The sequence below is a fragment of the Scomber scombrus genome, chromosome 11 (assembly GCF_963691925.1).
Source record: "Scomber scombrus chromosome 11, fScoSco1.1, whole genome shotgun sequence".
In the NCBI taxonomy this organism is placed as follows: domain Eukaryota; kingdom Metazoa; phylum Chordata; class Actinopteri; order Scombriformes; family Scombridae; genus Scomber; species Scomber scombrus.
The window spans coordinates 24849540-24921062 of record NC_084980.1 but is presented as its reverse complement, the minus strand read 5'-3'; the positions used below and the strand labels follow the sequence as shown (position 1 = coordinate 24921062).

Sequence of the window (71523 nt, the reverse complement as noted above, 5' to 3'; positions counted from 1 at the left end):
AAACTTGTCAAAGCAATGAGAAACTATCTCAAAATAATTACTTATGGTCTTATTAGTTTCTCATTATTTTGAGAAAGTTTCTCATTATTTTGAGAAAGTTTCTCATTATATTGACTTACAGTTGAGAGACAGTTTTTAACTTATAGACAAAGTTATTATTGCCTTACAGCTCTGCCTTTGTTTCAGGATGTCTAAAACAGATTTATTTTTAAAAGCTACGTGACTCATCTTATTAATAGACGATCTTTACCAGGAAGCAGCATCAGCAGAGAGGAAAGTTTCCCGCCCTCTTTGTTGTCTCTCTTTCTCTCTCTTGTTTATATATATTTCTTTTTTTTACTCTCACAAAGCACAATGAAGCGAACAAGGAGGAATAAAAGTCAAAGTGCAGCAGAAACTGAAGAAGCAGTTCTGTCTAAAACAGGTCAGTGTTTGTTTCACTGTTTTTAGATAATCAGCTGATTTAAACACATGTACGCCACTACAGGAGAGAAAAGAGGAGCTGCAACATTTCCTTATTCAACATTTAGTTATCTAATCTAATCTAAACTTATTGCAAAGTTAGATAGATCTGGTTGAGCATGTTAGTGTCTCTGCTCCACGTTAAGCTCAGTGAGTGTGAAGGTATTTATTGTTTATCTATTGCAGGGATGTCAAACATGTGGCCCGTGGGCCCAAACCGGTCCGCCGAGGGGTCCGATCCGGTCCACTTTACTTCCTGTCTTCTTTTTCTTCCTTCCTTCTGTCCTTCCTTCCTGTCTTCTTTTCCTTCCTTCCTTCACTTCTTCATCTTTCCTATCTTCCTTCCATCTTTTTAATGGTCCGGTCCACATGAGATCAAATTGGACTGTATGTGGCCCTTGAATGAAGATGAGTTTGACCCTCCTGATCTAAACAATAGAGCAACATCTTTATGTAACTGGTTTACTCCCCAACACTGATTGTAGATTGATTTTATTGATTTAATTTATGGATTATGAAACTAAAGTCAAAATGATAACATGTTAAAGTTAAAACACATATTCCAAACATGCTCCTAAAGTGTTAAAAGATGAGGAAACATGAACAAACACATTATATTATACATAACAAACTAAACAATACAATCCTGACAGATCAATGCAATTTAAGAAATATAAAATAACACATCAGCAAACAAGAGCAGTCATTACAGAGTTTATTATAGATCTGTGTCACTCTTCCATGAAAACGTCCTAACACGACTCTTATATTTAAAATGTTCTGCTGAATGTGATTAACCAGGTTTTACTACATTATTAGATGCTGAACTGAAGAAAAGTTGAGTCAAAATGTGTTAAAAAGCCAAAAAATGCTTTATAATCAAACTTTAAAGACCCTCAAGCATCAGATCCTTGGAAAAAGAAAACTCCCCTTCTCCTCCAAACAACTTAACAGGGGAAAAAAGAAGGAATTTAATATTTAATATACATCTTTAAACTTCCATAAAGCTTTATAAATGTAAATGCATACCTCTGTCTGTGTGTGTGTGATCAGTGTGGCAGTGGAAGGGAGATGAAGGTCAGTGGGAGCCGTACTCTCCGTCCGCCTGCGCCTTGTTGGACTCCGCCGTCTCCGCTGGGAAAACCTCAGCGACTCTGTCTCTGGGCTCGGGGACGGACTACGAGGTCGACCTGAAGAAGATGGTCCAGATTAATCCCGTCACCAAGTTCAAGAGGAAGATTCGCTCTCAGAAAGTAAAACCAGGTGCGTCATAAAATAAAATAACTTCTTCTACTTCAAGTGCTGCTGATTAGATTTTAGCAATAATCTTAATTTTTATTTTATATTTGATACCTTTGTCATAGTTTCCTTTATTCCACAAACCCAAACTTGTTAAAAATGTATAAATATGTAATTGTTTTTGACCCTTAAAACGATTGAAGGCATTTAAAGTGTTTTTTTTTCGTGTTCAGAGGATTTGAGTGAAGCCGGCGACTCGGCCGCCAGTAACGGGACGACAGTTCAAGTCAAAGAGGAAGAGGAGGAGACGGAGACGGAGACGAAACCTGCAGCTAAGAGGAAAAGAGGGCAGAGCAAGAGTCAGACCAAAACCAAAGAAGAAATGAAGAGTGAAGGTAACACAGATCTAATTTTATACATACATGTGAAGAAGCGGGTAACAGTTATTTAGAGGAGGGGAAGCTGCTAGTTTACAAAGTTCAGTAACATCTTGCTTTTTATAAATACATACTGTAGATATAAACAGGTTTAATGTTTAACTGACGCTGCAGCAAATAATCAGCAACTAGTTTTATCATCTGTTAATAGTTTAAAGTTATTCTTGATTATATAAATGTCCAAATTATCTGCTTGCAGCTTTTCAGATTATTATTATTTCAGATTTCTTTTGTCGTCCGTGACAGTAGAACTAAATGTTTGAGTTGTTGGTCTGACAAAAGAAAACATTTAACGATGTCATCTTGGACTTTTGGGAAACTGTACAATGTTTCTCACCATTTCTGAGATTTTATCAACCAAATGATCAAACCGATTAATCGATATTGAAAGTAATCATTCATCGCAGCTGTAGAGTTTACCTGTACTTTATTTTGGATGTAAGTTGAATGTTTTGTTTCTGGATGTTTGACAGAAGTCGTAAAGACGGTGATCATGAAGGGAAAAGCTCCAGTGGACACCGAATGCAAAGCCAAACTTGGAAAGGTACAATATCTATATTATTATATCTATAACAGTATTAATATCATTATATCTATATCAGTATTTATATCATTATATCTATATTATTATATCTATATCAGTATTTATATCATTATATCTATATCAGTATTTATATCATCATATCTATATTATTATATCTATATCAGTATTTATTTATTATATCTATATCAGTATTTATATCATTATATCTATATCAGTATTTATATCATTATATCTATATTATTATATCTATATCAGTATTTATATCATTATATCTATATCAGTATTTATATCATCATATCTATATTATTATATCTATATCAGTATTTATTTATTATATCTATATCAGTATTTATATCATTATATCTATATCAGTATCTATATCATTATATCTATATCAGTATTTATATTATTATATCTATATCAGTATTTATATCATCATATCTATATTATTATATCTATATCAGTATTTATTTATTATATCTATATCAGTATTTATATCATTATATCTATATAAGTATCTATATCATTATATCTATATCAGTATTTATATCATCATATCTATATAATTATATCTATATCAGTATTTATATCATTATATCTATATAAGTATTTATATCATTATATCTATATCAGTATTTATTTATTATATCTATATCAGTATTTATATCATCATATCTATATTATTATATCTATATCAGTATTTATATCATTATATCTATATCATTATTTATTTTATTATATATATATCAGTATTTATATTATTATATCTATATCAGTATTTATTTATTATATCTATATCAGTATTTATTTGATTATATCTATATCAGTATTTATTTATTATATCTATATCAGTATTTATTTTATTATATCTATATCAGTATTTATATTATTATATCTATATCAGTATCTATATCATTATTTATTTTATTATATCTATCAGTATTTATATCATTATATCTATATCAGTATTTATTTATTATATCTGTATCATTATTTATTTTTATTATATCTATATCAGTATTTATATCATTATATCTATATCAGTATTTATTTATTATATCTATATCAGTATTTATTTATTATATCTATATCATTATTTATTTTATTATATCTATATCAGTATTTATTTATTATATCTATATCATTATTTATTTTATTATATCTATATCAGTATTTATTTATTATATCTGTATCATTATTTATTTTATTATATCTATATCAGTATTTATTTATTATATCTGTATCATTATTTATTTTATTATATCTATATCAGTATTTATTTTATTATATCTATATCAGTATTTATATTATTATATCTATATCAGTATTTATATTATTATATCTGTATTAGTATCTATATCATTATTTATTTTATTATATCTATCAGTATTTATATCATTATATCTATATCAGTATTTATTTATTATATCTGTATCATTATTTATTTTATTATATCTATATCAGTATTTATATCATTATATCTATATCAGTATTTATTTATTATATCTATATCAGTATTTATTTATTATATCTATATCATTATTTATTTTATTATATCTATATCAGTATTTATTTATTATATCTATATCATTATTTATTTTATTATATCTATATCAGTATTTATTTATTATATCTGTATCATTATTTATTTTATTATATCTATATCAGTATTTATTTATTATATCTATATCAGTATTTATTTATTATATCTGTATCATTATTTATTTTATTATATCTATATCAGTATTTATATCTATATACATGTGAGTCATTCTTGTGGTTCGACACCTGTTTGCTTGCATGTGTTGCTTCAGTCACAGTTCCTCTTCTGAGCTTTGAGCGTGACTCTGTGCTGTATTATATGTATTAATACGTGTGTGTGTGTGTGTGTGTGTGTGTGTGTGTGTGTGTGTGTGTGTGTGTGTGTGTGTGTGTGTGTGTTGTTGTGGAGATTTCCTTAATTAAGGGACAGAGAGAAAATCATGAGTCCAGTAAACAAATTTAGATCACAAACTAGTATTTTAATATATGTATCTTGTACAAGATGAGCTCAGCACACAGCACACGTAAGGTACAGAGAACAGAACTGAACTGTAAAGAAACAGAACCAAAGTTATAATATCTTTCGGGCTCATCCCACACCTCTCTGAGAATCAGCCCATTCTCCTGATACATAACGAGGCCTTCTCGGTGGTGTCTTATCAGTGCCTTAGTGGGAGTCCGGTACACAGCACTTCCCCACACTATGAGAAAGATACACAAGTTAACAAAGCCTAACACAGTTTAACAGAATACTGAAATGCATATGGATATAATGAATATTATTTCTCCACTACAGTGCACATCAAGCAAACATTAATTATAAGATAGTAAATAAAAAAACATTTCACTGCACTCAGGATATGTTTCATTCTTGATGAACATTTAATTTGAAGTCATTATTATCAACAACCGAAAAGTCGTGTAACAGTAATTATTGATCAGTGCTTCTGTTACATGAGAACAATATTTACCTGCTTATGAATTAGTAATTCATCTTTGAGTATTGAGTCATTATGAAGCATCTTTTCTGTAGATCGACAGTCACACCTACACAAACAATCATCTGACTTCTCCACTTAGTTCTGTTACGTCCTCGTTTGTCTCTTTTTTTCTGTCTCGACAGCCTAAAATAAACCACAGCATGTCTGGTTTGATTGCAGCTGGGGACTTTTGTTGCCTCTCTCCTCCTATTTCTCCTCTCTCGTTCTCTCTCTCTCTCTCTCTCTCTCTCTCTCTCTCTCTCTCTCTCTCTCTCTCTCTCTCTCTCTCTCTCTCTCTCTCTCTCTCTCTCTCTCTCTCTCTCTCTCTATTTATTCTCTCTATTCTGTCAGCTGTCAAATGAAAGAGAAATATGGATTTGTTGCTTTTTTTAGTTTTTGTTTGTACGCTTCATAAAATCATTGTTGTTTATATAAGTATGTATAAAACAACATCCAGGGAACAGACAAGAACATAACATAATATGAACATAATACAAGTCACTAATACTTAACAATATGATTATTATGATACTGTCTATTATACATAAAAACATATGTACCCATAACATACTCTTACCCTTCTTTTATCATCGTACTCTATAACATCTAACGTCTACTAGGTCATCATGTCTCTATGTCAGTCCTTGTTTTTCATGTTATTTCAAAAGTGAAGTTAAAGAAAGAAGAAGTTGACAGTAGAGATGTTTTTTTTATTCCTCTTTTCTAGGATGTAAAATCACCTTCATTCATATTTACTTCTTTTTTACCTCTCTCTCCTTCACAGGCTCATGTTTACTGTGAAGGAAAAGATGTTTACGACGTGATGATGAACCAGGTAAAATATTTAATTAGGTAACATCTGGATCTGCCAAATAAGGAGTATTTATTCATTTAAGATTTATTTGGCAGAGACACATCAATTCGGTTCACACCATCTGTAGTCTCCGAGCGGGTCAACAACTGAGCCAAACACTATTTAAAAAGAAGAGAAAACAAAGAAAAGTTAATATTAACATAAAAATTACATTTAGAACTATGAAGCTGAATGATTTAATAGTAATGAGATGTTGAGATGTAACGTTCATACATATCTAACATAGTTTAGTTTTGGGTTTTAATGATTTGTGGAGCAAAATTACTTCAGTTAATAAAGCAGCTTTGACTTTTAGACCATTTCTTAAAAGCAAAAGTCAACCAACGGCTTTATAATTATCATAGGAAATATATTTTAATGTTGCATTTTGATTTGTTGGAAGGTAAATGGATTTTAACACATGCTTTTCTGATTTTACAGACAAATCTTCAGTTTAACAACAACAAATTTTACCTGATCCAGCTGCTGGAAGAAGACGGCTCCAAGTCGTACAGTGTTTGGATGAGATGGGGCAGAGGTGAGTTTACTGCATCCTGGGGATTCTTTGCATATTTGTTGTATATTTAAGTGTTTGTATTCACTTTAAAATGAACACAAGTCTGAAGTTTGGATGATATTTTTTGGAGAACTGACTCCCTTCTTCTTTGTTTCTTCAGTGGGTAAAGTGGGTCAAAACAGTCTGACGGCTTGCGGTGGAGATCTGCTGAAAGCGAAAGATATCTTCAAGAAAAAGTGAGATATAAAAAAGAGTTGTAGACGTCTCCACATGGAGGCGAGTTAAGTGAAAAGCTGAAACTCTTGTTTATTCTGCTGCAGATTCTTAGACAAGACAAAAAACGACTGGGAGCACCGAGCGACTTTTGAGAAAGTGGCTGGAAAATACGACATGGTGTTCATGGACTACAGCACCAATGAAAAGGTACGTTTAGAGATAAAGAACCAATAACTTAAATATCGTCTTTATGGATCATAAAGCTTTTTTTGTTGTTAAATGTTTGTCATCTTATTTTAGCTCTGTCTTTTTCTGTGTGTGTGTCTGTGTGTGTCTGTGTGTGTGTGTGTGTCTGTGTGTGTGTGTCTGTGTGTGTGAGTATCTGTACCTGAGGGTTAAGGGGTATAGTATAATATATATTTTTAAGTATAAAGTATGTAGATATAATTGTGTATGGTGAGGATATAATATAATACCTGTGATGACAACTGAATGTGATTGTCTAAATGTAAATCAATTTAATAATAAATAATAATTATTATTATATAATTATATCTGATTGACACTGTATAGACTTTTGGGTTATACATAATAGTATTGGAATAGTTGGAAGTGAGTTGTCTATGTGATAAATATTAAGTTAATTATTTGAGTTATGAAGAAGAAGAACAATATATAAATGTATAATGCTTCCTTCTCCTTTTTGAACATGTGATATTCATTTATGAGACTTTGCAGGATATGTTTACTGTTATTTTTATTTTCTATTTGTGTTTTATGTTTTTTTTAGTTGTTACATGTTAGAAATTAACCATATCCTGCTGAATTTCTTGAAACTGATGCTTTGTAATCAGGACTTGAATCTCCGATCTTCTATCAGTATTTATATTTCTGTGTTCCAGGAGGAGTCGAAGACCGCGGTGGAAACTGTACAAAAGAAGAAGAAGACCTCAACACTCGATGCAAAGATCCAGTCTCTCCTGGAGCTCATCTGCGACATCAAAGCCATGGAGGAGTGCGTGCTGGAGATGAAGTTTGATACCCGCAAAGCTCCTCTCGGTCAGTCTGACAGAATCAAACAGAAAAACGATGAAATTTGACCCGATATCCTCTTTTAAATTCTACTAAGAACATCAACACAATATTATATTACATATTTATACATGATTGGTGTAGCTGGTGACAAAAAAGTACAGTATATTTTCAAACCTTTGCTCACTATACTGAATATTTCTCTTTCTATCTGCAGGGAAACTGACCACAGAGCAGATCCGTGCAGGTTACGCAGCGCTGAAGAGGATCGAAGCGTGTTTGAAGAAGAAGGGAAGCAATAAGGAGCTGCTGGAAGCCTGCAACCAGTTTTACACTCGCATCCCACACGACTTTGGGTAGGGAAACACTTAAACTGAGATATGCACTAGTTTGCTGCAGGAAAACAAATGTCTAGATGATGACAGGCAAGTGCTTCACGTTGGTTTCTGTCCCTGTAACTATAATATCTAATTCTTTAGGTTAAAAACTCCCCCGATCATTCACACAGAAGATGAGCTGAAGGAAAAAATTGCACTTTTGGAGGTAAAGTGTTTCTAAATTTGCTGTGGTTGATAATTATTCTGTTTTCTTTCTTCATTTAATCTTGTGCTACATAATATAATGTGTGTCATTTCTGTCTTATTTCTTTTCTCAGGCGCTCAGTGACATCCAGATCGCAGTGAAGATGGTCCAGTCGAGTGCAGACGGTGACGAACATCCTCTGGACAGACAGTATCTCTCCCTCAAGTGCAAACTGCAGCCACTAGACGCCGGCGCCAATGAATACAAGGTGTGTCTGCTGCTTATAACTTTTATACTGATAAAGAAAAAACAGCCATGGTTTAATCAAGCAACCAAAACTTTATCATAACAGGTAAAATCAGAGAAAATGGAACTAATATCTTCAAGTCAGTCAGGATTTTTACATCACTCAGTTTGCTGAGTTTAGCCAAATCAAGTCAAATTGTACCAAACCAATCAGATTATCTACGGCAGCATAATATAATCCAAAAAAGACTTTATCAAACTTTATCATAACTAATAATTCATATCTTTAGGTCGGTCAGGATTTTTACATCGCTCAGTTTGCTGAGTTTAGTCCATTAATATTCCCAAACCAAGTCAATTCAAATGGTTCCAAATCCATCAAATAATCTACAGCAGCATAATATAATCTACCTGTACCTTAAAAACCAAATTAAAAAGTTTACTAAAATCGACTGTAGCTCTGTAACTGCTGATTTTCTGGGGTTTTTTTTCTCCTTCCTATGAAAACAATTATTCTGATTTTAATGGGACAAGTATGGATTAATCATTCTAGTTCACATTGTGGCTACATGTGATGTGCTATTGTGTGCTACCTTATACCCTATTTACTAAATGTATTCTGTATCATATCTATTGACTAGTACTGTGCATGTTACATGTTATAGTTGGCTATAAACTAACTCATATATAAAACCTAGTATTACAAAATCTAGTATTTAGTTGGAAATTGTACTTGTGTTTCTATGTGACTGACTTAATGTATCTCCTAAAGGAAATATTCATCTCTCTCTCTTCAAAAAAAAGCATTAAGTAATTAGTGAGGTGCCTTTTACACTTGGACATTTGTAAATGACGCCACGTATCATGATACTTTAAGAAACTACAATGAAGTTCAATATACAAATAGGTTTCCTTCCTGTACCAACTTCAAGCATCATACAGAGAAGAAACCACTGCAGAAGATGCAAAAAGGGGCTTTAATTATCCAGAACGGGATTTTAATGATATCAGATCAATAATATCACAATAAAATACAAAGAAGGAGAAAAAAAGAGGAAATAAACAATATCCAAAAATAAAGACATACCACAATGATCAGATAATTGGTTCACGGTTCAGGGTTGGCATCAAAATGAATCAAATAATCAGATAACTTGCACATACGTCTATATAAAATATGTCATATTACAGCAGAGCAGGTTTGTTACACCAACATTAACATTTTGCTTTGAGCAGCAGCCTCATACTGTCATTATGAGCCACTGTGAGTCTCTGCATGCTGTATTTTCTGTAGTAACGCCACAGGTGGGCAGTGTTTAGAGAGGTACAGAAAGCTTTAAAAAGAGAAGTCTTCACAGTCGCTTAACACATACTGAGTTTATGAGTCAACATGTTAGTTTAGTCTGTGTTTGTCTTTATCTGTCTTATGTAAATGGCTGAAATATTTAGCCTCATTACACACTTTAAAGGCCAGACGGGAAGAAAAGAGGAGATACTAATCCCTTCCCTACTTCTGACAATCATATTATTAGTCTTTCTTGCATTATATTTAATGTCCAAATCTGAACCATATTCTGAAGATACACTCAATAACTGTTGAAGAGCAGCTCTACACGGACTGAAAATCACCAAATCATCTGTGTACATGAGGTGGTTAATAAGAGAATTACCAACCGTGCATCCTGTTCTACATCCGTTTAACGGTATTGACAAATCATTCGTCCATTCATTCATTTTTTATACCACTTATACTCTGAAGGGTTTGGGGGGGTAAAGCCACAGATCGCCAGTCAATCACAGAGATATACAGAGATATATAAAGGCAGATAACCATCTACACTCACTTTCAGGCTATTTAGAGTCACAAATGAACCAAACCTGCTTGTTTTTGGTCTGTGGGAGGAAACCAGAACCCACACAGGCACGAGGAGAACATACAAAACTCCATATAGATGGTAAAAAGAAAAGGAGACACAAGACCGCCCTGTCTAACTTCATTATTCACATGAAACATCATCATCAACATCATCTGATGAGCAAACCACAAACCCAGGACTACAACTTAAACCTCCAGGAAACCCTCTGTGATATAATATGTCAAATAGAAAGTTTGAGATAAATATTAAAACACATAAACACATAGAAATTGTGGAATTTAGTCTTTTGTATTGATCTAAAATCTCCTTTAAAGCAACAAAGACACATATTAGTACCATGTTTAAAACCAAACTGGTTGTGAGAGGTCAGGATGAACTGGTCCAGCCTATTTAGAAGAGTCTTCTCCAGCACTTTGAATAGACTTTAACATATTAACCAGGAGCTAATTGACTATATTTATAATCCTGTTCACCCCTGAAGATAATGTTTATAGTCATATGTATGTATTTTTCTTTGTTAACGCTCGTCTCATCTGTGTGAAGGTGATAGAAAAGTATCTGCAGACCACTCACGCTCCGACACACTGTGACTACTCCATGTCTGTGCTGGACATGTTCTCAGTGGACAGAGAAGGAGAGAACGACAAATTCCTCTCAAACTTACACAGCAGGTAATAAAACATAATTACACTGTTGGTTCATATTGCCTCAAATGATTTATATATTGTTAGAAATCTGGTTTAATTTCCATATTTGCTTTTATAAAGTCTGATAAAGTCCTTTGTGTGTGTGTGTGTGTGTGTGTGTGTGTGTGTGTGTGTGTGTGTGTGTGTGTGTGTGTGTGTGTGTGTGTGTGTGTGTGTGTGTGTGTGTGTGTGTGTGTAACCAGGACTCTGCTGTGGCACGGTTCCCGCCTGTCTAACTGGGTCGGCATCCTCAGTCAGGGGCTCAGAGTGGCTCCGCCTGAAGCTCCCGTCACCGGTTACATGGTACGATGCATGACTGGACAGAACAGGGAAATACATTCACATCCTGTTTTTCCATTTTTATTCTATCTTTACATTCGTCTGTGTTATAAAACATTTCCTCTCAAGCTTCAACCAGGGTGCAAAATTCACTTCTTTGTTTTTTTTGTCCACTGAGCAATTTTACCAGCTACTCAGTCGATTACTATTGTAGTTTTTTTGGCTGGTGAGTGAAGCAAATCTATCAACCACTTAGGAGCATTTGGCAGGTGGCTGGTGCTACTTTTGTTCCCTGGCTGCACCTAACAGTTATTACCATTTAATTTAATTATTTTGGTCCATAAAACATAATAAATCACATTTCCTAGAGCCCAATGTGACGCCATCAAATTTCTTATTTTGTGAGACCAACAGTGCAAAACATAAAGATATTAAATTTACTATAAGACAAGGAAACATTGACCCAGTCTGGTTTCACTCTTTAAAAAGTATATAAATAGGTTTAAATTATCACCCAATTATGTGTTAGACCTTTCTAGCCAACTTCATTCCTACTTATAATTACAGGTTTTACACATATTTTTGGAAATTATGGTCAATAGGCCTCATTTAAATGAAATTATACCTTATTTTTGAGTTAACGCCTGTTGTTTGGCCTGTTGTTTGGGACCAAGGACAACAGGACGTTTAAAACAAATTACCTAAACAATGAATAGATTATCAGATTAGATGCAGATTAACTTTCTGTTGATTGACTAATCGTTGCAACTCTGAAGTCCTCTGCTTTAAAAAGAACATGTAGTCATAAGTCAAAGATAAATACATTACATAAAATGCATTTCAGAAAGTCATGTTTTCTCTTTTAACACCATAAACTGACACTTATGTTAAAAATAAAACCCAACAAGTTGAACTTTTTATGGTTGTAATCGATAACGGAGCGGCTAAGAAACACCCAGTGTGATTTTTGGAGTAGAAACATCTCAATTTTATTATGTTTTTGAATAAAATCATCAAGTATTTGTCATATCATCAGTTTTTCTTCATTGCAGAGATAATCATTTCCCTTCTTTCTCTTTCATCCAGTTTGGTAAAGGTATCTACTTTGCCGACATGTCGTCAAAGAGCGCCAACTACTGCTTTGCCAACCAGCAGAACCACGTCGGACTGCTGCTGCTGTGTGAGGTGAGTCAGTTAACAAGTTGTCGTCCCACACGCCAACTGTGAAGATAAATGACCATCTAAGGGCGTATTTTGTTAAAAAACTGTAACATATTTTCATTTCTAGAAGTTTTTTCTCACCTCTTTTTCTATTAATACTAAACTCTTTAATCATCCTGACAGTGAAGGAAGAGGTGTTAAAAGTTATGTTAATATTGTAATCTGGGGAAGTTACTGGAGGAGGCAACAAGAGAAACATAAAGGACAAATTCTTCAAGTATTTGATGCTTAAATGCTTTTAATTTCAAAGCCCATAACTCCTATTAACAGTAAAACCAATGTGATTTGAATATGACCTTATTATCATGTTGGACCTAGATGTGATTCAGCACTTTTTGAACGTGTGTCTCTGTGTGTGTGTGTGTGTGTGTGTGTGTGTGTGTGTGTGTGTGTGTGTGTGGTCGCAGGTCGCCCTGGGAGACAGTAACGAGCTGCTGGACGCCAACTACGAGGCCAACAATCTGCCGGCTGGAAAACACAGCACCAAAGGAATGGGACAGACCGGACCTGACCCCAAAAACTCTGTCACCATGTTAGTCTGCCTCATTATACCGATACTTTTTCATACAGGCCAGACATTGATCTGATAGTGTTCGCTGTTACACAACAAATATAATGACACTAACTGACAGGGGAACTTTATTAATTACACTATCAAAGGAAGGAAAAACACAGATTGCTGAATATATAGAAAGAAGAAGTAAAGGAAGAAGAAAACATTAAATATAGGTAAGATGCTAGTTACTTAAACAGCTGCTCTATATGATGCACCCTTTCTCTTCTTATTGTAGAATAATTTCTAAGTAATAATATTTTATCCTATTAACTTCACACAACAATACAATCACTCTGCTTTATATATTATTTTATAGCCCTGCTGCTATTCTGCATAACATTCAGATCTTTTTTAACCCTTAAAAACAGGCAGAAGTGGAAAATGATGATGTAAAAAATCATAATTTGATGTTACTAGTTTTCTCGTTTGCACCTAAAGTAAAACATTTCCACACATATTTTTAATATATTTAGGATTTAATGAGTTGTATCTCCACCAGGATACAAAGAAGTGATACATTCTTGCTTTCCCAGGTCATTAATATCACACATACATAGCTTCTAAACTGATTTTTATCATTTCTGTCAGAGTATAAACCTACAACAAGCTTTAATTCTACCAAATTCAAGGCACATACAACTGAACAACCACCTTAACCCTCCTAACAGAGTGTTAAAGAGTCTGTATCTCCTGGTGCACGTTGCCTGTTTAAGGGTTAAAGACCTTAATATCTTAATAGTGCTCGGCTAGATCCATTATGTTATGTGGTTTAATTATGTGGATCCATTTGTTGAGGTCTATTTATAGCACTCCAGTAGAAACATTAACTTATTCCAGAGAGAGTCAGATTGAAGTAAAACATTCAGATACTAAATGCTGAACTCAGTTTGCTCTCAGTGATTCAGATACTGAAGCACTGACCTCGCTCTCCCCTCATTAGTTCTGCTTCCCGCCTCTCCCCTGTTGATACAGACACAAAAATCCTGTTTTTCATTACAGAACAGTCATGTGGGCATAAAACATACTAGCTATTTAGTTTATAGTACCAATCATGAGATTAAAATGTGATCTACCTTATTAGGCCACGTACGTCGTTACGTATTTTTAAACCAGTTATCTACAAATCATGTTTATTTCACATTACTGGCAACTATTTTCCAAAGCACTGCATGTTTTTGACTGTTTTCCCACCGTGTAATTATTATCTGGTTTTACTTAATCTCAAGCAAGTTGCACTAAAAGTCTCTGCAAGTTGATTTTCAGACTGTGTTGGCGACTAAAACTAAGACCTATGATATGTTATCAACAATGGTCACAACATAGTCACATGAAAATACTTTTGGGTTCAGCAGAAGCTCGGCTAGTAAACTAAACACAAGTCAACCAAGCTCCTGACTGAGTGAGAGGCAAGAATCAGATTCTTAGGGATTAAGAGGTTAAAGGACCAGTGTGTGAGATTTAGTGGCATTTAGCAGTGAGGTTGCAGATTGTAGCCAACTCAATACCTTCTCCTCTCAACCTCCCATTTCAAGCACATAAGAGAAGCGATGGTGGCTGCGACAAAGTGCAATAGGTCCTCTCTAGAGTCAGTGTTTGGTTTGGCTGTTCTGGGCTACTTTAGAAACATAGTGGGCCTGCTCCCTGTGTAGATATAAAGAGCTCAGTTATTGTAGTTTGAGGTGATTATACACAAATTAAAACATATTTATAAATATTATATCCCATTTATGGCGATTCTTTTCCACTAGATGCCACTAAAGTCTACACACTGCACCTTTAATGGGGTAAAACCACCAGAATGATCCTTTTAATAAATGGGTCAGTGCCCAATAAGAGTCTGCAAGTTGAGTAATTCAAAAATATGTTGAAAAATAATTTTAAAAAGCAGCATCAGGCTTGTTAAAATTGATTTTTGTTGGTTTTATGTAATTACAAATGACATTTGCACCATTTTTTTTAACCAAAAGTACTTGCTCCTGAAATTCTCAAATGGTGTAACCACAAAATAATGATAAATATTAAATGTTTTATCCACCTAAAGTGTATTTAAGTAGACTTATACAAATCATTACTTACTTTAAAAACTAATGTAAATGGTTCCTGATTGACATGATTCCCCAGGTTAAATGTAATATTTAGAACAATTGTATTCCATTAACTTTATTTAATGTATAAAGTTATAATGTAAGATCATGCCAAACTAGTTGGTATGGTGTTTTATTGAGATTTTAGCATTTTTAAGCAAGTTGAATTATTTGGTACAGGCATTTTCTGCCATAATCCTCTAATATATTCTCTCAAAATGGATTAAAAGCAGAACATTTTATGGTATTTTAAGGTTTTCATACGTTTATTTTCACATTTTAACCCCTTTAAATTTGACTAAATATCTCGTTTCTCTCTTCTTTCTCTCTCTCTGTTTCTCAGGGATGATGGTGTGATGGTGCCGATGGGTCCAGGGGTGAAGACAGGCTTGGGCAAACACAACGGTTACTCCCTTCTCTACAACGAGTTTGTCGTCTACGACCCTGCACAGATCCGCATGAGGTACCTGCTGCGGGTCAAGTTCAACTACGCTTCGCTGTGGTGAGGCTCTGTGAAATAACGAGGGTGAGCGGATTTCCTCTCCACAGACCCGGGATCATTTATCACTCCGTCAGCCTTCGTGTGTAGTGAAGTGTGTCGCTTGTGGGTTTTCTGGTTAAGATGTTAGAAACCTGAACACAACAACTCTCTCTGGATCAAACTGAAACCTACTCTGTCGGTGATGTTCAAACAGCGGGAACTAACAGATCCAAAGGTTATAAACTTCACACAGTATGTAAATGTGTATGGAAACTTTTATCTCATGTAAGAAAAAAACCCTTTTCTAAAAATCTCCTTCATGTGTGAGTCATGAAATGATATTTGTATCTTTATTTATGGAATGAGGTGAAGGTAAAACTAGACTGCTGCTGAGGCTTTGATGAGGGTAAAAGATGAGAATGGATCTACGTGATATGAGGAAAATATGAGGAACATTTTGCACTATTTTTCGCCCCATGTTGATTTATATTTTGCAAACATCCTTCTATCAATGTAAGCTGTATTGTACCGCATGCTGCCTACAAGAACATTCATAGCATTTGGGTTTTCTGATTTGGTGCCTTATGGATCTATTTCATTACCAGTGTCTGACTTTAATGACACAAAATGATTTAAAACTTCTTCTAGACTGGATTGACGTTATTTCTCAAACATGTGTCTTATTGAAAAAAGAAAAACTAGAATGTTTTTGTTAATGTGAATAAGTGTCAGGTTTTTTTATGGGTTAACATGTATTGCAATAAAGAAGAATAATGTTTTTAATACATTTTTATTCATGTAAAATTGAGACAAAGACAATATTCTGTAACAGAAAAAAAACAAACCATTGATCGTCATTCATTCATTGTCACTTAAAACAGGATGAGGTTACAATATATACAAAATAAAAAGACAGTTTGGAGTCTCTGTATGTGTGTTGTTGTTTTGTTTTTCACCTCCTCCCCAGGAGGTAGAGGAAGATGAGGACTATGTCGAGGTAGATCATGAGAGCAGCGTTGATGTATTCCTCCGGGTCCAGACGGTAACTCATCATCCCCATCATCAGCTGACAGTCGATCATCAGGAACTGAGACGGAAAGAGAGAGAGAGAGACAGGAAGGGAGGGAGAGAGACAGGAAGGGAGGGAGAGACAGACAGGAAGGAGAGGAGAGCGTATACAATAGGGTGAGAGATTATCACCACAGAACTAGTAGTACATTATAACGTCTTTTATAGATTATCTTTATTTATACAGGTAATCTAGACAACATAATACAATACAACACAGAGTTACAGACAAATAAGTTAATTAGTACCGAACACAAGTGAATGTGCAAAGTGTCGGGTGATGAACAGATTAAAATACTTAAAGTACGTCCTGAAAACCACCACTAAACACTTTTAAAGGGATATAAATATCTTCGTAATTTTCTATAAATTGTTATAATGTGATACAAAGGTTTATAAAATACTGTGTATTGACAATATGACACTATATCCAGTGAATGTGGGTTTAATCCTCTTCAAAGACGGATATTGGCTAACATGATTTTCAGGCACTTCAGTATTTAAGTCGGATTTATGCGAACTTCAAGATAGATTAGTTTCCCAGCTGTAGTTAAGATTTGGAAATGAGTCATTTACAATCAATCAGTTTATATTTATAAAGTGCCAAATGAACTGCAATCAACTGGTGCTACCTTTATTATAATTTGAACTATTAATTATATCCCTTAGGTTATGCTGTAATGTCTCTCGGTCTGTGAGATTTTTATTGTTTGCTAGTAAACTGTGTTTTATCTTTTTACTTTATACTCCTTTTTATTGATTGACTTATTATGCTTATTGTGTAGGTGTTCTTTATTTTATTATATATAGAGAGAGATTTTTATTATGATCACCAGGAGCTGAGTACAGTATTTTGTTCTCTTTCATGTACCTACATGACTGGAGTAGCAATAAAAATCCTTGATCCAAATCACAACAGAAGTTACCTAAAGGCACTTTTCACACAGATCAGGTCTACTCTGTAATTTATTATGTGAGAGTCTCAGTTAAAAGAACCTGTGTGAGTGTTAGTTTGGCCTTTAATGTGTCTGATAAAGGAACTTATTTAGCTACTGAACACGAAACCTCCTTTAAATGAAAACGAGCTCTAACTGAAACCCCAACGAAAGCTGCACTGAGCTTCCTTTATTTTTCTGACAGCAGATTGTTTATAGCGGTAGTTGCAGTTAAGGTTCACTCGGGTCTTCAGGAAACCACTTGTATTTCTGTCTGTAGGCAGTTACAACGTACGCTGATGGGTAACCTCTTTATCTGCACGCAAACAATAAATCAACTGTTTAACCTGTCTGACCAGGAAGTACCTCCATTTTTTATGGTTTTGTTCCATCTACTTTATAGAAAGAGAAGTAAGTTTAGTACATGTGTAAATACCAGTGAATACAGCAGAGCTCCCAGACATCCGTAGGCGACATCAGCGATGTAGGAGTAGTAGAAGGTGCAGAAGAACCCAAACATGATAATGTCCACAGCCAGAACCAGAAGAACACCGTAACAAATAGTGAAATCATAACGAGTCTGAAACCAACACAGAAACACACGAACTGCATTAATACACTCGGTCATGTATCGCTTCATGTTTCTGCAATTTTCACTACCCAATATTTTTCATGTCTGTGGTTTCTGTGGCTCTTTGCAGTAAGAACTAATAATCACAAACAGCGTCTGACATACGTATATGAGTAATATACATTGAAACAGATTGATTATGATAATGTAGAACATGTTTTAGAGCCTAGTGTCGTGGATTGGATTTAGTATCATTATCTGAGACAACGTTTTCACAAATTCAGCAATTTAATGGGACCTGGAGACAAAACAGGGACCCATCATAGCTGCTGCTTTTTTGTTTCTTATAAAGTATATTTGTACAGCTGTGTAAGAACATCTGTATTTAAGAAAACATTTAGATTTGTTGCCTCTTCTGACACTGTCTTTGCTCTTGCAACGTGTATCATCATAACATCAGATACTGATTTTCTAGAACTTCAAATATAACATATACTTTAATGGAAAAGTGCACAGTGGTTTTCTTAAAATGTATGTAGATCGCAGTAGATGCACATTTAAAGACATTGATTATAATAATGTAGGAGGTATGTTAGAGGCTAGTGTTGTGGATTGGATTTCAATCTCATTATCTGAGACAGTTTGCACAAATTCATTCAATTTAATAGGACCTGGAGACAAAAAATGGACCCATTGTAACTGCTGTCTTTTTGTTTCTTATAAAGTGTACTTGTAGTATATATAGTGGATACTTGTACAGCTGTGTGAGAACATCTGCAATTGAGAAAGAACATTCAGATTTTGCCTCTTCTGACACTTTCTTAGCTCCTGCAACGTGTATCATCGTAATGTCAGATATGGATTTTCTTTGCAAGAAACACTTAGGTGCTAGAACTTCAAATCTAGCATGTAAGGTAATGGGGAAACTGCAAAGTGCTTCTCTTAAAATGTATACAGATCAGGTGTATGCATGAGTTTCAGTTCAGCCTCGTGTGTCTGACCTGGGCTGAGAAAGCGATGATTGCGAAGGAAATGGCTATCGTTACTCCCATCGTGATGACGACAGCGGTGGTGTTGTGGAAGGAAGCGATAGTTCCCACCATGTATGACAGACTCAAGGTGACCACGACCTGTTGGTTCAAAAATCAAATATATTATTATTATTATGTATATATGTCCAGGTTTATATGTTTTATTCTTTAAATAATTATAATCTTTAGACTTTATGTAGACCTGATTGAAGAGTACATTCAGGTGCACACATTTTAAGTCCTGCACTCATTCACCTGACAGAGTTTGTGCAACATTCAGCATTGTTTATTTAACCATAAGAATACACTGTCCTCATTACACATGCCACAAAACCTCTGTGAGTCTGGGAACCCAACTCAGAACAGGAAACTGAGGTTTTTATTTAGAAACTGTAACCTATAAAAAAAAAACTAAACTTATATCATGCAAAACTAAATGTGAATAAAATATAGGCTTTTAGAGGTTTTAGCTTCACTACTTTTATGTCCTAACTGCAGCGGACTACTAGATGTTTTTCATGTACACAAACTGTATCATTTGTAATTTTAGTGTTTAATACTTGTGCTTGGGTGGATTTGAGTTGAAGATCTCTTTCAGACATGTTTGAAGATATAAAAATACTCCAATACTGAAAATACATTGACTATTAATTTGTGTCTCATGTGTTTTTTCCACAAAAAAAAGTTCAATCACCTCCTTAAAAATCCTAAAAATTACATCCCCTCCTCCTACTCTCTTTAAAGTGAAGAAGCTGCCCACTTTCATAGGTCTTCAAGTGTCAAAATGCACAAACATCATGACTCCAACTAGGGCTGGGTATCGGTGCTCCGTACCTTTAGGGTATAGACCAAAATAAATTGGTACCAAGTAGAACCAAACTGCTCCTGTCAAACGATACCTGCAATCGATCCTTTTTGCACCCAGAGCTAGAATTTGTATGGACTTGCTCACAGCCGATCAACGCAGTCACATGTTAATAGTGACTGTTAAAGCCTGTTAAACTAGAACTGCTTTTGTAGTGATTGTAAATGTGTACTATTGAGTGCTTTTCTCACACCGTGCTGTAACATGGCAGAATGTACGTCTATGCACATACATGGATTTATAAGTGTGTATAATGTATGCAGTGACCCATATGATGGTTTTGACCATTTTGTATTTAATGAGTAATCATTTGAAGACTTTCTAAATGCATTTCTGTAAAAATCTAATCATTTAAGTGTGGAGGAGTGGTGACATTTTATGCAATTTAATGCTTCTATTCACATGATGGGTATCGAATGAAGTATTCACTTGGTATCTGTATCACTTTATGGGTATTTGGATCGGTACTGGTATCTTCATTTTTTAAATTCATTTTTTAAATGAAGATACCCAGCCCTAACTCCAACCAGTCAAGGCAGATAGTTACTGACCCAGAGCCCATTGATTCGATCATTCTGCACAATGAATCTCAAACATCGAACTGAAGCAACAAGAAGAAAAACTCACTTTTGACCTGAGAAGGGCTTCATGTGATTTTCTCAGAACTGCTTTATAGCGAATCATATGTTCTTGGTGCCTGCTTGACCAAAATATTTCACTTCTCTTTCCAGGAGGAGACTGTTTTTGACCGCTGATACTGCATATCTAAGATGTACTTCCTGTCATTCTTTCATCATGCTGTTTGGGTTAAATGTCCTTTCTGTATTTCTGATTCAGCAGTATCTAGTATCTGTCTTGTGTGAAGATATTTGGGGTTGTATGCTCTTGTATCAGAAACCCACCAGCGCCACGATGTTCCAGGGGTGACGTCGGCTGAAGGACTTGCAGCAGCTGAGGGCGATGGCGACCACGGCGAACACGATGAAGGAGCTGAGGTAGGCCCACAGGTTCTCCTGCACCGCCTTTTTGACGACGGTGGAGAAGGTGAACACACACACAACGCTGAAGGTGAACAGCAGCTGGAGGGTCAGGATGCTGAACACCTGCACAGGGAAGAAAAAGGATAAATGTTTGTAAAAATTCAACTCAGTTCAGGTTATAATTTAAAGAAGAAACAGCAAAAATGTGCAAATAAACACAAACATCTTGCTTACAAATGCATAAAATAACATAAAAACATACTGTACAAATGCACTGCTGTTAAAATGACTACACTGCAGTTTAAATGCTTGTGGTAAACCTTAAAAAAACAGATTTTAAAGTTGTTTATGAACATTATTTACCGTTTTTAAGGTATGAATACAGAATGTCTATATAATACCTTGCTTTAAAAAGACCTAAAAATAAGAATTTGCCTAAGAATAATTTCAGTCATTCGCTCAGCTGATCAAACAGCTTTAAAACGTATTTTTAAATAAGGAAGAATGTCACTGTGACTTTAAAATGAATCACTGAATGTCTACTTGCATGCTTATCTGTTCTCTAAGCCTCTGAATCACAGTTTGGGCTCGAAGACAGTTTTTCCCCTTCTGATCCCTGAAAACAACACAGTTTTGACTCAGAGGCTTGAATGTGAAAGATGATCTATTTATTTACAGAAAAAAGCAAAGATGAGGGCAAAGTTTGGTCATTTTGTGACCCCTGATATCTCTCCTGGGACTCCTAAGTTTAGGGAATTTATGGGACAAACAAATACTACTAACAACAACCTGCAGAGCCCTTATCCAGATTCCTCAGCTGGATTTGCTGCAGATTGTCTCTCCTAATCATGTCAATAAAATTACAGCTTTTCCTCGTCTGTGAAAGTTTGCAGCTGGCATTGTTCAATTTGAAGATACACCAGATTGATTTAAGATGTCTAAAACTAAATATATTTCACAAAAAAACAGTATTTGTCATCACACACATGAATACAGATGCTTTTAAAGTAAGCAGCCACCAGTGAATCTTAAGTAGCACAAACCTTTCTAACAAAGCCCATTCTCACTGACTTGTCATCAAAGGACGATGATGCAACGAGTGGCGATGTGTCCGCCATGAGCTCTGGGTTTATATCACAGAAGGACTCGTATCCTGAGGTAGGCTGGTACGTATGAGTTGTCTCTATTTTGGCTGCAGGGTACATTGCAGCAGAGTAAGGTGGAGGCTGTTCTTGGTAGGAGTACGGCGGTGGCTGTGAGGACTCATCAGGAACAGCTGTGTGCTGCGTCTCTGTGGATGGGAGGGCGTCCTCTATGTCCGACATGCTTGAAGAGACAGAAGTTCAACCAAATAGAAAAGATATGTTTTATAAAAGAAAACATGAGCAGAAGTTCCTATTTAACATAATCAAATTACCCCAAATAATAATATGAGGTTTGATTTTAATGGGAGAGGAAAGAAGAAAAAACAAAGTTCTGATACACAAATCTGTTTTCAGTTTTTGGACTTTTTCTCTAATCTTGGATTTTTGGTGAAATATTGGATCATTTGAACTTTTATTGAAATGAAACCATGTGAGAAGTTTAGAGCTTGTTATATTTTCCATTGTGTCAAATCTTCATCTGAAAAGTAACTAAACCTGTCAAATAAATGTAGTGGAGTGGAAAGTATGAAGTAGCATCAAATGGAAACACGTACAATCCTAACTCCAACCCTCAAACTTGTATTTAAGTACAACACTTGAGTAAATGTACTTTCCACCACTGATTATATTTTACGGTTATATTTTAGGGAAATCTGTAGTTTTACTTGAACAGTGATTTGTTACGCAACGCTACCTGCTGTTGACCTCGTTGCCCAAGCACGGGGTAAACAATAGGAAGTAAAACTCAAACTGAAACGGGGAGTACTTCTCTTTCATGGTGGTGGGAAAACCGACGTTGTGTCATGTAATATAGTTTTTAAAAAAATGTATTGTCCAATATATGATGACACTCTATAATAATCCAGTAGAGTTGAATCAATCAAGGTGTAATTCCCACTGCAGCGAAGTTTAGTGTGACGCTCGGTTATCATAACAAGACAGAAGATAGTTTCACTTTTCATTGCAGAAAAGGCAGAAATGTATTAAAGCGTCCCTGTTAGCACGTACACCTACAATACCAGAACTCTTAGACTGACAATTATCAATTTTATTATTTACATCTGTGCTTTTTCTACTGAGTCAAAAGTCACGAAATACCTTTAAATGTAGATATGTTAACATCTGTTTAAATAGCACATGAAAGCACACTTTACTAACCAATTACCTGTTCATCCACATATGTTTAACTAATAGTAAGTCAGTTACATAACATCAGACATTTTGGTGGGTATTTTTTGATTTAACTGCACATTATATTCATATTTTCTCATAATTATCTAAACATTTATGGATAAAATGGGAACTTTTCTTAAGGATTAAACACAAGCACACAATCAGAGCAGTTAAAGTTTATATTCTCTCTGATGAATGGACTCAAAAGTTACTTACTGCACCCATTTCTTCTCTAAAACAGATCATTTAAGGATCAGTTTGCCCTAAATCACACAATAAAACGCCCCAAAAATGATACGTTTACTTTCAGTGTTATCGCAGCAGTGATCTCAAAACCTCAGCGACTAAAACCAATCTGCATGTGTAGATGCTGCAAGGTTTCAATGTGACTGAAAACAACCTTTAAAGGATTATAATGAACTAGATATTTTCTGCCTTTGTTTAAAGTACCAGTAAATGTTATAAACACACAAAAAGCAGCAGAACAAACAGTCTCATGTTTGCTTTTTACTTTGCATACAGAACAAGTTTAGGTTTTAAATAGGAAATAAAGTGTCTTGTTTGTTCACTTACCTTCTTCTGCTGGTCTGTACTTGTGTCTGCGAGTGAAATGTGACACAAAATGGTTTGTGTGAGGTGATGATGATGATGAAGAGTGATGCGGGACGTGGGGTTTCACTTCCTGACAGTTTAAACTTAAACCTTTGACTTTTGAGTGTGCCGAAATGGGAAAGTCCACTGTTGCTTCATAGTTGATCACAAAGTAGGTTGTCAAAGTGGAGTCTGGGGACTTCCGGGAGTCGTTCAGTCTTCTTTTAGAGGGTCCACAGCAAAATGTGTAGTGATTAAACTGAAAGTAAAACCAGACTGTAAATAAAAATGTACACAGTGATTTCCACTTTTTATCAGCTCAGTATCAAATCACACGTGATTATTATCTGATTTGTTTCTGGGAATGTTTCACCTCTGACTCGGGTCAGATAGTGGAGCCCAGAGTTCAAACCAGACATGCAGAAGCAGCTTTTACACAACTGGAACAAACTACCAGCAGAACTGAAATCAGCCCCAACATTTTTAAATCCAGGTTAAAAACACTTCTCTTCTCCTGTGCTTATGACTGAGCTCTTTTAAAGCAATTTAAATGTTAATCTTTCATTTGCACTGTTTTTCCTTTTAATGATTTTAAAGCAAATAATTATTTTATGCTGCAACCTTATATTTAATGCTCTATTCTAGTCTAGTTTTTTTTTTTTTTTTTTTCTCTTTCTCTCTCTTTTTATTTTTTATTATTAGTGGGGTTTTTTTGTTTTTAATTATGTTTTAATGTGTCCATGTTTTTACTATTATTGGGTTTTATTTGTATTTATATATAAATAAAGCTGCCTTGCTTTGCCTATGTTTCCACTGTATGAGTCAGCTGTTGCCAGGCAGAGATTATAACAGCAGCAATAAGAATCACTGAATCTCAATTTATTTTCATTAATTGGAGCAGAAAGTGAAACTAAACAGATTTGTGTTTATAGTGAGATTCATGAAGTCAGACTCAGATACATACTTAACATATTTAAGACTGAAAGTTAACTCTTGACCTTTAAAACAGCAGTCAAGGAGGTCCTCTTAGCAGCTCTCCCCGAGGTTTCAGTGGTATTACATGGTCTTCATCAGCAGGTGGAGTTAGTGTGTGATGGAAAAACACCTTCAGAGTATGTTTATCTTTTCCGAGCATGTTTAAGACTTCACGTCCATGTTGGTTTAAAAAGTTATCTTTTCTACCTTGGACACAGAAGAGGAAATGACTGAAGATCATGTGATACTATCAAAAGCTCCATTTCTGCACCTTTGTCAACTAAATACAGGTTTTATTGCTAATTCTGTAATGCATTTAAATATAATTGTAATGTATTGAGTATTTGCTGATATATCAGTATCAATATGCATTCAAGTAAGAATAAATCCTGTATACATTTTTAAAATGTATAATTTAATTTAAACTTATTCTTGTGGCAGATTATAAGATTTTAGAGCTTAAAATGAACTGAATCTCACATTTTCGCAACTTTATTTTGAAACACTAGAGAATTAATAAAGTTTGTTATTTTAAGTTTGTCAGGCACTAAATTGAGTACAATTTGTGTCATCATTTTAAAAGTCATTAAATGTCTCATTAAACCAAAGCTCTTCAGGAAAGTATGTCTTTTTTTTTTTTTTTTTTAGAGCTCACTAAACTGCACACAAACAACTACAAATGTCTTGTTGACACTTCAAAACACAAGTAAGAACAAATCCTGTATATATATATATATTTTGAAAACTTTTATAATTTAAAACTTTTTCTTGGGACATACTATATAATTTTAGAGCTGAAATGACAAAACTGAAGCTTCACATTTTTGCAGCTTCATTTTGAAACACTACAGAATCAATAGTTTGTCCATCACTCAAAGTAAGACACCATTATTTTAAAAGTAGGTTTTTAACATTTGTGTCATCATTTAATTATCCTAAGTGTCATTTAAATGCTCCCATTCAGGGAAGAGACTTTAGAGCTACACACAAACAACCACAAATGTCCCTTTAAAAAAACCCACACAATCACAAAACATCTCTCACACATATTTATTGTAAAAAATACATATAAAAACAATTTCTGAGACATACAAAAGATCGGAGCTTAGAAACAGTATATTGAACAGACAAAGACCAAGCCATTTTTCTGGAATTGCATTACATATTTACAATTTAATAAATAAAATTCAATTTGTTTTTATACCAGAGTAAAAGGCAGATTGTCCATATATCGGGGGGAGGGGGAGGGGGGGTGCGGAAACCACTGTGGTGACTCTTTGAAAAAAAACTAAAACACATTCTCATCTAATACGTCGGTTTCAAAGCGCAGGTCAGACAGGGAACTGCTCACCCTGCTTTTCAAAACCCCAAGGATTTAGGGACATTTATACAAAATACCGTCCTTGGTTGGAGAAGTTTACACGCAGAGCGTTTAGTTAGCATTGGTAAAAATTGAGGTATTGCACCACACAGCTTAGAGAGAGGGAAAGAAATTTTAAAAAAGTAACGTGGGGGTTTTAGATTGTCTATTATCTTTCTACCGACAACCCAACCCACCATCAAACCCCCCACCCCTCCCCCTCCAAACCCCCCCCCCCCCTCCCCCTCCCAAAACACACACACACACACACACACACAAAAACACCCCAACCTTCCCAGCCAAAGTATACAACATCATAACTTATCACCACAACAAAATATAACATCTAATGATCAATGCACCGCGTCCTCCGCACTCTCTCACTCACACACACACACACACACTTTGCCTCCAATGCACAGACAGGCAGACTTTTGGCATTTAGTTTTTTTCTGTTCTCCAATACAAAAAAGAGAGACAAAGAGAGAGAGAGAAACATGCACAGGGCTGCCCTCTAGTGGCTGGACAAGTCATAGCACCTCAGACTGCAGAATATCAGGGATCAGAAAAAGGGAGGAGGAAAAAAAAAAGAAAAGAAAAAAAGAACAGAGGCCAGGGTGAACTATCTGGCCGGTAGGAAATCCGTGCACCGGGCCGACCTCTCAGCTGATCCATACCACTGCAGGAAAGAGTTTTTAAACACACATGGGACCGACTCGCCTTTTTGAGCAGGCAGCAAAAAGCAATCAATTCATGCTTCTTTTTTTTCTCTTTTTCCTTTTTTTGTTGTTGTTCTCTCCCAGTTTCATCCCCCCCCCGCCTGCCCCGGCTTGGGCACAACCTGTATCTATATCAGGCAGCATCTGTTGAGCAGGCTCGCCTCGCTTTCTGGGCTTCCACCTCAGTTCAGCCATTTATAAAATAAAAAATATTTTAAAAAGTAACACTACAATTAACCTGCTTGCTTGCACAAAAAACCCCTTCACCAGGCAAAAAGGCAATCAGCACACACACACACGGAAAGAAGGCAAAGGAAAGGCATGTAACACATTAAGCAATAATCATGATCATAATGTGGTAATATAATATCTTAAAATCCTATAAATAGGGAAAGGGAGGGAGGAGGAGGGGAAGAGAGGGAGTGGGGGCTAGTTATGCAATTATTAACCATCATCTGTCCATAGCCTCCAGTGTCGAGGGGGAGGAGGGAGGGGCAGATGCCACATGGTGTAAACATGCCCCAAAAATACATCCCTCAGTCCCTTTATCCCTCCCCGATCTGGCATTAATATAACCAGATGGCGAAAACCGTCGCTTCGGGTCTGGTCCAAAAAAATCCGGACTATACCCCAGAGAGTGTTTGAGAATAAAGAGGGAAGAGGAGGAGGACAGGGGGGGGGATAAGGGGGTAGCAGGACCCAAACCGCATTCAGACCATGAGCCGCCACGTTGCGTACCAATGCCACATACAACAGGATGTTGCCAGAGTGACAGAAGTTTTAAAAAAAAGAAAAAAAGAAAAGAAAAGGGTAACCCGCTTGACCAAGCAGACTTCTGGGCAATTTACAGTAAACACACACACAAACATTTCCCGCTAATATACAGTCATGCTTAGGACATTTCCTGTCCCTGGTCATCATCTGGACACACACATACACGCTCGCTCAAGCACGCACACACAACTTTATCCCAGACATTGTGGAAAACAAACAAAACAAAAAATCAGCCTTGAGGGACAAAAAGTGCTCAAATTGGTGCCAACACCAGCGCTACTACGGCCCCTACGAAATGTCTACAACCTTCCTAAAAAACACTCACCAAGTGGCAGCACGTTAAACTCAGCGCTAACTTACCACCTACAAGAAACTGACCTACTCAGATTTTTGTTTAAGAAAAAAAAAAAAAAAAAAATAGCCCCCAAAACTTCCCCTGAAATGCTTTACAGGTAATAGAAAAACAGAAAAAACACCAAAGCGGCGACGGCGGCCCCCGCCCCCATTCACCAAAAAACAACAATAATAATAAAGTCCTCAACCTCCAGCTAGTCCAGAATAAAGCAACGCATGTGTGTGTGCGTAATGTGTGTATCTGTGGTATCAGTTCACACTTTAGGTATGAGGTTGGTTCATTTTGGGGGGAGGGGGGTTAGCCGAAGAAAGAAAACATTCATCCAATGTATGACATGGAACAAAACAATACTCTTTTTTTTTGCAAAATACTTGATAAAATGACCGATCCTGTTCGGATGGAGAGGAAAAAATAAAAATAAAAACTAATACACAGGAGAGGATCCAGAGTCCTTTTTTGTTGTTATTTTTGTTTGTTGTGTTTGTTTTTTTTGCGTTCCTCCCAAAGTTCAAGATCTGGGATGATAATCTTTATCTGACGTATATTTTATTTCATGTTCTGCTGATTGAAGTCCAGGAAAACAGAAAGGGAACCCGTCCGCTTCTGTTTCCGACCGGAGCGGCTGTTTTTTTTACTGTTGGGGGGTGGGGGTGGGGGGGGGGGCTTGCTTCTTGAAATGGTCTAGACTGAGTTCAGTGGATTGGAGAGAGTCGTGCGTCGCCTCTTCTTGTTGAAGCCTCCTCTTAGGATCGTCTGTTCTCCACTCGAGTATAGGTTTGTGTCTGAGAGGGACAGTGGGCTTCGATTTGTTCAATTACACTTTTTTGTTTGTTTGGTTTTTTTTTATTGAGATTTCATTGGGATTCAGTGTAGTCTCCTGTAAGGGGAGGAGAAAAAAAGACAAAAGTGAACATTAGACAAAGTAACACACAGTGTAATGACTCAGTTTAAATTCAGTCTGTGAACAAGGCTGTGAAATATTACTGAAATCAATTTAGAGATGCAACTAATGATCATTTTAATTAGCTTATTTTCCTCAATTAATCACTTGTCTATTAAATATCAGCACTCTACTTTGGTGCTTTTCTTGTGGGATTGCTTAAAGCCTGTTGATGCTGATGTAACATTCATTATATGTTGTATTTATGTCTTTCACACACACACATTAAAGTCTTGTTAAATTCCTCATTCAAAATCCACAATCTGTCAATTGTATGTGGTTGATTTAAGAAACTATTTAATCTTCTTTTTTTGTTGTTGTCAGATTCTAAATATGGTTTTGTAAGACGACACAGTAAATGAGGGAGGAAAAGCCAATCGAATGATCGGTGGTTCGACTCCCGGCTCCTCCAGTTCCACATGTTGATGGGGGCGAAGATACTTAACCCCCCAAATTGCTCCCGATGGCTGTGTGTGAATGGGTGAATGTGACATGCAGCGTAAAAGCGCTTCGAGTGGTCAACAAGACGAGAAAAGTCAATTTACTAATTAAATAAAAGTGCTAGTGCAATAGAAGTACAGTCCATTAACCATTGAAGTGTTTTGATATTGGTACCAAAATGCAGCTATAACATAGGGATGTAATAGTATCAATCAAATATCAAAAAATGCTCATCCCTAATTATAAAAATGATGAGCAATTAGTTGTTGATTAGCCAATACCTGATACTGACTGTCATTTTTCTGTATTTACTGTAACTTGCAGATTTCACATTTTAATCATTGTTTAACTCTTGCTTCTTGAATGTGACAATTGTCTTCACTATTTAAAAAAAACAAAAAATCTCACAGACTAAATTATTCATTGATTACTGGGCATATTAATTGATAATGATGAAAATAATCATTAGTTGCAGCCTCACTATGATCTACTCCAGTGACACCTTTTATTATGCCATAAATGCTTCTCAGAAACGTGGTTTATATCTGCCTGCATTACCTCAACGCTATCATTGTTGTGTCTAAAACTGGAGCTGGTTTCATATCCTGGTTGTTTAGTCATACACACACACACACGCGCGCGCACACACACACACACATACCTGAGTCTGGTTGGTCACTGCGGGGAATACATGTGACCTGTGAGTCAATCGAAGGGGTGTTCAGGGCAGCAGGGCTTCACCTTGGACCAGGAATCAATGCAGCTGCAGGAAGGAAAGAGAGAGAGAGAGAGAGAGAGACCCAGACAGGGGAGGAGGGGGGGCGGAGATAACAAGACATTATTACACTCTGATTAACTCATGTTAATGCGCCAAGCTCTGCGGTGTGTTTTTTGACTGGTGGTGTCTCCCGCTTGACATAATCCACTTACTCACAGTGTGAATCCAGACTAATAAATGCACTCCGCTTTTCCTCTCGTGTAAGCTTCGCATGTGGCTTTGTTACACTGTGTGATTATGTTCAACCCTGTCATCTTTTTTTTTTTTTTTTTTGCTCCAAATCTCAGCTGCACTTCTGGGTGGACCAGGATTGCATTTACACAGCCAAAAAAAAAAAAGAAAGAAAGAAAAGAGGCCACACCTATAATCCTGTGGTACAGAACTGAACCCGACACTCTCCAGGACCGATACAAAAAAAAGGAGAGACAGACGTGTTTTATGGTTTCTTTATCGGAGCAGAACATCTTTAACAACTTTAGCTTTAAATCCAAAAGTGTGAAGGTTTCCGCTTACGTCATGTCTAACCCACTGTTGTCATGGTTACGAGTGTGGATTTTCACATCAGCTCGAGCAGATGACAATGATAATGTAATTTTAACCCACAAAAAAAGGGGGGTCGGGGAAGGCATGAATGATCCTCCTTATGACGGATTGCCTCATCTCTGTATATTTCAAGTCTCAGCAGCTCCACTCTTCACACTGCGCTGAAGTTACAGGAAACTTAAAATAAGCTGCTTGGAAGTTTCTTGGGGAGGGCGGGGGGGGGGGGGGGGGGGGGGGGGGGGAGAAAAAAAAACCCCTCTTAAACATAACAGCGTGCTTTGAAAATGACTTGCACATGATTGTAGTAAATGGGCTGAAACATGCGTAACGTTAAGCAATAGTGGTGCTTTCACAACTGCACGGTGATTTATTTTTCCTAGAACTTCTCAAATTCCAATAAAACACACTTCGCTGGCAGATTTGGTTTATCTGGATCTACATCTGATTACATTTTGAAAGTCGTGCGGTCCTTGTGACGGCTGTGAAATCTCATCTGACAAATATCCTTATTATGTACTTGTATAATAAATTATCAGAGGACTTAAATGTTTATCTATATACTTTTACACGGCACTTATCTGATTAGCTGCCATCTATTAAATTAACTGTTAAACTATTAAATTTATCAGCAGCTTCTATGACATTAAACTGAATATCTGACCTGAATATGACATTTGAGGATGTTAACTTGGACTGGGGAAACACTGACTCACATTTTCATCGTTTATGACATTTAATGAACCAAACAACTTCTTAACTAAATGAGAAAATCACCTACAGATTAATGGATAATGAACATAATCGTTACTTTGAGCCCCAATTTTGTAGTGTGTTCAAAATGATGCGTTTGAGAACATCGTATCATAGGGTCAGTGCTCGCTGTGATTATCAGAAACGAGTAGTGATATAAGTTTGCGCGTACAAAAACAACCGCCACTTCCTTAATTGGCAGAAACTTAGCCGGCTTACAGCACTCTTTCAGATCCATAAATGACTTAATACACTTTCTAACAAACGTGTGCACAATCTCACCTGCGCTCGTTTGCATTTGAACGCTCTCGTTTTCTGTTTTATTGTTCATGAGCTTCAACTGGAGCTTGAGCTTGAGTTTGGTTACCTCTTATGGTAGACGCAGAGGCAAGCCAGCCTGGCGATGGTCTCTCCCTGCACCAGATCCTCCAAACAGATGGAGCACTCGCCGCTGTCTTTACTGAGCACATCCGCTGTAAACACACACACACACACACACAGAGCAACCATAAGCATTTTCAGCCTTTTTTAAAATACACACAGCCATTGGTGGTCATTTCTGTGATGCGATACTTACCATTGTAAGGTAGTGGAGGAGATGTGAGACAGCTCAACAGGTGATCCTCGATCCGACCCCCCGGGAAAGGCTTCGAGCAGAAAGGACAGCGGATATCTGCGCAGAGAGGAGATAACAGAGCTGAGATTAACACGCTGTGTGTCTTAGCGAGACATGAATGATAGATGATGCTCCCATCACATCGAGCACAAGCGCAGTGTTTGGACATCTAGATTTACACCGTCTGACTTTACACAGTCAGTGAGCTTTAAGAGCAGGCTGCAGGTTGAAGTGGTTCTTTTACTGGATTTACACTTTATGTGTCATGAAAATCATCCTGCAAATGATTAATGTGTGACTTTATTAGTTTAATGAACAATGACATGAGTTTAGAAAAGGAAGTGAAAAAGCACTTTAGTCAGGATCAAACACACCAGAGTTGTGAAAGACACAAATTAAGACAGAAAAGTTTTGAGTAGTGCTCTTATAACAAGCTTTTCCCCCCCCCAACAACGCTTCATCACGTCACTCTCCCCTTCCCAGCTACAGTACACTGTGTGTCACTTGTATAAATGAGTCTAAGTGGCTTTTATTTAGTGATTTTTTGCTAATTTTGGTTATTTTTGTTTTGCATCTAGTCGTTTATCATCATCATAAATAAGCGTGTTTGTGCATGCAGCCGTATTCTCACTCTGAAGACAGTGTGAAAGATGCTGCCTGGAGTGTTTGAAGATCTCTTTGACAGCGTGCACCACAGAAAACACAGTGACTGCGGCCACGGACGGAACGCTGCCTCGCTGCCCTACATTCTCCTCCTCCGCGTACGAGCCGCTTGGCAGCATTGAGCAAGGCATGTTAAGTTTTGACCCACTTCTCTTCCCACTTGCTGGAGGGCTGGCCCGGGAAACCCACCACGCTGTTGTGTTTGTGTTTTGGCTCGAAAATGTCCTCTATTACCGTCACGCACCGCCACAACACTGGTGTGTTTGATCCCGACCAAAATGCTTTTTCACTTCCCTTTTTCTAAACTCGTGCGTTTCCCGTTCTTGATGAACTTTTAACAAAAGAGCGACGGTTAGTTACTTAAGTAGTAACCGCCTGAGGACCAATGTCAACAGGCCTGGAGACATGAAAGAGCTCGTATGTCGCCACTTCCAGTTTTACGCCACAGCTCCGCTTCATACAATGGGGTCTCTGATTATGAAAGTCGTCATGCGAGCACGGGGAGAGAAGATTATCTGTTCAGGAATGTAAATTCCTCAAATAATCCATTTTAATTTCAGTCTGGGGCAGATTGAGGTTTGTTCTTGGCGATATTTTGATTCAAAAATCAATAGTGACACAGAAGCCAGGTGTTGTTTTAGAGTTTAAAGTGCTCACACGTCATTTCTTGACCTTAAAAAAGGCAGTTCTGGGGTGAAGTTGCCTCTTTTTTAGGTGAATTTATTTACATTTCCTGCTACCAGAATAAGATTTATTGGTCAAGTATGTTCTTACGCATGAATACAAGGCATCTGACTCACACATACACACAACAATGTTCAGAAAGATACACAAGGACAACAAAGCCAAACAAAAATAATTAAACATAAACATGTCACCAGTATGTACAAACAAGTGGGTGAAAAATTAGGCACATAAATAAACAACATACAATGTATAAACCAGCTCTGTAAACAGGATACAAACATTGCACATAGTGCAGATATAAATGCTGAGTAGTTTAAAAGAAAGTGGTTATTTTATATATACATAAAGTAGGTGGTTAAGTGCTGTAGCTTATATACAGCCTGCTCAAATGTATAGTTATGAAAATGTGCACATTATAGCAAGTGATGTATTTAAAACTAAAATAAATAGATATAATGTGAAGGTAAAGTGAGTATTAATAGTTTTAAAGGGTGACTCACAGTGACTCATGTGATGAGTCAAGAGAACAACTTTTACCTTTTACTTGCTCCTCATGTTCATATTACTTTTCTATTTCTCTGATTCACATGTGACCTCTTCTGGGTTTTTTGAGGGGGGAGGGGTGATAAAATAGGGCTAGGCAATATATTAATATTATATCGATATCTTGATATGAGACAAGATATCGTCATAGATTTTGGATATCGTAATATAGCGATACGTCATCAGTGTTGTCTTTTCCTGGTTTTAAAGGCTGCATTACAGTAAAATATATAACTTTCTGAACTTTTCAGACTGTTGTAGCTGTTCTGTTGTTCACCTTTTACCCACTTTGTCATTATATCCACATTACAAAAAATAAAAAAAGCTTTAACCTGTCATTCTGGTGTTTAGATATTGGGCAATTTCGTTTTGCTGTATATTAGCCAAGCTTGAAAAATATGCACATGTGAGCTGTGTTAACATCTACAAACAGAAAGCACAACCAAAACCTCCTGATGGAGGCCAGAGAGGTTATTGTGGTTTAGTTTTACTTTAAGAGCATAAAAGCTGGGGGGGGGGGGGGGGGTTATATATTGGATCTACACTGTCATCTTCCTTCCTACAAGCATTTCAAAAATTTAACTTACGCCCTCTTTGTTGAACTTTGGCCCTCGGAAAGCTTTGTAACCTTGTTTTATATGTGTGTCTAAATGTGTTGCTGGAGCTTGATTTGATAGCCACTATTGTCATTTATTGTAGGTATCTATTTGCATATTTATTTTCTCTGTCATTACCATCTAGTCTTTGTATCTGCCGTGTGATGTCTGAGCTGAGTGTTGGCCCTTAAAACAGGCAGGAGTGGAAAATAACATTCTCATTTGCACCTAAAGTAAAACATTTCTACAAATATTTTTAATATATTTAGGATATTATGAGTTTTATTTCCACCAGGATAAGTTGCCCCTGTTAACGTATGTATCTATGTGTATCTGTGAATGTGTGTATGTATGTATGGAGTACATGTAGGATGTGAGATACCTGAATTTCCCAATGGGATTAATAAAGTATTTATCTATCTATCTATCTATCTATCTATCTATCTATCTATCTATCTATCTATCTATCTTTAAAAATGTTTCTAAATTTTTTTAGAAACATTTCTGTCAAAGTAAAGTATATATACCACAAGCTTCAATTCTACCAAATTCAAAGCACATACAACTGAACAACCACCTTAACCAATCATGCTCCTAACAGGGTGTTAAAGAGTCTGTATCTCCTGGTGCACGTTGCCTGTTTCAGGGTTCCCACACATTTTTACCATTGAATTTTCAAAACTATTCCATAATATTTACCCCATTTCCATGAATTACTCTAAGTAGTTTAACAAAGGGTCATCTACAGAACCTTTTTTAACAGCATAGATGTCATTTCCTGCCTTTTAACAGGTGTTTTGACACTTTGATCTCACTAAATGATGGCTGCATTTTAGAATTACATCCTGAGGAAGTGTTTGGCCCCAGATCACATATTAGAAGATATTAAAAAGCTAAAAGTATAGAAATTGATGATAACTATAGTCATATTAAATGAATCCACTGATTTTTGACATGGTAAAAGTGGGGGGTCCAAGTTCATGCAGCCTGTCATATATCTGTTATATTTGATATCAGATCAGGTCATCCCTAATTCAAAACCATTTCCAGGGCTGGAAAAGTTTTTTCTAATTCATAACTTTTCCAGGAATTTCATGACTGTGGGAAGCCTGCTGTTCTTTACCAATGAATTTTCAAAACTTTCCCATAACTATTCCATAATATTTTACCCCATTCCCATGACTTAATTTAAGTAGTTTAACAAAGGTAGGCAAGAAAATTTTGCAATTACATCCCAGAGGAAGTGTTTGGCCCCAGATCACATATTAGAAGATATTAAAAAGCTAAACATAGAAATGGATGATTAGTATAGTCATATTTAATGAATCTACTGATTTTTGACATGGTAAAAGTGTGTGTGTGTGGCGGGGGGTCCAAGTTCATTCACCCTGTCTTATATCTCCCTAATTCAACACTTTTCCAAACTATTTCCAGGCCTGGAAAACAGGTTTTCTAATTTCATAACTTTTCCAGGAATGTCATGACAGTGGGAACCCTGCTGTTTAAGGGTTAGATAAGCTTCAATTCTACCAAAGTCAAAGCACATACAACCACCTTAACCAAACATGCTCTGTTTAAGGAAACAATAATAATAAAGATATTTAAAAATAAATAAATAAAAATGCTACTTCTTTGTATGAATGTGTTAACTTACTGCCATGACGGTTGTTGACACGGTAGAGGCCGATCCACGCCTCGGACACCGGCCGCTGGTGGGAGCCTCGGACACGGGCGGATCTCGCCCCGACGTTGCGGGAGGAAGAGTGCCGATTCCCGGGCAGCCTCTCGGAAAAAGTGCGGTGTGGCGTGCGGCCTGTCTCCACTCCGGGCTGGTGCCCAGCGTCGACGGCAGCCTCCGGGCTCACGCTACCGTCCTCCTCGGGCTTCCCCTCGCTGTTGTTGTCGTCGGTAGGTGACGGCTGGCTGATGCCGGAGGGGATGCTGTGGTGGTCGGCTGGGCTTCCGTCTGCACTCGCCCCATGCTGCCCGAGGTCCGAGTCGCTGCCTTCCTCGGAGCGGCTCCGGTTGGCCTCGGTGTCCTCGAAGCTGCCGGAGAAGTCGACCATGAGGCTGGTGGGTCTTGTACAGCGGGAGCGTCGGTATGAATCCCGCTTGGTGCCATCTTTTCCGAAAGCGGAGGGAGCCGGCTCTTCCTGTAGGCGGCTGGCTCGCGTCCCCATCTCTGGCCGTGCTGAGGCTGATTCCTCAACGAGCTGGACGACTTCACCTTTGAAACAACCCCCTTCAACTGTCAGGTATTCGAGCAGAGGAGGGTTTTTTAAAATAATAACCGCTGCCTGGCAACTGAGTTCTACGATGATGATGTACGTAGCCCAACGTCTGTTCTGCGGCCTCAGTTTGTCCTCTCTGTCCACATTTTCCTTTCTTTTTTGACGTGCCCGTTTTGTCGTTGCTGCAGCGGAAATAGAGCATTCTCGCTTCCTCCTTTGAGCCGCACACACTACAGTTACGGTAACGTCACAGTGTTTCCCGTCCACTTCAGTTTTTTTTAAAAATTACAATAAAACTACAAATATTTTTATTATTTTAATTAAGTTTTATTTTCATAAATATAAGTTCGCCAACAACAACAACAACAAAAAAATCTCCCACTCTTCCGCCAATGTGATAAAAAAAAAAAGGTTTATTAACCTACAGGATCTTTTTTTTTAATAAGAAACTTTCTAAAAACTCAACACAATGACTTATCTTATGACCTATTAGTATCTCACTATTTTAAGATAGTTTCTCATTATTTTGAGTTACTAACTCATATTTTGAGATAATATCCCATTACTTTGAGTTAAGTCATTATTGAATTATTTTGAAATAAGTCATTATTTTGATAGTTTTGCATTACTAAGTCATTAGCTTTTCATTATTTTGAGATATTAAGTCATTATTTTGTGAAACTAAGTCAATATTTTGAGATACTAAGTCATTATTTTGAGTTACTAAGTCATTATTTTGATATAGTTATAAACAGACTACTATGCAAATTACAATTATACTCATGCAAATGTGCGCTATATATATTATATATATATATATATATATATATATATATATATTTATTTTTTTTTTTTTTCATATATAGACATAGTGTTTTGTTTTTTTTAATTTCCCCTGTTTTATTGTTTTGTATATCAGCACTTTTTAATATACTGTACTGTTTTGAGCCATTGCTACAAAATTAGTTTTTTGTTTTTTAATTCATTATCATTGGCTGTATCAACAAACGGAAAGTGAAGTCCTATTTCATTATGATGCCTATTGTTTTTTCTAATTGTTATTTTATTAATGTCAAATTTCTACTAATTAAATGATGGTGGGGAAAATCTAAACATTAAACAATATTAACATGCCATTATATTTTTTGAGGGGGGTTGCATATTATTATTGTTTATACTGATTTAACCTTCTAGCCTTTATTTGACTTTTTTTTTCTTCTTTTAAAATTTTTTTTTATTAATATTTGAATATGCGTCGATACACGTATTATTACGGTAATCATCATCCACCAATCAGCGCTCTCTCTGTGAGGCAGCTGTTCGATTGAGGAAACTTACTGTAAATAAACCAGAAGAGACTCAGCAGCACCTGAAAACCACAGTTTCAAGAGCAGATGAACCGCAGCACAGCAGACACTGACTTTAGACATCGGTAGACACGATTGAGTCAGAGTCTGCGACCAATCTGTGGGGCTTAAACAGTTTTTTTTTCTGGCGGTGAGTTTCCGGAGTTTTCTGTCATTGCTGCGTATCTGCTACACCCATGCACATACACAATCATTGCAAGGACCAGACTAATAGGAAACAGCTTGACCAGGGTCTCAGTTTATTGTATTTGTGATATGCTTTTTCTCTATTATAGCTACATAACAGATTTTAATCCACACACACAGTCTTGCAGTTTAAACTTTGCATGTGCATGAATATATTTAAGGTAGTAAAATACATAAGATAAGATAAAACAAGTCAGATTTACACAGACTTCAAAGTTCTTTCTGTTTATTTTAACATTTTCTGGCAGTGGAAAGAGTTTTAATCTGGTCCAGAGCTGGATTTTGAGTGTCTCTCAATGTTGTTAAAACACTATTTTGCATTGCCAGAGCTTCACCTGTACTCCATTGACTTACACTTACACAATTTCTTATTTCTGCACATTATTTTACTCATTTTTTGTTAGTTATCTGTACATTATTGTGCTCCTGGTGTGTCTAATGTAACTCTCTCTAGTCTGTGCGGCCTCTGTACAGACTTTGCTCCCTTTTTATGGATGGTTTTTTTATTGAGCAACACACCCTTTACTATTGTATGTACTGTAATGCTTCTGTACACAGTTAGAGGAATGCTGCTGAACACCCTATCTTTACACTCAATGCTGTGTAGGGCTTAGAGGGGTTTGTGATTAAGAGGTGGAGTTCATATTTGTGGTAACCCTTGACCTTCTGATTGACGTGTCTCTCAGCAGAGATGAAGGCGCTGACGTTGCAGCAAACAAATGTCACTCCGGGAGAGCAGCAGCAGCGGCAGGCCACATGTGGGAGAAGTTTGGCTTCCAACTATGCTCCTCTGAGTCTGGAGAATAAGTACTTAGCACAAACATCCACGCTGACGCCACAGTCGAGCTCTTCCTTCTTAACCCATGCAGTGCAGCCTTCCTCCTGCCCCGCTCTCCAGCCCTCCAGACTCTCCTCAACGACTTCCACCTTTCTCTTCACCTCCTCCTTCTCGCCTTCCCTGCTCAGCACAGAGAACAAGCTCCTCAATAGCGACTTGCCCCGTCTCACCTCCTTGACATCAATCTGCAGTAACTCCCTGCTCTCCACATCCCAGCCCAGCGGTGCTCTGGTCAATCGCTTTGCTCTTCCGCCTTCATCCTTTCATCCTGCACCAGAAGGAGAGCAGAAGAAGGACGATGGAGGAGATGAAGGCAGAGAGGAAATGTCTGAAATATCTGTATGTGTGGTATGAGAAATGTTCCTCATTTGTTTTACTTTTTTTCTGCACGTTGAATGTTGATATTCTTAATTGAAATATGCTGAATAATCCTATTTTGTGGTATTAATGTTTTCACCTGATGTTTTTCTGAATCGGCAGCACCCAGAGGAAGATGATGTGTTGCCAGAGGAAGAAAAGGAGATGGAGGAGGAGGAGGATGATGATGATGCTGGCTCATTAATGGAGTTACCTGTCCTGGAAACAGAGACGGACAACCAGGAACACGACCTACCTGTGGTCAGCAGACAGGAGGAATTTGCTGAGAATGATGGAGCAAAACAAGAGCTGGAAGAGGAGATGAAAGATAAAAAGGTAAAAGAAAATATTATACAGAATATTGAATATCCTATGTTTGGTTTTTTTGGCCCCCTGTTTCTGTGTTCTTTCTTAATGCTGTGATTAGAGTGCCAATAATAAACTATTCATTGTCTTCCTGTCTTGTCTTTTCAGTATCGCCTGCTGAATGCAGTGTGTTGCTCCTTGGTCAACAAGTGTACCCCTCCGGGACAGAAAGACTGGGACGCAGAGGACAGTGTGTGGACTAAGATTAAAAACTTAGCAACGGACATTTCTGTCAACGACCCGGAGTTTCTTCTCAAGGTGTGGATGCATGTCTTTGTAGTGGATTCGTGTGTGTATCTATGCATCCATTTTCATTTGCAGAAGAAGCAGAGTGTCTCTACACCCTGAATGAATCTTCACTAGCACCATTTCAACAGTCTTCATCGGGCAAATGGATGACATCATATATATCTTCAAAAAAATGGATTACCTCATGACGTCCAACCAGAAAAACACTGAAGACACATTGTTAAGAAATACAGTACCCACAGCAAAGAACACAACTTGATGCATAGAAAATCTTTAAATATGTTTTAAAACAAGGAGGGGAGGATACAACGACCATAGAGGTTAATTAGACACCACAGTAACATTATAAATTGTAACACAGCTTATCCTCAATGTGCTATGCGCCATATTTATCACTAAGAAACAAGAGAAAAGTTCACACACTGCAGTTTGCAATTCAGGTATTTATTAGGATATCACCAGTGTGATGTTTAGAGCACAATACTGTTCTTCACACTAAAAGATATACTAATAAATACCTGTATTTGTTGTATCTGTTTGAGCTGCAGTGTCCAGACTTTTCTCTTGTTTTTTATTTGTTGTTTGGTCCAGCACCTGCTTTATTTGTCCACCACAAACCTTTTTTCCATATTTATCACTAGCAATAAATGTCTGTAGCCAGAAACAAACCACGAACATTTTGGTTATGTGGTGTCATCCTATTAGAGCAGCCCACTATATAATTTTCTGTAAATGCAGCTGATTGTCACAGTAGCGTCTTCTTTATTTCGATAGAAACAGTTGAGTGTGAGTTAAGTTGGTGCAGCAGTGATGGTTCATTTTCATCAGTCATGTTTAGTTTGTTCTTTATCTTACCATCCAGGTGATAGTTTACACCAGACAGGAGCTGAACATTCGCATCACAGCAAACTTCTTACTGGCTCTTGCAGCCAATCAGCCGTCCACCAAGCCTCACTTCCGCAGATACTTCTGTGCCGCCGTACAGCTGCCCTCTGATTGGCTGGAAATAGTCAGAATCTACAAAACGGTGAGTCTTCATGAGCGTCTGTGGTCGAATCTCGATGTGTCAGATCCGTCCGGTCTACATCTCACGTTTGTCACATTTGTTTCCAGTGCTTTAGCCGCTCGCTGCCCGCGTGCCTGAAGAAGGCGATGGCTGACAAGTTCAAGCAGTTCAGCGAGTATCAGCTGGCCAAGTACAACACACGCAAACACCGCTGTAAGCACAACCGCAACAAACCCAAAGGAAAGGTACAGAAAAATGTATTTTCATTCAATGTTTTATCATTCTTTTAGATATAAAGACATGAAATAAATTTATAACAATATTGCAGCACTTTTACATACACAGTGAAAGAGAACTGCCTGTTAGTAAGACAGTCAAGTGTGTTTCTTCATCCTTCTATTAACAAAAAAATCTTTAAACCCTCACATTATTAAGCTCTCTCAGCTGAAATAGGATGAAAACTTTGTGTGGTTTCTGTTTCAATAGACTAGACAATGAAAAGACTCCTTTCTGTTAATGAACACTCAGTCAATACTTTGTTCTACGCACATTATCTGTGATTTTCAGAAACCAAGTGATGCGCATCTGAAAAAGTGGGCGAACCTGCTCAGATCAGATGCAACAATCCTGAAGAAATTTGTAAGTTAATATACGTTTCTATTGTGTCATAAAAAAAGATTGTTGATGTTTTTAAAGTTGAGTTATATTCAATGTAGTGTTTTCCCAGGTATTGAGATGCATGTCTATTGCAGATTATGGATTTAAAACTGTATTTATAATAAGAATAAATACAATTTATGATCACCTGACCTCTTTTCTCCTTTCTCTTCTGGTTAAGAGGAACTTTTATATTTCTTGCACACCTTATGTTGCACAGATTGTAGCTTTTTTTGCATAGCAGCACACCTGAAAAAAATCTGATTGTAATGGTGTCTTTGTGTGTGTGTGTGTTTGTCTGTGTAGCTGCAGGTAGAGGGCAACAGAGTGGTGGTGGATAAAAAGCAGAGCGAGTTCAGTATGAAGAAGATGATCAAGTTGTTTCACATTAAAGAACCAGCTGAACACGTTATGGCCATCCTGGGAAAAAAGTAAGAAACAAAAACACACGCACACTGCTGACTACCTGCTTTTAGTACCACTTAAATCAGTTTGCACTTCCAGATTTCTGGCAAGTTTTTATCCAATTGTCACAAGAGAACTAAACTGCTGAAAATCAGGCTATTAAATAAATACCCTTACCTTGACACGTGTAATAATATGCTGATGATGTGCAATATTATCTGAGCAATTCGCCTATGTGCATTATAACAGAGTACATGCACTCACTCTGTTTTTATACTATTTATTGTTTGATTTTATTTATTTATACAGATTGTAATGTGTCTACTTGTCAGTATGTCAGTTATGTTACTATATGTACCACTGGAGACACACAATTTATACTGTGCAATGACAATAAAAGGCATTGAAATTAAAATTCAGTAGCTGATAAGTGTTTTCCTACTTCAGTTTACTCCTGAACTAATAATATTTTCTCCAGTGGTGGAAAGTACGTTTTTATATTGTGTGATCTTTTTCTAAGAAGTGTAAAAATACTTAACATTTTGCATTTGTGTAATATATCTTGTAGTGTTTGCATCAATTTTACATACACTAGCACGAAAATGCAAATCTCAGGCGAGTGAAAACGTGCAAACATGCCCAGCTACCTGCACGACAACTATAATCTCTGTTACTTTAGTGTTTCTTTAGAGGACACTGAGCATTTACCTTCAGTGTTTTATTAAGGTATTCTTTAGAAAGTGTGTAGATAGAGTAATGGAGATACAGGAGAAAAAGGCTTCAGTCTCAGGCCTTTTTGTGATACCTTCGTCTTTTCTGCCGCCTCTGGGCTCGTCCTTCCACCTCATGCTGTGTGGTGTGTTTCCTCCCAGGTATCCTGCTGACGTGAAGGCGTTCACCCACAGTGGGATGAAAGGTGCTTGGGATAGAGAGAGAGTCGGGAAGCGAATGAAGCTCAAACAGCCAGAGACGTGGGAACGGCTGCTCAGTCAGGAAGGCAACAAGGCCGCCACCTGGGAGAAGCTCATAGGTCTGCTGAATACATATATATATTTTTAAAAACTGCTTTCAAAATCCAATCACAGGACAGGACGATTGCAAACAAATTAATCAGTTATCACTCAAAAATGTGTCATCATTTATCTTTTGCTCCTGTATTAAGTACTATTATACTCATAATTACTGGAATATGTTGAATAATAATTTTAAAAAGGATGATAAATTAAAAAGAGTATTAAAAGTATTTTCAAATGCAGGCAGAAATATACAGTTAAAGGACCAGTGTGTAAGATTTAGTGACATCTAGTGATGATGAAGCGTGTCCGAGAACCTACGATGGCAAAAAAACTCCCAAAAAGTGTTTGGTTTGTCTGTTCTGGGCTACTGTAGAAACATGGCAGGCTCTGTGCAAGAGGACAAACTCTTTTTGTAGATATAAAGGCTCTTTCTAAGGTAACAAAAACACAATTATTCTTATTTTCAGGTGATTATACACAAAGTAAAACATACTCATGAATGTTTTATTCCATATTTGCTAATAGATCCCTAAATCTTTCACACTGGTCCTTCAAAACCTCTTGTGCATATACTTGTACAGTTCACGCTCTACAGACGAGACAAGCATCCAAATATATAAATGTGTAAATTTGAAAACACACACATGTGTATAACACACTTACAAGCATTCAAACGTAAATGTGTCCACGCTCACACACACTGACAGATAATAATGTCTCTACTGTGCAGACAACAAGTCTGTCCCATTCATGGCGATGCTGAGAAACCTGAGAAACATGATCACTCAGGGCATCAGTGAGGCTCATCACCAGAAGATCCTCAGCAGACTGACCAATAAGGTGAGACCATTAATTACAGGTAGTTAAAAATAGGTGAGAAATTATAGGTCAAAATGATGGCATGTTGTATTTTGTGCCATTAAAAAAACAAAACACACGTCTTTTTGTTCATGTTGGTTGGTTATTATCTATGTTTTCTAATTAAATTCTTAAAAGCACTTTTCATTAAGTTCCCTGTTAATGTGGGTTTTTTTGCTTTTTATGTGTTTACAGAAAGCCGTTATTCAGAGCCGACAGTTTCCCTTCAGATTCCTCGCTGCCTACAAAGTCATCATGGAGCTTCACACTTCAGGTGAGAAGCAAATCCATCATAGAGGCACCAAAACTCACGAATTAAAGTGACATCATAGCAAGTTTGTTGGGTTGTACTCCACTTATTTATTGTTTGGTAAAAGGCAGAGTGTCCTGTTATGAATGTTTTTTAAATTAAGAATATAAATGTAACTTTGTATTGTCCATATTGTCAATAAATCTCATAAAAAGACTAGAAGCAACAATGAATTTATAATTTTACATTTTGTCTCTGTAGTCAAAGCCTCATATATGTTATTATTCCTCTGTGCTGTAGACATTATCTGTGTCCAAAATCTATTCAAATCAGCCACACTGCTACACTGGATGTTATGAGTTAAATCCCACTCACACCGTCTTCCTGCCATAAGTCAAGTTAAGTCAAGTCTAGTCAGTTTTATTTTTGTAGCATCAAATCACAACAGGATTTATATAAGGGCAGGTCTAGACAGTACTCTTTAATTTAGAGAGACCCAACATTTCCCCATCAGCAGCACTTGGCGACAGCGGTAAGAAAAAAACTCCCCTTTAACGGGAAGAAAGCTCACGCAAAACTGAGTCATCTGCCTTTGACTGGTTGGGTTGAGAGAAAAATAAGGATAGAGGAGAGGAGAGAGAGACTCAGAGAAGCACAATAACAACAATCATTATAATAATAGAAATATGACTTATTATAATAGCGGTGGTCACGGGTAAAAATGACTAATAGTAAGAATAATAACACTGTAAATACTCACCAGAACATCACATGTGTATTAGTAGCTTAAAATAGTCTCCAGCAAATGCACAATATAATCCTGTTTAAGTAATGTTGTGTCCAGCTGTTTTAGTAAATTTCTAAGCTTTTTAAAAAATATATAATATATGTTTGTGAGAAGTTTTTGAAGAGTTAAACTTGTTTATTGGTTCCTACAGAAGACTTGAGTGCTACAGACATATTAGGGAAGCAGAAAGTGTTGACAGATGATGAGATTTTTGGACAAATAGCAGAATGACTCCAGCCTTAGTCTTTAATATAAGCAGTGATTTATATAGTTGGCCAGTTTTCAGTATTAAACAAATAGCCAAAATATACCATCAAACTACAGTATCAGCCTGCGCATACAGTATCTCCTCTTTGCCTCTCTGCCCTCCAGCTTCAGCAGCACAGCAAGCGGTGCCCACTAACATCCTGCAGGGCATCCTGAAGAAGATTCCCATGAGTACGCGCTTCAAACGTCTGGACTGGGATACGGCCAAGAGGAGGAGGATGAGGGTAGCGCTCAGAGTGCCGTTTGTCTGTCGAATATATCATATGAAGAAGGACCAGCTCCTCAAAGCCAAGTATGAGAATGCTCCTCTAGTTTTAGCAGTTTTCTTTCTTTATAATTACATTTCCACTTAAATCTGTACCTGATGAAATGCATTACTGAGCCCTAATTACTTATTTTTAGCACCTCAAACAATCTCTATCTGTCAAAAAAAAAAGTATTTTGTGGTGCACAGGAAGTGAAGAAGTGGTTTATGTTTTGAGGATTAGCAACTGGATAGTCCCACCTAAAGAAATTGCAGCTAAAAGATATGTTACTGTACTGCAGAAATTGTTAGATTGATGTGAGTGACTTCACACTAAATATGCTGCCTTACTTTTTTAAAAATGTGCAAATATTTAGGCTCAGATATGACAAAATCGGTCATTCCAGCTAAAAAAGATGCATGTATAAAAAAAACATAATAACCATGTCTGTGTGTTTTTCTGTGTACGTCCAGTCAGAGGCTGTACACCGTTGAGCTGTTGGACCGTTACCGCAAAGCTCTGGAGACGGCGGTTCAGATCTCCTGTCGTTACAACGTGCCCCCCCTGCCCGGACGAACCGCCATCCTGCTCAGCGCTGGCAATCTGTGCCACAGTGACTCCTGGACACAGGACATAGACTTCTGCCTCCCACCGGACCCCGAGCATGAGAACGAGGAGGAGAAAGAGGAGGAGAACGAGAAGGAGAAAGAGGAGGAGGAGGAGGAGGAGGAGGAAGAGGAGGAGGAGGAGGAGAAAGAGGAGGAGGAGGAAGAACAACATGAGATGAAAAAGAGAAAGAACAAGGACAACGATGACAAGCTCACTCCTTCTGTAAGGGCCTGTTCCAAAAAATATCCGATAAAGAAAAAATGAAGTGTTATTTGTACTGATTTCTCCTCTTTCTTCTGTTCTCTCAGATGTTGGAGGTGGCAGTTTTGCTCTCTCTGATGATCAGCAGCAGTGCCGAAGATGTTCAGCTCTGCTTATTAAGTTATGATCACGGTGAAGAAGTCAAGCTGAAGTCTGACGTCCTCTTGGACAATGTCAGGAGTGTGGTCAAACAAGCAAAGGTGGGCGACTTATTGTATGTTGCGTGTCATTTAAATTAAGTCATTTTCATTTTTGAACATCTTATACAGACATTATTCATTAAAGTTTATTAGCACAATGATTAAACAGATGCTGCATGTTTCAGCACCTGAGAAAGGAACTTAGATGAATCTTACTTCACAACTACAGTGTCAATATGATATGGAACTGAATTATATGGCATGTATGTGAAGAAATAAGTATGATTTGAAGAAATATTTTGTTTCATTCATTCGTGAATATGTTCTTCTGCAGGCAAGCAGTGATCTGTGTTATGATAAAAGAGACAGCAATTTCCTCTCCAAAATATTCACCAAGAAAAACGAGGTTTGTTGATTTGTACACCTGTAACTCCTTTGTGTATGTTTGGTTGCTGTATTTTTTTCAATTTCCTAAATTACTTTTTTAATAATAAACTAATCTTTTTTAAAGTCTTAACACCAGTAGTCTTCAGTCCATGGGATATTTTAAGGGTAATTTATTAAGTTATAAACAATAAGAACTGAAAATCCATTATTATGTCCCCCTTTTGTATGAGACAATAAATACTTCCTCAAGTAATAAATCAACTAAAAGGGAGCACAAAAATCATCACATAGTTAAACAGTTAACCAAGGAATAAGGATGCATGTCACATGGACTGATTATTATGTCGCTCAATGTCATTTGGATCTTCTTCTGTGGTATTTTTCAGGTTAACCTGACTGCTAAAGTCCTCCTGTTGGTTGCAAATAAATCTTAAACCAAAGTATTTTGTTTTGAGTTTAAATGAAGCAAAATCTTTCCAAAAAGCTTCCTGCTACAGCTGATCCACACTGTCATTTGCAGCCAACAACAGCAGCTTTTTTTCTTATTAGCTGATCTTTATTTTCTGTTATATACTGGGACTTTAAACTGATCAAATGTAGGGCTGGGCAATAAATCCATATTATATCGATATCGTGTTATTTTATAGATATCGTCATATCATAATATTGTGATATAGAATAAGTGTTGTCTTTTCCTGTTTTTAAAGGCTGCATTATAGTAAAATGGGATTTTCTGAACTCAACAGACTGTTCTATTATCTGCCTTTATCCACTTTATCTATCTTTTGAAAGCACCGATAGTCATCCCTACAATATTGTCAAAAGATCTATATCGAGGTATTTGGTCAAAAATATCGTGATATTTGATTCTGCCCATATCACCCAGCCCTAAGCTCATGTACCTCCTGTTCCAGTTAACAGTTATCTGAATTCCTTCTGTTCATGTATGTTAATTATCAGCACCAACAATGTGGGTCTAAACCTTTTGGCTCTGTGGCCTCGTTTCAGGTGCTTCACATCCATATGATTGTTATCATTGACCTCATGTATGTTTTGGTATCTCAGGTGGACAACATCATATTAATGACCAAGTCCTCCATTGACAGAGAGACCGAGTGGGCCATCAACACATTTAGGAAGGAAATAAACCATAAAGCCCTCGTGGTTAAACTCTTACTGTCAGATCGGTAATCCTTTTTTTTTTTTTTGGTGTTGTATTTTGGTGTTAGGGTTAGCAAAAATGTACAGTTGAGTAAACATTTTTCCACCAACAATATTTTAATGACTTTTGGTTTATATTTTACATCCTGTAGAAACCCAGACGATTCCGATGACAGGAACTGCGTGACCGTGGGAGGGTTCAGTGAACAAATGCTCAGGTAAGAAATTGTCTGGTTCCTAATTTTAATCCAAAAAAGCTGGTTAAGATTGAATAAATGTAAAAAAATTGCAGACCTATTTTGGAGCAGAAACTAAAATTTAAGATGCCTGTAGCTCCTGAACCACAGTGACTATCTGCATTAATAAATAATGTCTTGCCACAAAGTTTCTTGTGAAAGTGTCAGAAACACTCAAGGTGACACAGAAACAGAGTAGAAGATCTTTAAAGTAAGTCATTTCAAAATGTGTTTTTAGTCTAACCCCCCCGGTCAAAAATTGACCCGAGGACAACAGGCATTAACTCAAAAATCCGGTATTATTTAATTTAAATGAAGCCTATTGACCTAAAATACGTGTAACACAGAATTGGGTGATAATTTATACTTTATGCTTTATGAACAGTCAAACCAGACCAGGTGAGTTTAGCTTTATCTGTATAGGTTGAGAGCAGTATGAGACTGTAGATAGCACACAGTATGACCGTTCTGAAAATGTCCAGGCAAATTTCCAAATAGGACATCTGGAGGCTTTATATTTTGGTAGGCTAGCATCTGAGTGGAGTCAGTGAGTTTAAATCCAAACTCTTAGCTGTCTCATAATGGCCTACTGAAAACAATTTAGTTCAGTTTAGTTTAGTTTGGTTTGCACAAGTTAGAATTTACATAAAAAAGTTAGATAACGACAAATAATATACAGTGCAGGGAGAGGCAGAAAACCCAAATGGGCTTTTTAAATGTTTAAATGTTTTATTAAACCATGTGACCAGGTTTGTGGCCGAACGAGGATCATCCAGGCTGCTGGACCATGTGGAGCATTTGGACAAACTCTACAACATCCCAGCACCAAAGGGGGCTAAAGACCTTCAGACCATAAACAATGTCACCTCAATACCAGCCAGCCCCAAGTTAAGGTAATTTTTTTTTTTAATGATTGTGTCAGAAGAAACAGAAACTGCACTTCTGAGCAGTTTCCTAAATTGTAGCCTAAAGTTAAATTTGTCCTCTCTGATAGTTTCTTGGTGTTGAAGATCCAGTTTAACATCAGCTCATTCCTCTGTCGTCAGGTGGCGAGGTGTGCGAGTGTTTATCTCCTCCACCTTCAGAGACATGCACGCCGAGCGAGACTTCTTGGTGCGGAGCGTCTTCCCGGAGCTGAGGCGCCGAGCTGCTCAGCACTGCCTCCACCTGCAGGAGGTGGAGCTGCGCTGGGGGGTGACGGAGGAGGAGTCGGGCCGGGCCACCGAGCTGTGTCTGTCAGAGGTGTGTCGCAGCCAGATGCTGGTTGGGATCCTGGGGGAAAGGTATGGCCTGGTGCCCCCGACACCCGTCCTCCCAGACCTGCCGCAGTACAGCTGGGTAAGACTTGGCATCATTGATTGATAATACTACTTTGACTCGTTCGTACATTTGAGAGCAACATTTTTTTTTTTTTACTTTTCCTAAAGTGACCCAGAATCCAAAAAAATGTAATATTTTTAGGCAGTTGATACACATTTTTACACATGAGAGATAAAGAGTGATCTGACTGAACCCTCCTGTTGTCCTCGGGTCAATTTTGATCCAGGAGGACAGCAGGCGTTAACTCAAAAATTAGACATAATTTCATTTAAATGAGGCATATTGACCATAATTTCCCGAACAATATGTGTAAAACCTAACATAGACAGAGACAAGTTGCACAGTGGACGAGAACAACAGGAGGGTTAATATTAAATATTAAATATACTTATGATGAGGTCATTACGTTACTTACATTACATATTGTTGTCTCTTATGTGCAGCTGGCGTCGGCCCCAGCCGGTCTGTCCATCACAGAGATGGAGATCCGTCAGTTTGAGGCTCTTTACCCCGACACTGCATCATCGCAAATGTTCTGCTACTTCAGAGATCCAAACATCATTAAGTATGCAGCCCATGTTTCCATTCACACGTCATACTTTCTCTTAATGCTTTTCTTAAATTCATCTCTTCACTGTCAATGAAATAATCACACCTTCAAAAGAATTTGATTGATAGGATGTAGATGTTATTGTGAAGTATTTGTGAGTCTGTAAAGTTGGTTTTATTGAGATTGTGCTACCACAGAAGTCACTGTAAATCTGTCTAGTCTAAAGTATTTCAGGCTGTAACTCTAATATTCTTCCTCTGTGGTGTCTCAGCTCCGTTCCTGTGGCTTGGAGGTCTGATTTTGCCCCTGAATCACAGGACACTCAGTCTAAAATGGATGCTCTGAAGAGAAGGATCCAGGCCAGTGGTGTGAAAGTCATTGAAAAGTGAGTCATCTTAATCACGTCCCTCATATGTGAAGCTGTGATATTAAAGTGACAGTTTTAGTGCCCTGGTGGCCAAGTAGTTAGTGCACGTTTCATATCTGCAACATCTCTGCTTTGTTGCATGTCACACACATTTCTCTCTCCCCTTGTTTCCTGTTGGCCACTTCACCAATAACTGTCCAATAAGGGCAAACGTTCCTAAAAAAAAAAAGAAGAAAAAAGACAGAGACAGTTAATTTTAGTTTGGGATTACTAGTCATCTAAAGAGCTTTATTTAAAAAATAATCATTTAAATCCAGCTGTGCAGATTTAACATTATACCTACAATCATCAGCGTTGTGAGCATGTTATCATGTGATGCTACAACCTCACGGAGCCCAAATCATGACTGTAGACTCTTCATCTTGGTTCATATTGACTCCTGAAATATTTTATCCATGTCTGTTTTTCCTGTCGTAGTTACCCATGTGAATGGGGAGGTGTCGTAGACAAGAAGCCGTATCTGAAGAACCTGGAGGACTTTGGGAAGGCTGTGCTGGAGGACCTGTGGACGGCTGTTGTGAAGCAGTTTGTTGAAGTTAGTTTCTCTGATGATTCATGTTTTAATCTCCAAAGGTCTCATTAACTAAACTCAGCTTTGTCAAACCACTGAAATGACTAAACAGACATGGCTAACATACTGCACATTACAAACAAGCCCCTTATTATTATTATTATGTTATTGGCAGAAGGGTGACGAGATTGAGGTGGTGTCAGATGTGATGGAGCAGGAGGTGCACCAGGGGGCGCTGCAGAGGCAGTTCTTCGGCAGGACAAAGCTGCTGTCTGCGGCCGTGGAGATGGTGGAGCAGGTCCGGGCCAAAGGAGGGACGATGGTGGTGGATGGAGCACCCGGAGAGGGCAAAACTGTGTTCATGGTAAATTCATTCATTCATTCATAACCTTTTATAATTCTGTTAATTACACACATCTAAAGCATACAAGTAGGTGGACAGAATAATAGAAACACTTCATGACCAAGGGAAATGACTCTGAGTAATGATGATCAGACGAGCTAGTGTTTTTGTGATGCGTTTGAAGTTTAATTTTATAAAGAAAGCATTAAAAAATAATTAGGAAAATAATAATAATAATAAAAAGGAAATTAATTAAATAAAAATAGCAAATATATATATGTATATAACATCTAGATATTATGACATTTGCACATGGAAAGAATGTAAATTAATAATTGTAAAATAATTGCAAATACAAATAACTCATTTAAGTTTCTATTTCTAAATTCTACTGAAGCGCTTCATATTTCTTTATCGTCGGCTGTTTTCTTCTTTCATTTTTGTCTGCTTTTAGTTCAAACGAGCTTCCAATGTCACAATATCCTGTTTTTAGTGAAATTAAGCTTTTCAATTATTCTACATTTTTATCTGCATTTTAAAAATAAACTTAAAGTTAAATTAAAATCTTAAATTAAAGCCTTCATAATTTGTTTATATTGGAAACTTTACCACCTATATTTACCACTCTCTCTACACAGGCGGCTTTAGCCGACGCCCTCAGGACCGGCATTAAGTCCAGGAAAAACCTCGTCTGTGACGTCATCTCCTACTCTACGGCCGCCAGCCAATCGGCACGCTCTGTGGAGAACCTCCTGCGATGCCTCGTTCAGAAGTTGAGGAAGATGAAAGATGCTGAGGAAGAATCACCTTTCCCCTTATCTTATAAGTAAGCATCTTTTGAATCGTCTCTGCACTTATAACAGCTTCCACATTATATTTTACTACATATTTTCTGCCATTTCAGAGATTTGCTGTCAGAGTTTCACTCCAGTTTGAGCGACGTTAAGAAGAACAAACCTCTGGTGCTGCTGGTCGATGGGGTGGATCTTATACGAGACAGCAGGGATCAGTTCAACTCTGATTGGATCCCGCAAGAGCTTCCACAGGTCAGTAAATAAATCGGATAAGTCATAATGCATGCTGAATAAGTCTGACTACCAAGAAATGCGTTTACATTATTGTTTATAGAAGTTATTTTACATGGTTATAACCTTAGAGCTGAGACTTTCTGACAAGCTACCACAACATTGACATTTATTGTGTGTATATATGCTGGTTGATTCTCATCAGGGTGTGTGTTTGGTTGTGAGCGCCACGTCCGCTTCGGCACTGTTACAAACCCTCACCAAGAAGAAAGCCACTCTCCTGTTTGCACTGGGACAGCTCACGATGCCCGACCGTAAAGAAATCGTTCAGAAAGGACTCGATGCCTTCGGGAAGAAACTCAGCGACTCTGCGTTCAACAACCAGGTTCTTTTTAAAATGTTGTTTTTTTACAGTGTTCATGTTTAATTCACATGAGCTTACTTCTGTGAATGATGCTCCTATTCCTCCTCAACAATTTAACCCTGGATTTATCATCGCTTTCTTCGTATCATTGTAATCACTTCCTGTGTGTGTGTGTGTGTTCAGCTCCAGACACTGACGATGAAGAAGGGAGCAGGGAGTCCTCTCTACTTGCACCTGGCCTGTGAAGACCTGAGAAACTTTGCCTCCTTTGATAAGGTCAGACGCCACTTTTTGTAAACACTTTAAAACACTTTGTTGTGCCATCTTTAGTTTCCCGTGCTGGCTGTGGTGATGCTCCCACATTAACACTTTAACCAAAAAACTCTATAGTATCCTACTCAAGTCAATAGTGGTGTGAAAATGCAGGTAGGTACAATTTTTAAGCTACTTCCCCTTTACACTATTTCCATTTTATGCTACTTTGTACTTTTGCTCCACTATATTTCAGAGGGAAGTATCGTACTTTTTACCCAGCTACATTCATTTGACAGTTTTAGTTACTTTTCATCCTTTCAAGAGTGAAGTTTTGTCACTGCGGGGCCAGTAGTGCTACATTTAACGTTTTAAGCAGTGCAGACACATTTAACGAGTAACAATTTTTAATTAATTAGATGATGTGTGTGATACATATTTTTATATTTGTATAGAGCTCTACTGATACTGAGTATAAAAATTCCATTATATCGGCCAATAAAATGATATGACTTTAACATATACACAGATAATGATATATCTGTGATAGGCTGATATCAACCATTAATATCAACTGACCAATAATCGGTAGGGCTGTTTTTGTAGATCACTTTGTGAAGATCTCTGTTCACTTTGACATCATAATACACTGTGTATATAAATACAGTATATACATATAATAAATATTACATTAAGTGTGGCCATTTTGCATAATGATCACTTTCCTATGAAACCTTAAATACATTTTACAACTAAAACTTACAACATTATTATATAATAATGTTATATATATAATATATAACATTATAATCAAAATCAAGGATTCATATCAAACCCTTTCCGTCTGTGTGTCCCAGTTGAAGGAGAGCGTCCAGGGTTTGCCTGCGTCTTTGAGCCAGTTGGTCCAGTTCAGCCTGGACAGACTCTGCTCGCTGCACAGAGGCATGCTGGGAATCCGCTGGGCTCTGGCAGCTCTCGCCGTCAGCACCACAGGTAAGTTTTTAGCTTTATTTTGAATAAAGATTGGAGTTCTGGTGTAATAAAGAGCGCTCTAATCTGGTTTAAAGTCTAATCCGTCAATCAAAAGCTGCCGAGAGTAAAAAAAACTCTTCTTCTTCTTCTTCTTCTTCTTCTTCTTCTTCTTCTTCTTCTTCTCATTTTCTCCTCTCGATCTGCAGGCCTGAGGGAGCAAGACTTTTACTCCATACTGAACATGTGCAATGACCTCTTCTCACGAGACGGACAGGTCACATGGCAGGAAGCACTGCACCTGTCCAGGAAGCCCAAAGGACGCATTCCCATGGCAACCTTTACCCGTTTAATGCAGAGCTTACAGAGGTGTGACTCTCGTTACGACTTATATTAACCGTATAAATGTAGGAGGTAGAGATGTTGGGAGGAACAAACAGTCTCTTCTGAATTGACTTAACCTGTAAAAATGAATCTCTTGTATAGTTTTTTTTTTGAAGTATTTCGCCAACAATTTCCTGTTTTTTTTTTAGAGAATTTATGTATTTAATGACATCTCATGGTACAGACATTAATGCACCGTTAGGATTAATATGTTCAGCATATAGTGAGGTTTGAGTAAAATGATCTACAATAATCTTACAGACACTTTACACAGAGATATTAATGTTTTTTTGCTAGTATTTTTAAATGAAAGACAAAGTTCCTCCCTATTCTTTCTAATTTCTCCCCATCCTCCTCTAAAGAAGCATCTTTTATTACTCAGAATATTTCATGACTGGCACATTTTTAGTACTAAATCACCCTCGCAGAATGAAGATGGCAAATGTGAATTAACAAAACATAAAAAGGAATCAAAAACTTAAAAAAACTAACCTTCTCCGCAGAGTGATCGTTCCCTCTCATTGCCACAACACTGACGACCTGCTGACTCTAAACAACCCGGATGTGAGGCGAGCCTTTGAAGACTTCCTCCTCCCTGCCGAAAGCGACAGAACAAGAGCTCACCTCGTGTTGGCGGGTAACGAACACGCTGATTGTGTTTAAATATGCAAAGTGCACATCACACAATACTTCAGTGATACATTTTTATATCTTGTGTCTCCCTCCTCAGCTCATCTGTGGGTGCTCGCTGACCCTCAGGGCACAGGCACCTTCTTTCACTCTGAGGCCGACTCCGTCATGCAGCTTCCCTCCAGCCTGGTTAGTAATCCTCCAAACTTTATATAATAATACACAACATAAATAAAAGTTGCTTTGCCACCAATTAACAAACTATATTATACATCTGTAGCAATACAACAAACGACTATTAAATATGTGTTCACAATTTGAGAAAAATTACACGTTAAAAATGAAGAAAAAAAAGAAAAAAAAACAGAACAAAAAAACCTACACGCATAAAAATCAGTCAAAACAGTTGCATCAAGACATTTTTTACAGTGTACAAAATATTTGTTAAATCTTACAATGAAATAAACTCAAAACAAAAGTTTCTCATCAAAAGTTTTAATCATCAACCAAAATTCATCCAGATGTATTTATTTTTTACACATCTAACAACAGACACAGAAAACTGCTGCTGATGACATTTGCAGTAGATTTGTTTTAACTCCTGGCTGCTTCTGTTTGATTTCGATTAGTTTCAAAGTGACCAGATGGAGGCGCTGCATTCGCTGCTCTCCAGCTACTACTTCCTGTACGCTAATGTGCGTCACGGCCTCCTGCACCAGCTGTTAGAGACCTACAGCCTGTACGGTGAGTTATCAGTTTATGCACCGTGATTGTTTTTGGTGAACTGAAGAACTCCTTTAGAGACAGATTGATGCCAAAGAGCTCTTCAGAAAGATTTAGAAAGATTCAGAACAGGGGTGACAAACATGCGGCCCGCCGGCCCGAACCGGCCCGCCAATGAGTCCAATACGGCCCACTTTCCTTCCTGTCTTCTTTTCCATCCATTTCTCGTTTCTTTCTTTCTTTCTTTCTTTCTTTCTTTCTTTCTTTCTTTCTTTCTTTCTTTCTTTCTTTCTTTCTTTCTTTCTTTCTTTCTTTCTTTCATCTCTCCTTCCCCCCCTTTCTTCCTTCCATCTGTCCTTTCTTTTTATTTATTTCTTTTTCTTTCTTTCTTTCCTTCCTTCCTTCCTTCCTTCCTTCCTTCCTTCCTTCCTTCCTTCCTTCCTTCCTTCCTTCCTTCCTTCCTTCCTTCCTTCCTTCCTGTCTTTCCTTCCTTCCATGTCTTTCACTCCTCCCTTCCTTCCTTCCATCTTTTCTTCCTGTCTTCTCTTTCTTCCTCCCATCTGTGCTTTCTTTCGTTCTTTCTTTCTTTCTCTTTCTTTCTTCCTTCCATCTCTCCTTCTTCCCTTCCTTCCTTCCATCTGTCTTTCACTCCTTCCTTCTTTCCATCCATCTTTCCTTCCTTCCTTATCTTATCTTATCTTATCTTGTTTTCCCCTTAATTCTTCTTTTGATAAATGACGTGGTTTATGTTTTATATCCTCTGAAGTTTCATCTCCCCTTTCCGTTCCTCCTCTCAGGTGGCACCCAGACCAGTCTGCAGGACTGCTGGAGTTTCCTTCAACGTCACGCCCAGCGGCTCTCCTCCTGGCCGGCGCTTTTCGTCCAGCAGGCCCTCAACGACCCTTCACAGACCTCCGCTCACATCTGGGCGCGAGGCCTGGTGGGAAAGGGAGGGGTCCGAGTCGTTGAGTGGCTGAACAAAAGCAATCATTTCGTTCAGGAAAGGTAAGCAAGTTGACTACAAGGTGTTTCCTAAATATAAGTAGTTTATATTTACTATAAGTAGTAGGTTTAGTGTTTGTTTCAGTATAGATATTTAGGTGTTTGTTGTGTCGTGTTTCATACCAGCGAGCTCGTGTCGACCTTCCTCTCTGAACCGACCTGTGTGGTTGTGAGCGCGGATGGAGAGCTGATGGTGGTCGGCACCGCACAGGGAACGCTGCATTTAATCAGCACACGTGGGGGACAGGTGTGTGAGCGCGCTTTAACACTGCACATCCTCCAGGATGTTGCTGTTTTTTTTATTTATGGCATGAAACAAATAGAAGATTATTTTCTTGTCCCTTAAAAAAAATCACTTTTCCATGTCTCATTTTCTTATAAGTGTTTGATGTCATCTTCCTCACAGGAATCGAAGTTGCTGATCAGCAGCTGTGACGGCATCTCCAGCTGCGTCTTCCTGAAGGATGACCATCTTGCTACCACCTCCTTTGATGGACGGATAGAGATTTGGGACATCAGGAATGGATGCAGGTGAGAGGAGAGCCGGAAGAAGAACTCGCTGTTGGATTCTCCGCAAAAAAACATCACAAGCGAATGACTTTTTTTTTTCTTCTTGCAGGACTGCTCTTATTAACGGCCACACTAATGTGATAACAGGAAGTGATATCACTGCCGACAGGAAGCACCTCGCAACTGTGTCCCTAGACTTCATGTTGAAAGTTAGTCTCGACTAACACCACAGCTCCCAATACCTCCCACTAATAAGACTAATGCTGTCCCTACTGTTTAATCCCAAGAACATAACTGATTATTTTAGAGATTGTTTATTGTATATATAGTATTTTATTTTATTTTTTACCACTTATTACAAGGATACTGTTGTGTTTAACTTTACCTTTTTAAACTTTTAACTCTTGAGTTCACTGTGATTCAATGAAGCTGTTAGGAAAGATAAAGGATGATGAACTCTTGATGCTTAAGTCGATTAATGCTTAATTATTGAATGGTTATGGTTAATAATTAATTTTATTGGCCCTTGAGCTGCGAGGATTAGTCGTTAAGGGGATTAGTGGACCAACAGAAAATTAATCAGCAGCTGTTTTAATGAAAAATGTCAAAACTTTACTGGTTGCAGCCTCAGAAATATGAACATTTTTAAGCATTTTTTGTTTCATACATGATGGTAAACGGAATATCTTTGAATTTCTGACCATTTATTTGACTAAAAAAGACATCAAAGACATCAAAGGAATTTTTCACTATTTTCTGACATTTTTTAGACAAAGCAACTAATAAATAATGAAAATAATCTTTAGTTGCGGCCCTAATAATTGACCGTAATGATTTTCTGCTCTACAGGTTTGGTCCCCCACTAAAGGTAATGAAGTCGCTGCTCTATCCAGCACCAGCCCTTTGAACTGTGTGTCCTTTGACCCCGAGGGTCGCCTGCTGGCTGCCGGCTGCTGGGACGGGGACGTGATCGTGTGGAACTGGCTCCAGAATAAAACTCAAACGGTGAGTTATAACGAGGTGAGACCGAGGAAAAGATTACTGGTATCAGGAGTTGTGTCTATTTAAATGCTCACACATCCTCAATGTAATACATTTTAAAGATAACAAGAAAACAAGATTTTATGATTAAATTATATTAGATTATATTTGTTTGTGAACTGAGCTTCTTTATGTGTTTATTTCAGTGTTTTCTTATTTTTCCATTATTTAACCACTACATATTTACTTATTATAATCTGATCTAAATGGTGATACACACTCAATCCAGGGATCCCAACAGCTTTCAAACTTATAAATGTCTTCATAACAAAAATATCATTAATTAAAATAAACCAATTCTGAACTGTGTGAAATTTTTCTCTTAAGTGCTTTCTTAGTTGTAAGATAAATGAATAAATAAATATAAAACATATTTATTTTCAAAACATTCTGGTCCCCTACACAAAAAAGCAGAGATGGGGTATTTTTAGTTCCTCTTCCATAATTTCTATATATTTTTTCCAGTTTTATTGGAGCAATCCCAGGTCACATCATAATGATTTTGTGTTTTTTTTTTCTTTTTTTTCATTCTGTTCCTTCAGTCTCTGTCCGGTCACCAGCGCTCAGTCCGCAGTCTCTCCTTCTCTCCCTCCTCCTCCTCCATGCTATGCTCTGGCTCCGTGTCCGGAGAGGTTAGGGTCTGGTCGGTGCCCACCTCCACCTGCGTCGGGTGCTTCCAGGCTCACAGGGGATCGACGGAGGCCCTCACCTTCCTGGATGATGGGATCGTGTTGCTGACTGGCGGCTCTGATCACACAGTGAGGAGAAAAATTCATCTTAACTTTTTAACGTTTGTTCCTTTTATTAGCCAAAAAGACAAAAGATGATCTGTTCTTTATCCTAAAAGTAGCAGCTTTTTACACATTTGCACACTAATTGACACTCTTACTCATTTTGAAAGGAATAACCTCTTCTTTCTGTTTTCTGGCTTTCCTGTAAAGTAGCTCCTCCTCTAAATAGCTCTTTAAAATGTCACAAAACAGTGCAAAATTCCCCAAAGTAACATCTTCAGATTGCTTGTTTTATCAGTCCAACAATCAAAAAGTCAAAAATATACAATAAAATAAAACTTCTTCCTGTTCAACAGCTTCAGCTCTGGTCGGGAGGACTCGGACGTTCAGTTGCTGCGTTCAAAAGCGATGAAGTAAGCTCCTTTTTTAAAGGTCACCTATCTCATCATCATCGTCACCATCATCTGTTTCAGCTATCTTTTATGACACAGTCTATGTGTAAATGAAGTGCTGTCATTTAGGGAAAAATTACATGTTTACTGTCATAATATAACACGTAGTTGCACATTTTTAAAAGATGGTTATGATCAGTGTATTCTTAACATACACAAGGGTGATTTTAAAATATATACATAGCACTGTGAAACTTCACCCTCCAAATATCAAATATCTCCTCTCCGTTGTTTTTAGGGCGAGCAGGAGCCTCCTCAGAAGAAACTGAAGTCTGTAACCTCGGAGCCCGCTGCGCTGTGTGTGGCTGTAAACGGAGACCATGTGGCTGTGGGATACCATCGAGAAGGCATCAAACTCTTCAGTATCGGCACAGGTGTGTTCATGTGCCAAATAACATGTTTACAGATGGAAACACTGGATGGAACCAATGTGACGGAAAATACTGATACAACATACAACTTTATAGTGTTATTGTTTAAGTGTTTTTTGTGTGTATACTGTAGCTGCAGCAGCTCTGCTACTTAAACATTTCTAAAGGATCAACGCTTAAAAAAAACCTGCCTTGATTTAAGTGAGACTGACGTGTTTTTGACTTTTCTACTTTTTATTTTTACCGTTACATTTTGTCTGCGTTTTACATCTTCCTGCAAGTTAATGTTGTGTAGTGCTTTGTGAAGTCTCCTCTTGAAAGGTGCTTTATGAATATATTTTACTTTCTTAAGGGCCAATATGTAACTTTTATGTTATATATATTTTGTTGAGTTGTGCACTTACTTTATCCCAAATATTTCCAAAAATGTTCAAACCAGAGAAATCTGTAATTTTAATCAAGATACTGGATAATGGTTTCATGTGGTTATCCAACAGAGGGTGTTATAAATGGACTTTTTATTCAATTTTGGGCCAAATTTTAAGGATACACTTTTTAGATCTTGTTCATTTTTAACTAGATCTCAAGTCATCAAAGAAAATTAGCTGAGCAAACTTAAGCAGCAGCTCAGCTCACAGTGCCTGCAGATGTCCTGTCACTGCACAGTGTGAAGAAAAAACACAGATTTTTAAGCCGAAAGCTGCTTTATTCAGTGTTTTTACCAGCTTTAAATGCTGGGTGTGTTTGTTGTGGAGAGGAAGAGGCAGTGGAAGAGCAGATAATCCTAATCCTAACCAGGAGAAACTGACTGCAATGATTAACAAACTTAATTTTTGTCAAATAAGTTTTCACACAAAAAATACAAAAGAATGTAAAACAAATTCAGGTCATGAAATAACTAAATGATACTGTAGAATATTACTGAAAATAGTATGCAATAATAAAGCCGTTAAACATGTAAATGCATCACTAACCAACAGCATATATTGCCATTAATGATACATGCAGTATGTACTTTTTTGAACTTGAAGCGATCTCCTCTGTTCATCTGTTTTTGATTGTAGGTGAGGAGATCTGGGCGTCAAAGTTAGTCGACGTGACTGTGCCGTGCCTGCTGTGGCTCGTTGTGGACGCAGAGCAGCCGGCTACGGAGCTGCTGGTGTCCGCAGGAGGAGACAGACGTCTGCGGGTCTGGAAGAGAAAAGAAGGAGAGGAGGGGATGCTGGGAGGCCTGGAAGAGTTTGGGCTGTTTGGGGCGCAATCGGGCGTCATCGTGGCACTCGCACAAAACTCCACTTACCTGGCGACGGCTTCAGGTGAGAAGAAAACCAAAACAAACGTGTTCTTAAACTTCAGAGAAATACATTTTATAATAGTTTCCAAAGAAATATACTATAGTACTCAGGTAAAAGGTGCTTTAGCCTCTATGATAACTGTTTTATTATTTGACCCTCTGTGTTTTCTTTTGAATTAGAAAACTTCACCATCGCTCTGTGGTCGTTGAGCGAACTGGCCACCGACTCTTGTTGTGATCCCAAGGCGTTTCTGAGGGGCCACACAGGAGGGGTCACCTGTCTGGCTTTCAGTCCTGATGGTGGACAGTTATTGTCTGGTGGAAAAGATCAGGTGTGTGTGTGTGTGTGTGTGTGTGTGTGTGTGTGTGTGTGTGTGTGTGTGTGTGTGTGTGTGTGTGTGTGTGTGTGTGTGTGTGTGTGTGTGTGTGTGTGTGTGTGTGTGTGTGTGTGTGTGTGTGTGTGTGTGTGTGTGTGTGTGTGTGTGTGTGTGTGTGTGTGTGGTAACATAACTAGGATATTTTCTTTTACACCAGTTTGATGCCACATAGACTGATTTGTTGCTATTTTTGTGCAGCGATCTTGTTTTTTTTTTGTCTGTATGTTGTCGGATACGTAGGAGAGATCATTTTAATGTTGCCCTTGTTGACAAATCTGGTGAATTACGTGTAGAAAATACAGTTTTAGGCATTTTGATGCTGTGTCCTGACACTTTTATTGTAAGGGACGGTGGACAGAATCCAAAAGTTTATATGAAGCTTCAACCATCCAAACTGAATGTTAAATTACATTTCCTTAATTTAAGATGTGAACCTCTGTTTCAATCTGGATCAGATCTGTTGTAATCATATCAATATCTTTGTTTCAGGCTCTGATGGTTTGGGATATGAGTTCGTTCCCTCCTGTTCTTTCTAAGTCGCTCCCTCACTCTCACAGAGACTGGATCACCGGCTGTGTTTGGACCCCAGACTGTGTGGTGAGTCGTTATTTCCTCATCAGAAGAAGCACTACATAACTAACCCCTGTTGTTTTTTCTGTTGGTCGTCCAAAGCTGGTAATAGCCACACATGTCACAACAAAACCACAGCGTGTTTCTCAACCCGGCCATGATGGGAGGAGTGGGAGGGCCTGACTGAGTGGGAGTGACAGATGCTTTGCTGAAAGACAAAACACAACATTAGAAATATTTGATGTAATTATGAGAACTGTAAGTGAGGAAAACAACATTGCCCGCAACTGTCTCAAGTAGAAGCAACAGGATGTTGACCGCAGCTCTGTTAACAATCACCAGTTTCATTAATCAGAACTTGCTTTACATAAAACACAACATGCATCAAGACAGGATATAAAAGCAACACAAGGCAGAATAAAAAGACACTTAAACACAATTAAAAGTGTTAAATTGGAAATTAAATTAAGATAAAATAGAGTAAGACAGATAAAAACTGAAGAATAAAAAGTTACAGTGCAGTGTAAGATATTAACATGAAAATTTGGATTTATTAAAAAGCAGTCACAAACAGAAAAGTCTTCAGCCGTGACTTAAATGAACCGAGAGTCGGAGCAGACCTGCAAATATAAACGCTGCTTCTTCTCCATGTTTAGTTTTTTAGAGACTTGTCTTCACCAGTCTTTGTCTTTCTTTTTTTTTTTTTTTTTTAAGATGAGCTCCTCAAATGATGGGAGGCTTTGTTTATGGGACCTGGAGGCAGGCCAAAGTCTCAGAGAAATCTCCTGGACGAGGCCTCTTACGTCTGTCTGCTGTCTGGTGAGAAAACGATACAGTTCGTCCATCAGAGAAAACACAGAGAAAACAGTTTATGCTGTTTTCTTCTATCCTGAAAACTGTGTTCAGCTTCATAAAGGAACTTATGTGTTGAGCAGCTGTTTGGTGTTTCTGTGTGCAGGGACAGTATGTGATAGCTGGCTGTGCGGAGGGGGCGCTCCATGTTTGGAACTGGGAAACAAGCGTAGAAATCAGCCACATTACCGCCCACAAACAACGCATACACCAATGCTCCGTCCTCCCCTGTAAAGGTAAGGTTCCTGGGAAATTTCACCACCTTATTTTGATATTAATATTTCCTTTTTTGTTTAAATTAATACTTTGTTTTTTTAAGACAAGGACAAAGAAGTCAGCCCAGAAGAAATGACTGTCTTCACTGCGTCTGATGACGGCATGGTGCAGCTTTGGAAGCCTTTACAGGTCTGTTTTAGGTTTTGTCATATTATTTTACATTATGTCTGTCAAAGTCATGTATTTCATCTACATTCTTGTAGTTGTTTACACTTTTGGACTGATATGGTTTTAGTTTCTGTTAAGGATACCCTAATTCTATCTGGAATTTGAGTTTTATGTGCATATTTTCTGTTTTTTCACAGCTTTTGTCTTAGAAAGTCTTGAACATGATAATAATTCACACCCTGTATCTCCACGTTGCAGGTGGACCACCTCGGCACTTTCCACGGTCACAGCGGTGCGATTCACGGAGTCTTTGATAAGGAAGAAACTCAGGAATTCATCAGCATCTCTGAAGACTGCTCACTGCGATGCTGGATGTGGACAACAGGTAATAATGTGTAATCTTTCAGTGGGAAGTAGCTAAAGCCTGCAGGAAAGGTGACTAGATGTTACATGCTAGTTTGCATTTCTATGACAACATGAAATAATTATGCATTTCATATTTTTTTTTAAATCTGAAGAAAATTAACTTCACTTTAACTAAACTGACTATAACTAATTATATCATTTTGCTATTTTAGCTACTTTTTCAAGCAGCCAATAACGTAATATTTCACCTGTTTGTTGTGTGTTTTCTGTGCAGAGTTTACTGGCAGTGAGAGAGGCAACATCACCGCTCTGTGCTTCTCTGACAGAGATGATTTGCTTCTTGCTGGTTATGAATCCGGTTTACTGGAGTTATGGCAGCACAACGCAGTGGTTGGCCTCAAGCAGGTGAAGAAACACACCAGAAATGAGACGCATAGCAAACACATGTGTTGGTTATATTAATGTAAGACAGTGTGTGTGTGTGTGTGTTTCAGGTGTCAGACAGCCCCATCAAAGCGATCTGCACCATGCCTGATGGCCAGTTCGGTGTCAGCCACATGCTATGCGTCGATGTGTGGAAGCTGGTGTGGAATCATGAACACAGCACAGCAAGGTACACAACTATAAACAATCACACAATTATGCTAACAGATGACACCTTCACTGTTTCTTACTCATTTAAAGGCACCCTGTGGAGTTTCTAATCTCTATTAGTACCATGGAGCAGTTTTTTTTAATGAGTGGGTTCCCGTTTTGTTCGCCTCTTCCTTGAATGACATAATACTCAATCCAGCCAATGGTTTGACACTATTACAGTGATTCGTCTGGGGGGGGGGTAATGCGTCAAATAAAAAAAGAGCAACAAAGGCAGTAAAAAAGAAGACTGAAAGCCAGTAAACATGAATATAATTAATTCAGGTTTCAGATTTTAAATACACACAATATAAAATTAGCTTTGCAGGTGTTTTATGAAGAAGGGAATACATTCAGGAAGTTCTTTTGGGACTCAAGTATACAAAGATACAAATATGTTTGAGTCTCACTCAATGTAAACATAACTTTTAACCTCTTTGACGTTACAGTCAAATTCTTGATTACAATAGATACATTTTTATAGATTTTTGTGGGTCAGATATACAACTATACCCACCCAAAGATTCTTCAATAATCACATATTTAAATCTTTTGCACTTTGGGAAATGAAAGTCCTGATATTACTGCCAATTTGGGTAGTGCGGTCGTGATATAATATCAGCACACTGTCACAAGTTATACAAATGGGAGGGTATTTTTGTAAGACATGCTATAATCTTCAACTGTCTGATATTTCCCAGTTTCAGAACATCAAAAGTGAAAGAAAACTGGGGATTTTTGAAGTGCTGTTTCATGCAAGAGTTAGAAAATGGGGTCATGAAATAAAGTGATGTGTAATGAATTTGATGCTACATGCTAACTTGCTCTATTCTGTGTTTTGTGCTGCTCTCAGCCTGGTGAAGATGAACACCTACACAGTGACAGAAGAAGTGGTCCACCTCAAATACTGCACCGTCCTGATCGGTGTGTCCAACAGGGGGCTGATAAAAGACGTCTCCTGCTCTGAGGAGAACAGCTGGAAACACGAAATCCAAAGGTAACAGTACATATGTACCTAAAACCTTCAGCAGGGTGGGTTTATTCAATCATGTTGATTTTAGTTTTTTTGATTTTCCCTTCTTGAAGTGAAACAGAAGAAAGTGGATTCATTTTAGGTATTTAAAGTCCAACATGGCTGCTGATATTTGGGTCGGTACCAATTGTTTTTTGTGTCCATGTGTTTCAGGCAAATTTAAAGAGGTTAAAATAAACGAAAATAAACGTATGAATAAGTTGCACACACACTTTTTTTGTGGACCCAGCTTTTAATCCATTTTGAAAGAATATATTAGAGTATTATGGCAAAAATGTCTAAGTGGTGTAACCATAAAAAACTTTGTACCAAATAATTCAACTAAATTCTCAATAAAACACCATATCAACTAGTTTGGCATGATCTTTCATTATAACTCTTTATATTAAATAAAGGTAACGGAATACAATTGTTCTAAGTATTAAACTTAATCTGAGGAAATTATGTAAATCAGGAACCATTTCAGTTTTTAAGTAGACTTAAATACACTGTAGGTGGATAATATATTTAATATTTATCATTATTTTGTGGTTACACCATTTGACATTTTCAGTAGCATTCAGTTTCACTTTTGATTTTTTAAAAATGGTGCAAATGTCATTTCTAATTACATAAAACCAACAACAATTTACAAAATGTAACTAACTTTATTGCTCATCTTGCCAACCCTTATTTGTCACTGACCCATTTATTATTTCCTGCTTAAATTATCTCGAATTTGGCGGAGCTCTTTAGGAGTCCTGTATCGTTATTCTTAGTCCTTATTCTGAATATTTACAGAAATGCACCTTAAGAATACAGATTTCTTCTTAAGTTTGTCATTCATACGACCGCCATTGATCTTTGCTCTCAATATTTATTTTTTTGGAGAAGCTTTATTGTTTTGTTTTCGAGTATTACGCTGATACTACATTAGTTTTTAATCCTTAAACTAATTTTAAAAGAGATTTGTCTTCACTGCAGTTGGTATCTTTCATGCGCTCGATTGTTCGGGACGATCCGTAACGATGAGAAAAGCATGTGGCTGCTGGGCGAGTCAGATGAAGGAAATGTTGACATCGGCTTCATGGTCAGTTTCACCCAAAAAACAGCAACTCATCTCCTAAATATGATCATTGCATTATGATAGCAGGCTTGTTTTTGATATTTTACAGTATGTTGCTGCTAAAGACAGTTTTACAATTCAATTCAATTCAGACTTTATTAAGAACTCGGCTCATCTGGGATGTTTATGGGTGATACGGTCCTCTCTTCCTTTCAGTTCGCCATGGGCCAACAAAATTCACTCCTCTCAGCTTTCAGCTCAGTGTCACTAGAAGACGACGAGCAGGAGAAGAAGGGCAAGAAGGAGAAGTCGATAACAGCTGTGACTATGGACAAAGGTACGAACAAATATTACTGTTACTACTCTTACTTTAGGAATATACTAAAATTGCTCCTTTTTTATTGTTAGTTACAGTATGTGCTTCTCTAATATGACGTTTGTTGCTTTCAGATTTCGTGGTGTGTGGAGACCTGAAGGGCAACATGTGGTACAACCAGCCTCCAGATCTTTCCTCGTGGAGCAGAAAAAAACCTGTAAGAGTTAGGAGAGACATATTTATATATTATAACGTTTACTGAAGGGACAAAAAAAACACAGCATTGGTTTAAATGAAAATAACTACAGCTACAATTAGTAAGAGATGAAATTAAAGACTGTTGGCATTTTTGATTTGGTCCATAAAATGTCAAAAAATCACAATTCATATCACAATTTCACATAAACCAAAGTTCATATCTTCAAAGTTGCTTGTTTTCTCTGACCAACAGTCCAAATCCTGAGGAAATAGTTCAGTTATTGTATATAAAACAGCTGGAACCAACAAATGTTTGATAGTTTTGCTCAAATGATTAATTGATCATTATCATCATTAATCACCGGTATGATTCAAACATTTCAAAAATTAGCAGTCCACTAACACGCTGCCACCCTGAAATATTAACTTAATAGTTGCTGCATTAAAACTACTTTTGGGTACAATAAGGGCAGCATTCATTAGTGGACCTTATCTACTTTAATGTCCGCTGCGACAGTAGGACAACTGAATTACTACACAACTATACGTCATAAATCACTTCACTGTCTTACGGCTAGAGCTGCAACAAAGACAAAATTAACCACCTACTTTTCTTTAATGATTGATTGGTTACTCATTTTGAGTCATTTTTAAAGAAACAAGTCTGATATCAGCTTGTAAAAAATTTAAATATTTTCTTGTTTTATTTAATCCTCTGTGATAATAAACACATATTTTTGGGTTTTGGACCGTTGGTTGGGACAAAACAAGACATTTGAGGACGACATCCTGTGCTTTGGGAAACAGTTATCAACATTTTTTCCCCCATTTGTAGACATTTAGATGGAACAATGACTCAATTAATCAAGAAAATAATAACAGATGAATAATTAATAATAATAATAATGATAATAATAATATGTATTTATTTATAGTAATACATAATAATTTGTTGCAGAGCTACTTACAGAGTATCGCTCCATCAATGTAAAGTATTACTAACACTACAAGTGAAGTGAAACATAATGTGAAGTATACTGTGTATATGTAGTTATCATGATTAAATTATGCAAATTACAAAAATTAATCTAATCTTACACTATGAGTGATTGTTATTGATTGATAAATTAACCATTTCAGCACTACTTTCTACTGACAACGTAGGTTACAGCAGTTGTGTTCAGCTAAGGAAATAAAATATACTATTTAAAAAAATCTGACCTAATTTACAATTGCTCTAAGATTGGGCTGCACTTTTCATTGTTTTGTAATAATTATGTTGATGTTTGATCCTCAGGTCCACAGCGACAGGATCAGTGTGCTGAGAATCACCGACAGCACCATCATCTCCGGATCCTACGACAGGACGGTGAAGATGTGGGACAGAAACACTAAGAAACAGGTACATCAGAGTCTTCATGCTATAAAAGAAAAGTATTTTAATCTAAAGTAATCTCTCTTACTTACTATTTTGCACTCTCTCCTCCTCCAGGTGGGTATGTTCGTGTGTGGAGGTCCTGTGTTGCTTTTGGAAATCAACCCGGAGAAACCCTCTGAGCTGGTTTGTGCCGACGGACAAGGAAAGCTGTATTTTCTGTCCTGGAAGGAATAATCCTCTAGTTATTAATTCGGGATGTGTGCAACATATTTAATCACTCCATTAATCAGAAATTGTCAGGAGCGTTTGTTTACTTTATTGACTTTGAATGTATTATGCATGTATGGGGGGAAAAAAGGGGGGAAATATTCACATCGCACGGGTGAAATCATCCATATATTTATAGTAAGGATGCTCCTCTCCTCATGGTTACGTGTGCCTTTTAATTTAGATGGAAAACTTTCAAATGTAACTTGCAAGTTTAAATATAATAGTATAGCTTTACAAATATTGGTTATGGTTTTGTGTAGGAGCTGAATTACTTTTCTTTTCTTACTTGAAGGAATATTAATGAAATTTTGTCTATGAAGCACTTTGGAAATGGGGAAAATGGTAATAGATTACACTACTATGTTCATTGTTGATAATAAATTATGTTCAAATCAGCATTTTGTTGTTTGGTTTAATCTTTCTTTTAAAGGAGCAACTGAGAAAACATGGATTTACTTAACTGTTGTGTATATACAGTAACACTTTGCTCACATTTAAGAATTGATGTCAATAATAAACATCTAACCAGAGTGAAAAAGGATTAGCCTTTAATTAAATGTTTTTAACATCGTGGAATAAATAAAGGGATTGTGTTTGTCATCAGTTTAATTATTGTGAATGAATGAAAACTTAATTGCAAGTATATTGAACCAAAACATGAGAATTAGCTCTAATCAAGAGCTTAGTTGATTAGTTATGATCAACTATTAAAGTAATTTTCCGGTGTCTTTAGTCCCCTATGAAAATAAAGTAAATATTTTTGGGTTTAGTGAAACTGGCAATTTTTTTTGCATTTTATGGAAACAACTAATTGATTAATCAAGAAAATAATTGACAGATGTTTTATGGAAATTGTTGAAGAGACGCTGCGAGAAGTCAGTGGTGATCACAGCTTATCAGTTAATGATTTTATAACTTATATTTCTTTCTCTATCTTTGCACTAAACGTTACCTGATTTTTATTGTTTGATGTACTGTTGTCGTGTTTCATGTGCCTTGTAATATGTCCTTGAGTGCTTTGAAAGGCGCTTTTAAATAAAATGCATTATTATGATTATTATTATTATTACTAGCTGCAGTGTGCACTAACAACCACCGGGTGGCACATGTGAGCCTTCCAGACTGAAGTCTCTCTCTCATAATCTTTCGCAAGGAAAGACTCAGATACTGTGTGTGTGTGTGTGTGTGTGTGTGTGTGTGAGAGAGAGAGAGAGAGAATCATATGTATTTCAGTAAAAGATTGCTATAAGATGCCAATCTGTAATAACATTTCTTTTTCTATATTTTGCAGTCACAATTTGCATAGAAACAACTTGCATCTGCTGTAGGCTATACTGGGCTGTAGCCTAAAAAATATTCAATCAGTGATCAAAATTGAAAGTAAACAACAAATCTCTAAATAAATAAATAAAACCCTCCACTATATTTGTTGGTCTGATCAGTCAAAACAATGTTTGACATACTTTCTACATATTAAAACCAGGCCCACAGTCAGCACGGTTACAGTTTAACTCCAACTCCAACTCATGGCATTCAAAAAATCAGTTGCTGACTAATTAATGTGTTCACTTCATCTCCGTTTTGATCACTAACCCCAGAAACATGTGTTCAAGTCCTGACTAAAACAGTTGTTCCCTCTCTGTCTGCTGTCACTGTCGAATAGGATAAAACTGAAATACCAGAAATATTATTAGTTTTATCACTTTGTCCAGGATTCATGGAACTGGAGTTTTGTCGTAGTGGGGATGAAATGAAAAACACTTTATCAATGATATTCACCCTCAACAAGACATCTAAATACTATGGAACTGTAAAAACTACAAAAGTGGACAAATGAGACAGAATATAAGTTGTTTACTGAGACTTTATTTTTCAACTGAGGGGAAAACTGTGTTTTCTGTAAAGTTATTCATTTATAAGCCAGTACACCCCCTCCCCTAATTTTTAAACCCCATCCACTTGAACATAATAGATGGAGGTGTTTGTCATGTTAAATTAGATAAGTGGGTGGGTAATTGAAACAAATCAGTGCTACTGTCCATATCCTATTGTCTGTCAATTACCAGCCATCGATGAGACTATTAGGCGGCCATGAGAGGTCCAGATTGCCCCAAAAAAGCATTGATTTCATTTTCATTTTTTGGAGAACCTCAATGAACATAAGCCCCCAAAAGAAAACAGCCTCACAGTACCTAATGTATGTGCATTAGTGCAACTAATAAGAAAAACTCCTATGAATTGATAAATGCATTTTATCAGCATGAGGCCTTCACTTGCACTTAAAAAAAAGTGTTATTATTGTTATATTATTGCAGCATTGAAAGTGAAGTTAAGGAGGTGCTTCACAGAAAAAAGGGGTTTATTATAAAATGAAAACACTTCACAAAAAAATTATAAAATTGGCCTGGAGCTTAATGAATGAGTCCCATGGCAAAGTGATGCGGACTTCA

At 37.2% G+C, this 71523-nt stretch overlaps 4 protein-coding genes across 5 annotated transcripts; 2 read left to right on the top strand and 2 right to left on the bottom strand.

The window, feature by feature from the left end:
* Nucleotides 1-303: 303 nt before the first annotated feature.
* parp2 (poly (ADP-ribose) polymerase 2) lies at nt 304-15803 on the top strand. Its single transcript, XM_062428645.1, has 17 exons — nt 304-424; nt 1516-1725; nt 1935-2096; nt 2612-2682; nt 5989-6039; nt 6499-6595; nt 6735-6810; nt 6895-6997; nt 7693-7849; nt 8040-8178; nt 8302-8365; nt 8478-8612; nt 11011-11138; nt 11357-11456; nt 12519-12617; nt 13061-13185; nt 15637-15803. The coding sequence occupies exons 1-17, from the start codon at nt 355-357 to the stop codon at nt 15797-15799; spliced, it is 1950 nt and encodes a 649-aa protein (XP_062284629.1). The 5' UTR covers nt 304-354; the 3' UTR covers nt 15800-15803.
* Nucleotides 15804-16694: 891 nt separating this feature from the next.
* On the bottom strand, nt 16695-22555 carry si:ch211-284o19.8 (protein lifeguard 1). The gene is made up of 5 exons (XM_062428646.1): nt 22268-22555; nt 21147-21347; nt 19350-19478; nt 18214-18357; nt 16695-16861 (listed from the first exon to the last, which is right to left on the bottom strand). Exons 1-5 carry the CDS (start codon nt 22547-22549, stop codon nt 16727-16729), a joined length of 891 nt encoding a protein of 296 aa, XP_062284630.1. The 5' UTR covers nt 22550-22555; the 3' UTR covers nt 16695-16726.
* Nucleotides 22556-28367: 5812 nt separating this feature from the next.
* Nucleotides 28368-37247, bottom strand: zgc:66427 (uncharacterized protein LOC406256 homolog). The gene is made up of 5 exons (XM_062429472.1): nt 36528-37247; nt 32346-32441; nt 32136-32241; nt 30359-30460; nt 28368-29193 (listed from the first exon to the last, which is right to left on the bottom strand). The coding sequence occupies exons 1-4, from the start codon at nt 37051-37053 to the stop codon at nt 30403-30405; spliced, it is 786 nt and encodes a 261-aa protein (XP_062285456.1). The 5' UTR covers nt 37054-37247; the 3' UTR covers nt 28368-29193; nt 30359-30402.
* Nucleotides 37248-38458: 1211 nt separating this feature from the next.
* On the top strand, nt 38459-69508 carry tep1 (telomerase-associated protein 1). Of its 2 annotated transcripts, XM_062429258.1 has the most exons (56): nt 38459-38601; nt 39347-39451; nt 39564-39843; nt 39976-40188; nt 40327-40476; nt 41330-41494; nt 41581-41718; nt 42041-42112; nt 42437-42561; nt 43408-43565; nt 44282-44391; nt 44605-44683; nt 45819-46005; nt 46432-46789; nt 46876-47028; nt 47303-47374; nt 48421-48542; nt 48669-48734; nt 49502-49645; nt 49799-50090; nt 50516-50637; nt 50894-51007; nt 51467-51584; nt 51736-51924; nt 52542-52729; nt 52808-52949; nt 53134-53313; nt 53476-53568; nt 54402-54537; nt 54723-54884; nt 55403-55534; nt 55628-55716; nt 56157-56271; nt 57048-57255; nt 57379-57499; nt 57659-57783; nt 57872-57971; nt 58612-58767; nt 59346-59561; nt 59891-59947; nt 60225-60360; nt 61422-61673; nt 61832-61983; nt 62518-62625; nt 63313-63417; nt 63557-63686; nt 63770-63855; nt 64093-64219; nt 64475-64605; nt 64695-64813; nt 65687-65830; nt 66830-66935; nt 67128-67248; nt 67362-67444; nt 68723-68827; nt 68918-69508. In XM_062429258.1, exons 2-56 carry the CDS (start codon nt 39414-39416, stop codon nt 69035-69037), a joined length of 7710 nt encoding a protein of 2569 aa, XP_062285242.1. In that variant the 5' UTR covers nt 38459-38601; nt 39347-39413; the 3' UTR covers nt 69038-69508. The 2 variants fall into 2 exon arrangements, with proteins under 2 accessions (XP_062285242.1, XP_062285241.1); XM_062429257.1 differs by having other exon boundaries at nt 39347-39843; nt 54723-54882; nt 55401-55534.
* The last annotated feature ends 2015 nt before the right edge of the window (nt 69509-71523 follow it).

Coding starts and splice junctions, on each gene's coding strand:
- parp2 (XM_062428645.1), top strand. CDS start 355: ATGAAGCGAACAAGGAGGAATAAAAGTCAAAGTGCAGCAGAAACTGAA. Junction 8,613..11,010: donor CCGGCGCCAATGAATACAAG/GTGTGTCTGCTG, acceptor ATCTGTGTGAAG/GTGATAGAAAAGTATCTGCA. Junction 11,457..12,518: donor CTCCCGTCACCGGTTACATG/GTACGATGCATG, acceptor TCTTTCATCCAG/TTTGGTAAAGGTATCTACTT.
- zgc:66427 (XM_062429472.1), bottom strand. CDS start 37,053: ATGGGGACGCGAGCCAGCCGCCTACAGGAAGAGCCGGCTCCCTCCGCT. Junction 32,442..36,527: donor TGTCAACAACCGTCATGGCA/GTAAGTTAACAC, acceptor CTCTCTGCGCAG/ATATCCGCTGTCCTTTCTGC. Junction 32,242..32,345: donor TCCTCCACTACCTTACAATG/GTAAGTATCGCA, acceptor GTGTGTTTACAG/CGGATGTGCTCAGTAAAGAC.
- si:ch211-284o19.8 (XM_062428646.1), bottom strand. CDS start 22,549: ATGTCGGACATAGAGGACGCCCTCCCATCCACAGAGACGCAGCACACA. Junction 21,348..22,267: donor GAATGGGCTTTGTTAGAAAG/GTTTGTGCTACT, acceptor TTCCCTGTGCAG/GTGTTCAGCATCCTGACCCT. Junction 16,862..18,213: donor GAGCTCTGCTGTATTCACTG/GTATTTACACAT, acceptor TTTCCGTCTCAG/TTCCTGATGATCGACTGTCA.
- tep1 (XM_062429257.1), top strand. CDS start 39,349: ATGAAGGCGCTGACGTTGCAGCAAACAAATGTCACTCCGGGAGAGCAG. Junction 41,495..41,580: donor TAGTCAGAATCTACAAAACG/GTGAGTCTTCAT, acceptor ATTTGTTTCCAG/TGCTTTAGCCGCTCGCTGCC. Junction 51,008..51,466: donor GGTGTGAAAGTCATTGAAAA/GTGAGTCATCTT, acceptor TTCCTGTCGTAG/TTACCCATGTGAATGGGGAG.